Source organism: Cottoperca gobio, unplaced genomic scaffold (assembly GCF_900634415.1).
Source record: "Cottoperca gobio unplaced genomic scaffold, fCotGob3.1 fCotGob3_166arrow_ctg1, whole genome shotgun sequence".
Taxonomy (NCBI): Eukaryota; Metazoa; Chordata; class Actinopteri; order Perciformes; family Bovichtidae; genus Cottoperca; species Cottoperca gobio.
The window spans coordinates 19217-82104 of record NW_021166817.1 but is presented as its reverse complement, the minus strand read 5'-3'; the positions used below and the strand labels follow the sequence as shown (position 1 = coordinate 82104).

Below are 62888 nucleotides of genomic sequence, written 5' to 3'. Positions count from 1 at the left end.
TGCATCAACTATAGCCCACTAAATGACATCACAGTAAAAAAACGTTACCCTTTGCCACTCATCTCTCTGCCTTTGAACTACTTCAGTCAGCTAAAGTGTTCACCAAGTTGGAGACTTCTTCTCAACATGACTGTAAGATGGTAGAAAGAGATCATCAGTGACACACACACACACACTCCTGCTTAACACTCCAGCTGTATAGTATCACTGTGAGTCACACACACACTGTAACACTCCAGCTGTATAGTGTCACTGTGAAGTCATAGTGAGGTCATAATGAGGTCATAATGAGGTTGATGAGGTCATAGTGAGGTCATAATGAGGTCATCATGAGGTTGATGAGGTCATAATGAGGTCATAATGAGGTTGATGAGGTCATAATGAGGTTGATGAGGTCATAATGAGGTTGGTGAGGTCATAATGAGGTTGAGGTCATAGTGAGGTTGATGAGGTCATAGTGAGGTCATAATGAGGTTGATGAGGTCATGAGGTCATAGTGAGGTCATGAGGTTGATGAGGTCATAATGAGGTTGATGAGGTCATAATGAGGTTGATGAGGTCATAGTGAGGTCATAATGAGGTTGATGCGGTCATAGTGAGGTTGATGAGGTCATAGTGAGGTCATAATGAGGTCATCATGAGGTTGATGAGGTCATAATGAGGTTGATGAGGTCATAATGAGGTCATAATGAGGTCATGAGGTTGGTGAGGTCATAATGAGGTTGAGGTCATAGTGAGGTTGATGAGGTCATAGTGAGGTCATAATGAGGTTGATGAGGTCATAGTGAGGTCATGAGGTTGATGAGGTCATAATGAGGTTGATGAGGTCATAATGAGGTTGATGAGGTCATAGTGAGGTCATAATGAGGTTGATGAGGTCATAGTGAGGTTGATGAGGTCATAGTGAGGTTGATGAGGTCATAGTGAGGTCATAATGAGGTTGATTAGGTCATAGTGAGGTCATAATGAGGTTTGATGAGGTCATAGTGAGGTTGATGAGTCATGGTGAGGTCATAATAGGTTGCGGTCCTCGGAGTCTAATGAGGTTGATGAGGTAATAATGAGGTTGATGAGGTCATAGTGAGGTTGATGAGGTCATAGTGAGGTCATAATGAGGTTGCTGAGGTCATAATGAGGTTGATGAGGTCATAGTGAGGTTGATGAGGTCATAATGAGGTTGATGAGGTCATAGTGAGGTCATAATGAGGTCATAAGAACAGGAAGCAGAATTTTCACTTTTATCAATGAACTCATGATTTGTTTATTGATTATCAATAAAGTTTTAATCACTTGTATCACCCGCCCCATAGTTCCAAGTCATTCCATAGAAATAAACTAATTTGTAAGAGTAATTTATTTATTTGTTTTAAAGGAAAACATAAGTTCAATAAATATGGAGACTAAAGATTTTCAGTAATTCTGTAAATAAAATATTTCTTTGGGTTTATAATGATCAGTTATTTTACAAGAAATAAATCAACTTGAAAGAAATTGTTTATGATTTTGTCTTTATTGCTCTTATATTTGTACCTTTGCAGGAAATCAGACTAAAATAAAGAGTCTTGATTTTACGAGCAGCGATGCTTTCCAACATTGCGTATGTGCATCTTACACAGAATTAAGATGTCCTTTATCTTTACTCTGCAGTAAAGTGTATCTTTGAACAATGCATCATTTTTCTTCTTTGCATCTAACAGACATTGTGTTTTTATCCAGTAAATATTTCAAACACTGATCATTACACACACAGTACGTTAATTATTTAATGTTGAAAAGCATGAAACAGTAAATCACAATTCACAGAAGATGAAAACATTATAACATTCGACAGGAAACCGTCTCTGCTCACCCGAGTTAAATAATAAAACATATTCACAAACACAGGCTGTGTTACAGCAGCTCCTACTCACCGCTGAGTAGTTTCTACTTATCATATTTACATATAGAAGTTATTGGTAGCGGCGGAGTCCGCCCATTCCTGCTCTCGTTAGTTTGTGTGACCTTTGGGTTTTTAAAGTGACAATAACACAAACTAACCAGCAGCACTAACTAGCTCTGTGAGCTAAAATGAGTGTTTTTGTCAATGGAGTCTGGTGGTTTTGAAGAGAGCAAAGATGACTGCTTTAGGGTGACGCAGGGAAATGTTCTAAATATAGCGCACATTTAAACAAAATCCATTGTCTCTCTGTTCATCCACCTTTTCCTCTTCAGTCTTTAGACGCCTCCATCCCTGCAGCCTCTCCTCTCGTGTCCTGCTCTCTGAAACCTCGGGCACGGCACCGTCTCCTCAGTGGCTCCCTCCTCACACTCTTCACTTCTTCCTGCTGTAGTTTCACTCCGCTCCGTCTTTGCATGAGCTGCTCTTTCCAAGCTGTGGTGCCTGTTGTAGTCCGGACTTACTCTTCTCTCCGCCCTCCTCCCGTGTAAAGACACCCAGAGGGACTGGTGGAGGATCAGTGGGCGTCTCCATCTCCATCTCCACCTCCTCCACTTTCACCTGCACTGCAAAGACTACAGACAGACATACGTCAGCAAATTGGCAAAATGATCTCACGAAAATGAGAAGTGTGTCCACTTACTCTCCTGCTCCTCGGGCTCAGGTTTGGGCTGGATGAGAGGCACTCTTGGAGGAAGGCTGAGGTCCTCCGGCCCTGAAGGAGCGTCAGTGACCTCCGCCTGCTGACCAGCATCTTCTTCAGCTTGGTCCTGAGAGAGCCTCTTCTTTCCAGGCTTCTTTTCTACAGAAAACACAACGAGGAGGTGGAAGAACAGTTATACAACCATCAGATGCAGGAAAACACTAAATATGAGAGCAAACAAAACATACTTCTTTTCCGATGCGCAAGGGTTTTGTATTTCTTGCTCTGTCCCGTCTGGTTTTCCATTAAATTGACTGGAAACAGAACGAAACACGAGTCAGACACATCGACACAAACAGCTTTAATCCCCAGTTAAACCTCCGTCTGGGACGTGAAAGAGACAAACGTGACACTTTTCTGCCTCATTTGGTCTTTAATTCCTCCAATTATCTAAAATGCAGTTGAATCAGAGTTTAAATGCCTCTTGTAAAGACTTAAATCAGATTCAACCGGTTTAGATGATGGCTTAAAGGAATGCTTCTCCCCAAAATGATCATTTGTATTTCATTGGCTCACCTTGTGCCGGCACGCCACTCGTCCGTTGGAGCTTCAGAGTTTTAAATAGTGTGTGAAGTACACGACTTGATAAATGAGACTTGGATTATACTGCACGAGTTGTGTGCGAGTTTGTCGACGGACGTTTGGATATAGTTTACCAGTTACTTCAAGTCATCAAGACGCTCCCCGTGGAGGCGTGTGAGAAAAACAAGAAATGATCCTTCTGGGGTGAAGTATTCCTTTAATATGAGCTCTCAACACACGAGGGGATGGACGCTGCTAAATCAGGCGTTTACCGAGTCCTGGAGGCGGCTGCAGCTGGTAGCCCATGAGGTCGCACCAGCCGGCGGGGTAGATGTCCGGGGACTGGTGGTCGATCCACTGGTCAAAATCATCCTCCCAGCCGTCGAAGTGGATGAGCAGCAGGCGGCCCACGCAGCGCTTCACGGTGGCCACGCACACCAGGCCCGGCTCCATCAAGTCCACCGCCTCCAGCTTCACGTTGGGGGAGAAGCCGTGACCCGAGAAGTCCTGAAGAGAAAGACAAAGCGGGTTCGTCTGCTTGATATATGAACGGTCTTGATCACATTATGTTGCTCAGAGACGCCACTCTGGGTTTGGACTTCCTGTCTTACGGTGTTTAACAGGCGTGTCGGTGCAGCTTTAGCTTCGGTGTCCTTCAGGTATTTGTCCCAGGTGAAGGTTTGAGAGTCGTAACCTGCAGAGACACAAACATTAAGTATCGTCAGCACTGAACCACTGTCTCCTGCCTCTGAATCATTGTTGTGTATATCTACCTTGAGGTACGGTGAGAGCGATGTTGTTCTTCTTACAGAAGTCCACGGGAAGGATGGCATGGGACGAGGCGTGGTAACAGAACCAGTCGGAGCCGTTGTTGGATACGGCGCCATCGATTCCCACCATCAGGTATCCATCTAACAGCACCTGGGAGGAGAGGAGGAGGGAAGTTAGAGAAACACTCGCTGTAGGATTAACCCTTTTATTTAATGCATATGGCAGACGTTCAGTTCAACCTCAGCTCCTCTAATAAGTCAACAATAACCTGTGCAACATAAAATCATGTATTCTTTTATATCAGGCTTCACATCTGGAGCTCTGGCTTCAAAATTGTAGTTTTGACTATTTTCCTCCAGATTGAGACATTTTCTCATGTTTGTCCTGAAAACATGATTTTTTTCTTGCACAAAAAATTAAAAAGCATCAAAATCAATGTTGTTCATTATTAACATAACCCAGACTGAGAAAATAAATCCACTTTAGCATTAAGTATAAAGAAAATAATTACATTTGACTGTTCTTTAACCCATAACAGTTGCATTATGTTAACAGACTGGAAAATTAATTAATATTTAGTAGTTATGATCAGGACTGATACAAATATGACTTATTCTAATAATAATATTAATTAATAATATAAAATTAATTAATAATTTAATTAATATTATTAATATTAATTAATACTATTAATATTATTAATAATATAAAAATTAATTAATAATTTTAATTAATACTATTAATATTAATTAATATATTAATTAATATTAATATTAAATAATATTAATTATTAATATTATTTATTCATATTATTCATATGAATTAATAATATTAATATAGTCGAATTGTAGTATTTTATAGCAGTTTTATGAAGGGGACATTCTTGTCCTTTAAGGTAATAAATGGGAGTTTCTTTCTTTTTAAAATATATATATAATTTGTTTTAATCTGACAAAAAATAAGAACTTCATCAGACTGTAAAAAAAGAAAATTGTGGTGCTTTTCTTTTCTTCTTTAAATAAAAGACCACAGAGGCATTATGTAAACAATTCTGAGAATGAAAGCACAAGGGTTAAAGAACGGTAATATAATAACCAGCTCATTTATCAGATCACACACACACACACACACACACACACACACACACACAATGACAGCGGTCTTACCTTGTGTACCGCGGCCACACAGATGCTCCCGAGGTTAAGAGGGTCGATGGCCTCCAGCTTCATTCCTTCCTCAAAGAAACCCCCCTCCATGTAAACGAACCTGGGCTGCAGATCAGTCGTCGTTAAGAGACTTCACATAGTGAGTGCAGAATGCTGTCACAGACATGGCTGAAAATGCACAAATACTGTGGAAGTATCAAACTCCATCGACGGGGAAATACACACAGAAACAACAACGAGAGCGCAGAAGTGAACGACCCGACAAACACGGACCAATCACAGCAGACTGGGCTTTGTCGGGATGGGGGCTTAAAGAGACAGTACGAATAAAGAATACTTCCTTACCTTTTTAAAGAGCAGGAACGAACTGTCATAGTTCCCCCTCCAGACCTTGGCAGCGGTCCCTCCACTGTTTGCTATCATTTAAAAAAGAAATATCTTTAGTTCACAACAAGCGTGACATGTGTGCGTCTAGAGGTCTTACACAATACAACCATGTTCTCGTGTCGTTTCTTCTGTCTCCGTCTCTGTTGCACGCCATTACTCCTACGTTTGGGGAAAACTAAACGCAACACCTACCAGGTGCTTTGATGGCGTGACCCACTTTGGTGGACCAGCCGATCTGGTGCAGGAGGGGACTCCACATGTGGCACCAGAAATCAGAGATGGTGTTGACGGCGGCGTCGCTTTGGTCTTCGTACACCAGCCGCAGGCGGCCACCGACGATCGAGTCGATGGCGGCCATGCGGGTCTGACTCACGTGTTTGGGGTCCACGACCTCCACGCGCATGCCGATTCTGAACGAGGTCCGCATGCTCTCCGCCAACTGGGGAGAAGGAGGAAGGCAAGAGATGAAGTCATTCAGTGAAACTAAATAGTTCTCTTCACATGTGCAAAGCAGAGCGTCAGTTTTACCTTCAGGTAGAAGTCAACAGGGAGGGTGTTGGCCCCCACCAGCTTTTTCATCAGGTATTCTTTCCAATCTGGGATGTTCTGCTTCACATCTATGGACACATCATTTCTCAAGTCACAACATTGTTGACATAGCAAAGCATGACATATTTAAAGTCTTCGTTATCGGCGGTATTAATCCTGATGACATGTTAACGTCCTCTGTGCTTCATGCAGGCGAGCAGCGTTCAAGCAAATGCTTCTTGACACATTTCACCAGCTGGGGCTTTGTTTTCACTGCAACACGTAAATCCTGCACTTCTATGGAAACGGTACAATCATGGCTAGAAGTATGGAGAACTCAGAACTGTGTTTTGTTCAGTAAAACAGTTATAATGCCACAAAGCAACAGAGTTTCTGTGTCGTGTCTGTTGGTCTCCAGTCGTTGATGTTTCCCAGCTGCGCTGAGGAGCTCAGAGTTTCATGTTTTTTACAGGATATATTAAATTCAAACATTTGATTTTTGGCAACATTCTAATTGAGACATTTAGAATAAAGTGATTTCGGTGAAATGTCACTTTTTAATCTTAGATTTTGTTATTTTTACCGACACACGTCTTCGTCGCACGTGACTCGTTCAAGGACCGTCGGAAATTTGAAACCCGCCGATAATTTCTGTTTTTACAGTTTCTGGCTTTGATAAACGGTTTAATTTAAGCGATTCTTAAAAGAAAACTGGCTTTTTTAAACCCGCCGGCTGGTTGTGGACTTCAGAGAGTTCAATAACACGTCTCCAGGTAACACTGAACCAATGTGGTTCGAGGGTGAATCCTCACCTTGCGGTGGCACCAGCAGCTTGCTCGTCATGGCGCAACATCCAATCGGGTTCAGCTCCCCCGAGACGAGGCTGCACCAAAAATCTCGGCTGCTGTCGTGTTCAAAGCCTTCGTACCTCAACAGAGCTTTGTATCCTGCAGACGAGAGGAGGGAAGAGCTGCGTTACTGTTGATGCTCCTGCAAAAGATGTATATTCATGATCAGAAAACACAGAGACACACCTGCAATCTGGATGACACTTGCGATCCAGTAGACTTTACTGGGCAGGACTGCGTTTGTGTTCAGGACCTCCACTTTCATCCCCATTAAGATGTCGTCCCACTGGGCACACAGGGGCGCCTGCAGGAGGGAGGTCACCAGGGTGAGGTGCACACTTATTATAGACAACGCTCACTTTGCAAAGTATTCATTCTTTTTTATACTCCATGTTGGATTAGGTGTTAATACGTGCGTGCAAGTGTTTTTCCTTTAGACATTTTATAATCTGAGAGAAAACATAGTTTCTAATGATTATTGGGACTCACATGTCTGAAGCAGGACACCGATGCAGCCAGAGCGCTTTCCTTCTCCAAGTAGGCGCCCCATTCAAAACCTGCAGCCGATGCTACACAACGGGAAGAACAGAGGCGTCATTCACATTCAATCAAAAGGTTTAGAGAGAGACGTTCGTGCACATGTACTGTATGCAGCTGCTGATGCTCCCAAACAAGCAACAAGCACCAATTCAAGCTGTGAGACAAATGAAGAGTTCACACCTGACTTCAGATTGTGTCTCAAATGCTTCCATTAAGCTTCACATCTGTTTTTGTTCTGCAATTAAGTAATTAGATTCCCTGTGTGTGTGTGTGTGTGTGTGTGTGTGTGTGTGTGTGTGTGTGTGTGTGTGTGTGTTCTCACCATCCAGTACTATTGGGGCTGGAGGAGCTTTGTTCACCTTGTTGAGCACTGTGGCTTTTTTTGACGGGGGCTTTCCCTGCAGAGAGAAACACAAAGAAAGTTTGAGCAGAGTCGTCTCATCGTCCTCATGTTTTTGGCCACTTCCCCACTCGCAGCAGCTTGGAGCAGATTTAGCCACATGGCTGTTTAAACTGTTGGCATGAACCGCAGGCGAGGAGAGAAACGAGTCTGCGGTCAAAAGGTGGAAACTTCATAGAGAATTGGACAAATTTCAGTGACATGTTCCCGATATGTGAAGAGAAGAGTGGCAAAGGAACGACTGTCAGTGGTAAATAACTTTGTGCACCTCATGGGCTGCAACTCACGGTTATTTTCTTTATTGATTAATGAGCATTAAACCGATTTATTGTTTGGTCCAGATGCCAGATGTGTTTGTTTGTCAGTCCGAGACCCAAAGATATTCACTTTAATATGATATAAAACAGAGAGAAGCAAGACATCTCCATATTTGAGACATTTGTGCATAAAAAATTACTGATTAATGAGCAAAATAGTTGCCAGTTATTGTTCTGTTGACTCATCGTTGCAGCTGTTCAGATAAATAATGAATCTAAATAAATCTAAAAACCCTCGTACACAGCTGTGATCTCATATTAAGCTTGTTGCTTTTTCAGTTTTTACATTAATTAGTGTTTTACTTTATCCTTATTTGTATTTATACTTTTGGTATTATTGTGTGGTTTGTACCCTTAATGAAATATATAATTACTTTCATCCTGGTGTGGTTTGTACTGTTACCTGTCCTCTCCTGTTGCTGCCATGACACCTGCATATCCCTCTGGGGATTAATAAAGGTTTATCTTTAAAGAAGATATGTTATGGATGCATAATATCCCAATCTCTTCAAATGTACTAGTGCACGAAAGTGTCTCGCCTTCACGCGCTCACCAGCTGAGTGACCCCCGAGGTTCTTACGTTTGGCGACGCAGCACGTGTCCACGCAACACTTGTGCATCCGTTTAACCAACGCGTGGAAACAGTCAGACACGCCCGCTGACAGCCTCTCGGGTCGGGGGAGGATTTCAAGTCCAGCGCGGTCCTCTTCCTCCTCCTCCTCCTCCTCCTCCTCATCTTCTTCTTCTTCTTCGTCACCTTTTTCTCCGGCGGCCGGTGGACAGATTTATGTGAAATACTGCCACCATGTGTTCGTAGATGATAAGTTATGGAAATATAAATACATTTTAAATGCTCAACATCAACGTCTCTTGGTGTATTTTTATGGCTAGTTATTATTTTTAATATAAGATGGAAATGAAATGTGGCATTAGGAAAACAAAAGTCCCTGAAATCAATAAATAAAAAGGTGGAATAAGAGACTTCAGGTTATGGCGGCTCACTAGGAAGACGCAACTATCAGTGCTCCGACAATTTCTGTCTTAAATCCTAATTTTACCCACGTTTTATGTCAACCCATCGTTTCTATTCGGAAAAGACGGTTAAATGCCGGCTGCAGCAGGGAAATCAGCTAAAGGACGACCAAAAGCACTTCAGTCTAAGCTAAAACAGCATCCAAGCTACACGTGGAAGCTAAAGAAAGTTATGCTAGCGCTAGCATTGCGCCAGCCATGACCTCTGTTGAGACGGGCGAGGCCGGGCGGTGGGAAGCAGGCTCGGAGGAAATCCTGATCGCCAGAGGCTCTCTAAAGTCGGACTTTCCCACAAGACTTGATGGCATGCTAACAGCAATAGAGGGGATGAGGAAGGAGATACGGGGATGCTCAGAACGAATGTTAGAGGCTGAAGTAAGAATCTCATCTACCGAGGACGACGTGAGCTCCCTGCAAGATAAAGTGAACACGCGTGAAGCTAAAAACACGAAGCTACAGGATAAAGTTGAAGACTTGGAGGCAAGATCCAGGTTATCTAATTTGAGAGTGGTGGACTTGACAGAAGATGCTGAAAGAGGGGATGCCCTCTCTGCCACCTTCACTGCTGTGTGGGTGGAGAGGAGGATCTGGAAGGGAACCTTGCCACCGTTTGGACTGGTTGAAATGAGTGGAGTGGTGTAGATGCAGGTGATGATGAACTGATGTCACCTGTTTCCTTATGTCAGAGAGAGTGGAGGAAAGGTTACTGCAGTAGGTTAGCATGTTATGTTCACAAGTGTCTGTGGACGGTGGTAGTTGTCTTTGATGATCCACACAATGTGGGAAGGTACTGCAAACAACAATCTAGATATGAACTTAGTTGAGAAACGGCATGGTAAACCTTCGTTGGAATGCCCCAGAGAGATATTATCTCACAGAGTAAAGCTTTGAGCTGCTTACGAGCCTGTCGTCAAACACAGGCATATACAGTATATCTCAAAAGTGAGTACACCCTTTAGATTTTTGCAAATATTCTGTTATATCCTTTCAGGGGATAACATTATCCTACTGAAACTTTGATATAACTTAAAGTAGTCAGTGTGCTGCTTGAATAACAGTATAGATTTATTGTCCTTTGAAAATTACTCAGTACACAGCTGTTAATGTCTAAACAGCTGGCAACAAAAGTGAGTACACCCCATAGTGAACATGTCTAAATTGTGCCCAAAGTGTCAATATTTTGTGTGACCACCATTGTTATCTAGCACTGCTTTAACCCTCCTGGGCATGGAATTCACCAGAGCTGCACAGGTTGCTTCTGGAATCTTCTTCCACTCCTCCACGACGACATCACGGAGCGCACGGATGTTGGACACCTTGCACTCCTCCACCTTCCTCTTGAGGATGCCCCACATGTGCTCAATTGGGTTTAGGTCTGGAGACATACTTGGCCAGTCCATCACCTTAACCTTCAGCTTCTTCAGCAAGGCCGTTGTCATCTTGGAGGTGTGTTTAGGGTCATTATCATGTTGGAAAACTGCCCTACGGCCCAGTTTCCGAAGAGAGGGGATCATGCTCTGCTGCAGGATGTCACAGTATATATTGGAATTCATGTGTCCCTCAATGAAATGCAGCTCCCCAGTGCCGGCAGCACTCATGCAGCCCCAGACCATGATGCTGCCACCACCATGCTTGACTGTAGGCAAAACACATTTGTCTTTGTACTCCTCACCAGGGTGCCGCCACACACGCCGGACACCATCTGACCCAAACAGGTTTATTTTGGTCTCATCAGACCACAGGACATGGTTCCAGTAACTCATGTTCTTGGATTCATTGTCTTCAGCAAACTGTTTGCGGGCTTTCTTATGCATCGGTTTCAGAAGGGGCTTCTGTCTGGGGCGACGGCCATACAAACCGATTTGATGCAGTGTGCGGCGTATGGTCTGGGCACTGACAGGCTGACATCCCACTTCTGCAACCTCTGCAGCAATGCTGGAAGCACTCGCACGTCTATTTTTGGAAACCAACCTCTGGATATGACGCTGAGCACGTGGACTCAACTTCTTTGGTCGACCCTGGCGAGGCCTGTTCCGAGTGGAACCTGTCCTGGAAAACCGCTGTATGATCTTAGCCACTGTGCTGCAACTCATTTTCATGGTGTTGGCAATCTTCTTATAGCCAAGGCCATCTTTGTGAAGCGCAATAATCCTTTTTTTCAGCCGCTCAGAGAGTTCCTTGCCATGAGGTGCCATGTTGTCCAGCATTCAGAGAGAATTGTGCCCAAAACACCAAATTTAACAGCCCTGCTTATCATTTACACCTGAATCCTTGTAACACTAACGAGTCACATGACACCAGGGCGGGAAAACAACATCATTGGGCACAATTAGGACATGTTCACTATGGGGTGTACTCACTTTTGTTGCCAGCTGTTTAGACATTAACAGCTGTGTACTGAGTAATTTTCAAAGGACAATAAATCTATACTGTTATTCAAGCAGCACACTGACTACTTTAAGTTATATCAAAGTTTCAGTAGGATAATGTTATCCCCTGAAAGGATATAACAGAATATTTGCAAAAATCTAAAGGGTGTACTCACTTTTGAGATATACTGTACATAGTATGACATGAAGATGACGTTAATATTGGCCTTTTCTCTGGATATTGCATATTGTGTACATGTCCTTACCACTCTTCTTTTGTACATTTAGGTGTTCATGTGAAAACTGTACAATTATGGAAACAATTGAAGAGCTGCTGCCAAGAAAAGGATGTCATGGAGGAACTCAATGAATATGAGGGACATGGTGCAAACAACCTGCAGAACAAGTCACGCAGGATTCAAATCAAAGTGTCTGGATGTTTGGGTGTTGCAGACAGCCTACCACAGGTATGTGAAGAGGGACAGACAACGAGCAGGTGATGAGCCACGTAATGAGGAAGTTACTTGTGTAATGTGTAGAGCTCAGAAACTGTGATGTATTTATGGGGAGTCGAATGGTCACTCTGGCACAGTCACAGAATACACAGATAAATAAGGTGGAAGTGATTACCATTGACATGTATTATCTTGTATGTTACAGAATGTATCACTATGTGGCATACCGCCGGTGAGAGTCTGCCGGGGAATATTTGGTAAGAACCACAGAATGCCATCATGTGCCATTCAAAAGATCTGTGCTACGTTTTTTTTGTGCTAAGAGTTCAGTAACACACTCTGCAAAAAATATGTTTTATAATCAAGCATTATATATAGTATGTATGTGTGTGTATATATATATGTGTATATGTATATGTATGTATATATATATATATATATATATATATATATTATGATGCTGACCTTTGGAACAACCAACTTGGATTGGAACTTGCGGTCCAGCTGACCTGACACGTGGTCGCCTGCATGGACTTGTGGTGTGTCCGTGGAGGGGGATCCGTCTGCACAGCACTTTCTTTCTGACATGTCTGAAATGTACAAAACACAACTTTACTAATAAATCTTTCAAACCAGCTTGAACCTGTATGGCATGTTTATACATGTCTGCGTAAAGAACATATCTAATAACATTCATAATAAAAGATGTGGTTGAAGTGATTGAGAGAGCAATGATATCAAATTAAACAAATACATGAATTATGTACATGCATGTGGTGATTGTATGTTTAACACGTTATGTGTAGGTCTCCTGGTACTACAACATGTACAGATGACGTACAGTCTGTATACTTACTGCTGTACACACAGCTCCCTCCCCAGTGTGGATGTCCAATAGATGGTCGCTGATCATACAGGATCATACGGCTGTAACGCAGACCAACACTGGGGGCAGCTGTAACGCAGACCAACACTGCGGCAACTGTAATGCAGACCAACACTGGCGGCAGCTGTAACGCAGACCAACACTGGCGGCAGCTGTAATGCAGACCAACACTGGCGGCAGCTGTAACGCAGACCAACACTGGCGGCAGCTGTAACGCAGACCAACACTGGCGGCAGCTGTAATGCAGACCAACACTGGCGGCAGCTGTAACGCAGACCAACACTGGCGGCAGCTGTAACGCAGACCAACACTGGCGGCGGCTGTAACGCAGACCAACACTGGGGGCAGCTGTAACGCAGACCAACACTGGGGGCAGCTGTAACGCAGACCAACACTGGGGGCGGCTGTAACGCAGACCAACACTGGGGGCAGCTGTAACGCAGACCAACACTGGGGGCAGCTGTAACGCAGACCAACACTGGGGGCGGCTGTAACGCAGACCAACACTGGGGCGCTGTAACGCAGACCAACACTGGCGGCGGCTGTAACGCAGACCAACACTGGGGGCGGCTGTAACGCAGACCAACACTGGGGGCGGCTGTAACGCAGACCAACACTGGCGGCAGCTGTAACGCAGACCAACACTGGCGGCAGCTGTAACGCAGACGTTATTTGTTCCATTGAAACAGGCCATCACTTCTCAAAATAAAACCTCACTACATTTGTCACGAGTCGCTTTTGACAATAAAAATCGCCAAAAGATTTATAAGATTTAACGAGAAAGTCGCCAAATTGTCAACACTGTACATATCCAACACATCTCTGAAGTCTTAGATACAATTATATTATAATATATTATATTATAATATAATATATTATAATAGAAGTTTCACTTGATGTTTGTGAAGTTAAAGAATATATTAGACTTAAACTATAACTTTTAAACACTGGAAACTAATAACTTTCTAACTTCATGGTGAACTGTTTAAAGAAGAAGAACGTAAGTGTTTCTCATTATAATGACATATTACATGTTGTCATTGCCTATATTTAGAAACAATATATATAATTAGTTTGGTGATATAGTGTTGTATTCATTCCACACTGCTATTTCACACTTCTGGTTAAATGCTAAACTACATTTATTTGTCTTAGTACTTGTAATAAAGTGTAATCTTATGTTACGTTCCCTGTTAGTCTGGAGGAAAGGGAAGTAACAAGTAGAAATAAAATAACCCGGGTGAAGAAAGGAAAACGAGGCAACAGATTTAGTAAAGTAAAAACAAAGAGCATTTAATTCACATTGGAAAGTAAAGCTCCCCCACCAATACAGAAAGGCAAAACTCAAAACAACTGAAACAGAAAGCGACACCAGATATGGCAGAACAAAGCAACTCCACAAGTTGCTGTTCTGTTGCACAGCTCCTGAACAACTCCAACACGTAGAGGACCAACACCAGTGTTGTCTTAGTGCACTGCTTCTTTTTGGGTGTTCGCTCATTTCTTCACTTTCTCCCGACCTGTTGCATTTAAATCCCCCGTCTCTCTGTCGCTCTGTGTATCTGGCCTGTACCACTACACGCGCTGTCTTTGGAGCGTCTGCCCCCCTTCCTTCTTTCACATAATGGTATGATCCTAGTCTGTCCTGACATGTGATTGACTGCATGGTGTGCCCATCAAAATAATGTCCCGCCCCGGGGCACAGGTGGGTCCAGGCTCAGTGTTACAGGTGCACTGGCCCCTCCCCAAACTGTCACTGACAGACGCCGTTTTCTCGTCGACAGAGCCGCAGCAGCAGAACAGGGTGAGTGTTAACAGCAGCTCTGCTGGGGTTTTACACATTCATTCTTTAGTGTGTCCTGCTGTGTGTCTCTAACAAGCAGAGTCCTGGAGTCCAATGTGATGAAATGTTTGTGAGCATCATCGCTACATGTCACACAGCAGCACAGTCCAGATGGAGAGCAGCCTCACAACCCGTCACCCTCCGGATCAATGCTTGTTCTTTCTCCAACCAGTCAACACTAAACTTCTTCTTCTTGCTTTTTACCTTCTAAAAGTTCAAATTAACTTTGTGTCCGTTTCGGGGCGGAACTCCCGGAAGTAGTTTCAAAATAAAAGCCGTGCTCCTGTAAACAAGGTGTCCGGTGCTGACAGTGACTCCGGGTTGATAGCAGACATGCGCAGAGTGTGTTGACATCTGAGCAGGAAGAAGTTTCTGCCTTTTCCCTCCAGAGACACAGTTTATACTGCAGTTTGTACCGGAACACAGATCACATGAAACTCAAGTGCTCCACTCTAAACCTTTGTGTTTTATTGTTTATTTACCAGCTCGTTAAAACATGTAACTGTAGATATTGTTGAGGAAAGAGTTGAAGAAATCGGAGCTTGAATGTCGAATCAATACAGAAAACTTGTAGTTAAATCGATATATTTATTAATATGATAAGTCAAGCATGGAACATATTCTCAGCTGAGAGACGTTCCTGTTTTGCGGCCTCTCTCTCTCCTGCTCCGCAGAAAAACGTCCCGCCTCTCAGTTACATCAGTTTTTCTATCGCTTCCGGTCTTTGACGTCTGACGTCATCACGTCACATCATACGGGGTATTCGAACGACTCTGCCAGGGGGGCGCGCTCATATTATGCATTCACAATATCCCAATTATCCCTGATATGATGAGACAGTTATGAGTGAGTTGAGCTTTATTTAATATATATAGTACCTAACATTTCTTCACATTATCTATGTAAATACGTGTTTCAGTTATTACACAAGATAATACATTTATTAGTTCATTATATCACAATATAAACAACACAAGCACAAACTACTTTATCATTTAGTAGAAATACATTTATTTTCAGTTATTTCTCCGTTTACTTTGATCACGGATACAATTCAATCCAGAGAGTCGGAGAGTCTGTCTGTCAGCAAGGAACACTTTTTACATTTACACTTTTATTTCTGCTCATTTCCGTTCAGTCACGTGAGGCTGATGATTCCTGAGCTTCTGCTTTGATAGGAGTTATATATTCTCTACTTTACCTGAAGCATTTAGCCTCATCAATCATCTCCAGCGTTCAAAAGACACCACCATCATCATCTGGTTATTAAATAATGGATCCACAATCAGAATATCAATAAGTACTTTTACTGAAGTACTGCACTTGAGTAAATGTCCTTTATACTTGTACTGCACTACATCTCAGAGGGAAACATTGTTCTGCTCTCAGTTCTTCCTGTCAGTTAAACATGTATCTCCAGATGATGTTTGTGATGAACTGAAGGATGAAGTTTCCTTTAGGAGAAGATTCTTCTGCTTCAGATAAATAATACTTTATACTGTGTGTGTGTGTGTGTGTGTGTGTGTGTGTGTGTGTGTGTGTGTGTGTGTGTGTGTGTGTACAGTAACTCTCAGACTGGAGAAGATGAATGATTTAACAGATGAGGAGGAGGACGGCTCAGTGTCTGCAGTCCCCAGCTGTCTGTCTCTGAAGAGTGACAGGTCTATGGAGCAACCTCCACTACTTCAGTAATGAACCTGGACCCTCAGACACAAAGTAAGAGTCTGTTTCTTCTGTAAACTGACCTGAAGAGGATTCAGTTTTTATGTTCTCTTATAATCTACTGTTGTATGATAACATAAGCCCAGTAGAGTACAGTAAAGAAACACAGTAGACAACTGGGACTAAACTGTTATCATGTTGGAGACATAGGTTGTACCAATCAGTGAACATCAGCCAGCACTATTGTGATGTGTTATAAAGAACGTGTTCATCTCCACAGAAAGAAGAGCAAAACTCCTGTTTCTGTGGAGGAGCAGCGGTCCAGCTGTGCTTTGTGTCAGGACGTCCTGAAGGATCCAGTCTCTACCAGCTGGGGACACAGGTTCTTCAGACGCATCGCCTCATACTGGGACCAGTCTGCTTCATCAGGAGACCCCCCCTGTCCCCAGTGTGGAAAAAGATCCAGAACAAGACTGCAGACAGCCAGTCAGACCAGCTGTGCACACAGTAAGACTGTACATCTGTCTGCTGCTGTCTTCATGTCTGAAAACAGGATTCTTCCTGCTTCATTTGTTTGTACAGCACATTATGATCTGTTATATATATTTATTAATCTCACATGTGTCTTCTCTTTCAGCAGATAGAGGTCTGCAGGAGGTTTTAGATGAACATAGGATCAGTCTGAAGAGGAGATGTGAACGTGTGACTGAAGGAAGTGAATGAAACAGTGAGTAAAACCCTCCTCAACAGGATCTACACTGAGCTCTACATCACAGAGGGACTGAGTGAAGAGGTTAATACTCAACATGAGGTGAAGCAGCTTGAGACAGCTTCCAAGAAAAAGATCCTCCGTGACGCTCCAATCAAGTGCCACGACATCTTTAAAGCCTCACCTGACCAACAGGTACACATCAGAGTCGCTCTGACGGTCGGCGTCGCTGGCGTTGGAAAAACCTTCTCAGTGCAGAAGTTCACTCTGGACTGGGCAGAGGGTTTGGAAAACCAAGATGTCAGTCTGCTGATTCCGCTTTCCTTCAGGGAGCTGAACTTGATCAAAGCTGAGCAGTACAGTCTTCTCAGGCTGCTCCATGTTTTCCATCCAACCTTACAGAAGGTCACAGCAGAGACGCTCGCTGTCTGTAACGTTTTGTTCATCTTTGACGGCCTGGATGAAAGCAGACCTTCACTGGATTTCCACAACAATGAGGTTGTGTCTGATGTCACACAGCAGTCATCAGTCAACGTGCTGTTGACAAACCTCATCAGCGGGAATCTGCTTCCCTCGGCTCTCGTCTGGATAACTTCCCGACCTGCAGCAACCAATCAGATCCCTCCTGCACGTGTGGACAGGGTAACAGAAGTACGAGGCTTCACTGACGTCCAGAAGGAGGAGTACTTCAGGAGGAGATTCAGTGATGAAGAACGGTCCGGCAGAATCATCTCTCACATCAAGACATCCAGGAGCCTCCACATCATGTGTCTGATCCCCGTCTTCTGCTGGATCACTGCTACAGTTCTGGACCACATGTTGACTACAGACCAGAGAGGAGAGCTGCCCCAGACCCTCACTGACATGTACTCACACTTCCTGCTGGTTCAGACCAAGAGGAAGAAGCAGAAGTATGATGAGGGACATGAGACGAGTCCACGGGAGCTGACGAAGGCTGACGGGAAACTTCTTCTGAAGCTGGGGAGGCTGGCGTTTGAACATCTGGAGAAAGGAAACATCATGTTCTACCAAGAAGACCTGGAGCAGTGTGGTCTTGATGCCACGGAGGCCTTGGTGTACTCAGGAGTTTGTACAGAGATCTTCAAAAGAGAGAGTGTGATCTTCCAGAAAACAGTCTACTGCTTTGTTCATCTGAGCATTCAGGAGTTTCTGGCTGCAGTCTACCTGTTCCACTGTTACAGCAAGAGGAACACAGAGGTACTGAAGAACTTCCTGGGGAAACACTGGAAGAATGACTCATCCCTGGATGTCTTCCTGTCTGAAGCCATGAAGAAATCCCTCACAAGTAAGAATGGCCACCTGGACCTGTTTGTCCGCTTTCTCCACGGCCTCTCTCTGGAGTCCAACCAGAGACTCTTAGGAGGCCTGCTGGGTCAGACAGACAACAGTCCACAAATGATCCAGAGAGCCATCAACACCCTGAAGGAGATGAGGAGTGAAGATACCTCTGCTGACAGAAGCATCAACATCTTCCACTGTCTGACAGAGATGAAGGACCACTCAGTACATCAGGAGATCCAAGAGTTCCTGCAGTCAGAGAACAGATCACAGAAGGAACTCTCTGAGATCCAGTGCTCAGCTCTGGCTCACATGCTGCAGATGTCAGAGGAGGTTCTGGATGAGTTGGACCTGATGAAGTACAAGACGTCACAGGAGGGACGACGGAGACTGATTCCAGCTGTGAGGAACTGCAGAAAGGCTGTGTAAGTCCAGATGTGATTAACTTTATAAATCAGAGTAGATTAGAAGTTTAGTTCTTCAAATATACACGAGAAAATTCATTTTATTGAATAAATATATCCACTTTTTACTTCATTATTTAGTTTCAGATGTTCTTGAGCTGTTTCAAACGCTGTGAGAGCAAAACAAGTGTTTTCAGCTTCTATCTGTGAAGTTCATGAACACATTTCTATTTATTTGTAATAATTGTTACACTTGACAGTTTCTTCCTCTCATTACATTCCTTTGGGGGATGGAGGCGACATGCAGACCTTGTCAAACTAAAGACTTTAGAGGTGCTCGAGGTTTCATCACATTTTACAGTTCTGAGTGAATGCAGAGAAGTTGTTGTTACATTCTAGCAGTTTCTTCATCATTACATCAGACACACAGGTAATACCTGAGTCTTTATATTAACATTTATTTCTGTACATCTCTGATACTTTCAATGATTTGTTTCCTTTCTGTTGCGTTTGTCAACAGTCAGTGACAGCAGAAGGTAGCTAGCAGAGACAGACCTAGGATCAGATCACACTGACACACTGTGGACATTATGGAAGCCTCAATGTAACTGCAGCACTACTCTCTCCCTTCATCTGCAACATTAAACACATATTACAAGTCTGCAGGTGATAAGTGATGAGAGTTATTGTTTCATGTCAAACACAGTGAGATCAGATGAACCACTGATGTCACAGCGGCTTGTCCTGCCTCGTGTTCTGAAGATGCCAGAGCAGAGACAGGGGAGTTCAGACGCAGTTACAACACACAAAGAATTCCTTACGCCGTTTATAATCCAACAACACTAAAGAACATCTAAATATAACTGGGAAACTGCAGATGTGTGTAAGAATCACTTTAGATTACCTGCTCATGAATCCATCGTGCTCTTTGCTGCCGTCCTCGCCCCGGATTCCATTTGTAACTTCTCCCCCTTTCATGTAGGCCTCAATCTTTCTAATAGAGGTTCAGTATCCTGTGGGCATCTCCCGAGTATCCTGGGGGGGGGGACAATGCATATATTAAACTCAGTAAAGATATTAAAATGTCTAACAGCAAATGTTTTGTCATCAAATGCATGAAATAAATGAATGTTTCCTCTTTCATAATAACACATTTTGTAATATATGTGTCCTGACAGACTTTATGGATGTTACATCTCAGAGACTGATTGTGAAGTCGTGGCCTCAGCTCTGAAGTCCAACCCCTCCCACCTGAGAGAGCTGCACCTGGATATAACATCACTGAATGATTCAGCAGTGAAGCTGCTGTGTGCTGGACTGCAGAGTCCAAACTGTAGACTGGAGACGCTGAGGTCAGTTCACTGACTGTAGCTCGTGTAGTAAATATAATTGGCACAATTTGCAGAAGGTGAAGACGTTGTAATTATTATTATTGTCTTCTTTATTTTTCAAATGTCTGAATATTGTGGAGAATGACGTAAAGTAGAGAAAGTAAATGTTTGACGGGACAGTTGTTGAGCTTCCACAGACTCACATTGTGCTCCATGAGTCAGTGAAGAAGATGTCAGTACTGAGGTGTGTGAGAGATATGAAGGAGGTTGTTAAACATCTGATGACAGAGAGAAACAGGCTGCAGAGACTTTGAGCTTTGATTACCAACACATTTGTATCATTGCTGACAGTGACCTCTAAACTTCTTCAGCTCTGAACAGATTATTAAACCTTAATAATAATAATAATAATAATAAGCTTTATTTGTAGAGCACCTTTCATACAAGAACTACAGCCCAAAGTGCTTCACAGCAAAAACATCAAACTTAGTAGAAGATGAGACAGAGCATTTACAGCACAATAATCACAGTGTTGATGTAAATGAGTGTGAAGTCAATTAAAATAATATAAATAACAGAATTAAAATAGTATAAATAACACTGGAGATCATGCCTAGTATCTGTATCTGTGCCGTACTTAACGACCTCCTGAAACCACGTTCATCACCATTCTTGTAGATGTTTGAAAGGATCAGAGCCACATGTTGAAAGCATGAGATCCACAATGGGCCCCTGTGGCCCTTCAGCTGGTTTACTCCCTTTGCTACACATTCTTCAGAGTCTTCCCGTTTCATAAACAAACCCCACTTTGTTAAGTTTTATGAAATCTATCGGTTAAAGACAGTTTTTCTCCAACAATATTCTTTAATCTTTCACTTTTCCACTAATTGTGTAAAGAACATGAAACACATTTATCAGAGGAGCTTCCTCTTGTTCCCGTGGTAACACCGTCTGTCTGATCTCAGGCTTTTCAAAAATACACACCTTTACACATTCAATGTTCCACCTTGAACTAACTCAAGCAGCAACATTGTTTTCTAAAGTTACATCATGTTTTCTTTATTCAGATTGGGGGGCTACAGGCTGTCAGAGATCAGCTGGGCTTCTCTGTTCTCAGCTCTGAAGTCCAACCCCCCCCATCTGAGAGAGCTGGACCTGTGGGACAACAAGCTGCAGGATTCATCAGTGAAGCTGCTGTGTGACCTTCTGGAGAGTCCAGACTGCAGACTGGAGACTCTCAGGTCAGTTCACTGACTCTCTGGTACTACTGTAGATCCAACATGTTTAATGAATTATTGAACATAATTTATGTTCATAAATAATTTACATCATAAAGTCGTAACTTTCCTTTTGTTCATATTTTGACTTTTCTTGCACTAAATTGAGTGTGCAGTCACAGAAGACGAGTGTTTGTTAAAGCAGCTGTAGCAAATGTCCACTGTTAGTTATTAAAGTACATTTATGTTCACGTGTGGTAAACGCTCACATCTGTATACAGAAGGTCATCTGAACTAATATTAGTGTACACTGATGAAGTTTACTTTCTCAAGCACAAAGAATTCTTTGTTTCCATTCATTTCAATGTGTTTCCACAGATAATAAAGTAGAAGCTGATGTTATGATGAGCACAATAACAGAATGACAGCGTCACTCCAATTCATGGATTAGGACGTAGTAATGTTGAGCCACACATTTAAACCTGAACACATCTGATTGGATTATAAATGGATTTGTATCCACATCATGTTTTCTTTATTCAGATTGAGGGGCTGCAGTCTGTCAGAGATCAGCTGGGCTTCTCTGGTCTCAGCTCTGAAGTCCAACCCCCCCCTCCTGAGAGAGCTGGACCTGAGGGACACCAACCTGCAGGATTCATCAGAGAAGCTGCTGCGTGACCTTCTGGAGAGTCCAGACTGCAGACTGGAGACTCTCAGGTCAGTCAGGGTCCGACTCAGTCTCTGCTGGTTCAGCAGTATTGTACTAACAGGGGGGTTAATGTGTTACTCACGTTGGGGAATCCCCCAGTTCTACCTTCCACTTGTAGCCTAGCTTAGCAGAACTAATCAGTGATTTCACTCATTGCCTGCAGGTTCTCCTGTTCTTTCATCTCGTGTTTCTTTTCTTTCATTCTTCCACTAACAATAAAACACAAGCTGACAATGCAAAGCCAAGCAACATGTTACAAGTTGTAACTTTGGAACTTGTGATTTCACAGAAGAGTGAGACAGGTAGTGTGTTTGGTTTTTGGATCCAGACTAAAGACGAGTTACTTCCTGTAATGCAGGCTCAGAGCTGTCTGCAGTCAGTTGTAGTGTTTGCACAGAAGATATGATGCCATGTAAAGCGTTCCATCAGTCGGCTCGTGTCAGGACTCTGAAGCGGGCTGACTCTAACAACAAACTGTTATTTAAACCTGAGACATAACTTTTGGGATTGTGTTCCTACAGGATCGATGACGAGTTGATCACAGCTGAGGAACACACAACATGTGAGTATTGCAGCATATCCTCCATTCATCCAGATATTACATGAACATCTGATCTTAAAATGAGATGCCCTCATCGTACACAAACTACTTTCAATTGTGTTTCTGTTTGATATATAAAATATATATTCTATTTCTAAAATATTCCAGAATGTTGTCTGCTAATGTTTCTCAGCTTCATTCAAGTTTTCATTGAGTTCTTTCTCTTGTTGTCCTTCAGAGGACTCCATCAAACTGGATGTGTGAACAAACCTGCCCGAGGAAGACAGCAAGGTGAAAGAGGAGCAGCTGCACAGTGTGAAGTATATTTATGGAGCTTCACCACAGAATCAAATGTAGTTATTGGTAATTGTTTGCCTGGGACCGACCTGCAGGCTCAGCTTGTATTAGCTCAGATCAACTGGTCCTCCTGCTGGAGAGACGAGTGGAAGATGGAGCAGTTCATATCTAAAGATATATATATATATAATTAACTTGGGTTACTTAAATATATTTCTTAAAGCTTAAAGTGCATCAACCTGTTCACCTTTCATAAGTTCTCTTGCTGGAGTTCTGATATACACTTGTACTTGTTTAAACTTCATCAGACTTCTTGTTTCTGATACTCATCGTCGCATCTTAAACATTATTCTTCATTTCTACATTAAACTGCGTATTAGTGGAAGTACTTTGTGATTTGAAGAGAACATTTAGTTCTCAGAGGAGACGACTCCTGATGATGTCATCAAGAGAAAAGGAATATTTGTATCTTTTATCATTTAGTTTGTAAGTTTTATGCATTATGAGAACATTGTGTTAAGATGTTCCTTTGTTATGGTTTGTAACTTCATAATGTGCTTTCCTTGTGTTTTTATATGCATTGTCAAGTAGGTTGAGAATCAGCAGGCCTTTTTCATCTCTCAACCTTTCCATTCCAAACAGGAGGATAAAGTATGTAACCAAAGGCCATGATACAGAGACTCACTTTATCACCAGGGATCGTTTTATAACAAATGATATGCGCAGATGTGTAAATTACTTGATGCATGCAAAGCTCTGTGTAAACTACATAATGATTTAGAATGTACGTCAATAAGACACTAGAATAGCAGGCGCCCTTAAACAAGAGGCATGTTAATGTGTGTACGAATAATAACTAAAAGGTTCTGATGAAGGTTTTCTCTCGCCAACAGATTAAACATATTCCTGTGGTCACTTCCTGACTACTAACTAAACCTAGTCCATACCAAGTGCACAGATCATAGAGCAGAGCTGTCAGACGAGCGTGACCGGTAGTAGCCGCTGAACTCACAAAGCTTTTCAGTTCGGCGGGATTATTGGTGCAAGCGGGATCGACGGTTGTATACAGGCAGTAGACATTAGGCGAAGTCTCCTCGCCACCAACTTAAATAGTCGCTAGACTCCAATTGAGGTAAAACTTGATAGTTAGGATTCGGCCCCGTTAGAAGGAGAGTTGGTCGAGACTCGCCCCTGGGAGATCAGGGCGCGACCTGCTCAGATCTAACATTGTAGATGTGTTTGTCTCAGTAGTTTCCCACGCGTCCCAGCCGGGCACAGCAAGTGTTATCAGGAGGTGTTTCAAGTCTCTCTCTCTCAGTGGGGGGCAGAGGACCAGGGCTCAGTCGCAGGTTATTGGGGTCGTATACTTTATGGCACCCAACCATCTGGGGGTACAGGGCCTGTTGATCTGTACCAGGGGTCTCCAACCTTTCTTCATCTGAGAGATACTTTGAAGAAATGAAAGAGGCCAAGAGCGACTTGCATCACATCGCTTACATTTACTCACAGAGCACTCATCAGGTGAATTAAAGTACTTTGTGTACACGTGTGAAATTAAAATACCCAAAGCTCATCAACAATCTTAACTTCACATCAAGGTCCAAGAAAACGACACTTTGTTCACATTATTCTTATTATGGCCACACAGTAAATACATCACCTTCATCAATACAAGCATCTTATGGCACATGTACAATAAGTGCGTTCACTCTTTAGTAAGTTAGTGAGATGACTGCACTGCATGGACTCCACCACAGAGGTGTATGCTGGAGTGTGCACACTTAGGTTCCCTCTAACAGACTCATTTAAATGTTCATCACTCTTGTTATAACTTTCTAACTTCATGGTGAACTCTGTAAAGAAGAAGAACGTAAGTGTTTCTCATTATAATGACATAGTACTGAAGTTGATTTATTCCAGCTCTATTTCATATTTCTTATTATTGTTATGCATTTATTTGTATTCTTCCTGTGTGTGGGTGGAGGGGGGGGTCGGAGCCCTGCCCTTCACGAAACAGCTGAGGAGAAACTGAGCAAAGCAAGCAGTAGTCTCAGTCTCATATTTATATATATTATATTATTTTATTATATTTATAAAAATAAAGGTATATATATATATTTATTTATAAAAATAAAGGTATATATTATATTTATTTATAAAATAAAGGTATATATATTTATAAAATAAGGTATATATATATATTTATTTATAAAAATAAAGGTATATATAATTTATAAAATAAAGGTATATATATATATTTATTATAAAAATAAAGGTATATATATTTATAAAATAAAGGTATATATATATATATTACAATGGTGCTTTTCGTTTATGTAAGATATTTTAAACATCTTTTCTTTTATACATTCTCTTTTTTCTTTGTGGTTTTGTTGATATTGTGGATTGTCATGAATGTGATGTATCTCTTGTCTTCTATGTGGATCACAGGCAGAAGACTTGTTACTGCAGTAATAACTAATGTGGATCCTAAATAAAGAATAAAGACATATTTCTCCCATGTCCTGCACCAAAATCTGTATTTGTTTGTGATACGATGTTAGACTCACTTCAGCCCATACCTGTCAACCCCCCCAGTTTTTTCCCGTAATTATCCCGTATTTTGAACCTTTCAAAAAAAAAGGCCTAATTAAAAAAAGTGTAAAGTGTCCTCCGGTAGAGCAGTTGGCAGTATTATGTTTAACATGAGGTGAAAAACGTTACCCGCCAGTAAACACACAGAAGAAGAAAACAGGAAGAATAATACAGAAGAAGACGAAAAGAGATGGATGAGACAGAGTCACAGTGAACGGGAGATAGATGGAGAAGCTGTTGTACCTGCAAAAAAAAGTAAAAACGTTTTGTAAGTACCTGGTCAAATGGGAGGAGACCTTCACTTATTTAATAAAAAGCAGAGTCGGACAGACTCATGATTTTGTAAAGTCTGCAAGTCAGATTTTAGCATCGCACAAGAACTGTGTCGGAGGCAGACCAAGTGACCAGAGCTGAGGGAAAGATGTCGATGCTTTGCATCTAAAAATAATGTAGCCTTCAGCTTCTGCGATGACTTCAGTCGCAGTGTAGAGGACATGTTTCTCGACTCTGACATCGCAAGGAAGTCCTCGTGGAGGAAACACAAGCCACACAACTCATCAAAGGTAAGAAATAAACTGTCAGTTGCTTCCAAATAAGTACAACCATCTAATTGAATCCTTGCTTAATTCCCTATGTTGCATCCTTAACTGGAGACACTTTTGCTTACAGGTGCCATAGCTGTGGAGCTTGATGAGGCCGTAGCAAATGTATGCAAATCCCAGCCTTTTTCTTTGATTGTGCGACGAATCAAACAACAGAAATACCGATAAAGAATTCGTCATCCTTGCAAGAATTTATGATGACTCCAATCTTGAGGTGACAACGAAGTTTCTTGAAATGCCCATATGCAATGTGGGTAATGGTGAAAACTTGTATGGAAAGTTGTCCGAAGCATTGAGGTGAGTGAAGTGCACTGTGTCGACCTAGTTTGCATCTAATTATAATAACAGCTAGAACATGTCCGTTTTAGTTTCAATCAAAGTTAACATAGCAGCTTTTGTCAGAGGTTATTTTGTAATTGTGGGAATATTTTTGTTTCATTGTTTCCAATAGCAAAAGAGGCATTCCATGGGAGAACCTCATTGCCTTCAATTCAGATAATGCAAATGTAATGAAAGGCAGACACAATGCAGTTATTAGCAGAGTGAGAGGAAGCCAGCCTAACGTCCAGGACCTTGGCTGCATTTGCCACCTTGCCCAGCTTGCCACTGGTTGTGGCATCAAAGCAGTCAAGCTTCCAGTGGAGGACATTTTGGTTGGGATAAACACCCACTTTGACAAAAGGTAAATGTAAAATAAAAGTTTACCGTTATCTTTTGCCTACCCAATCCTCTCTCTCCCTCTATCAATTATGCCCACAAGATAAAAATTAAAACATGTATGTAAAAGGTGAGAAGTGAAAATGATCTTGTTTTCAGTGCAAAAAGATGTGAACTCTACAAGGAGTTTGTAGAGTTCACAGACTCTGACAAGCTGAAGCTGCTGAGGTACTGCAGTACAAGATGGCTCAGTCTGTTTACATGTATACAGAGAATACTGAACTAGTGGGATGCTCTGTAGGTAGGATTGTAATAGTAAACTCCATTCAGCAGATATCTGCACAATTTATGATATTTTTCCATTGTATCTTTTCACCATATATTGCTTCCCTATATCTATAGGCATACTTTCAGAGTCATGAGGATGTGGAGAAGAATGCCAAAGTTCGTGATCTTGCGAGCCATCTCTGTGATCCAGTTATGAGAACATATTTTATGTTCCTAAATGTTGCCCTTAAGCCTTTAGTTGAATTCAACATTGCCTTTCAGGTGGGTGTCATGATAATGTCAGAAATAATAGATTAATATTCACATATAAAATGCTTATTTATTTTGTACCATCACTGTCTACAGTCAGAGGGAGTACAGATTCACAGGCGTGAAGAGGAAATGTGCAGGCTGATCAGGCGATTCTTGGGCTACCTTGTACCAGCCAGGGCCATCATGGATGTGCCTCTCATGGAGGTGGAGTTTGGAGAGGGACATCAGTTGGCAGATGAAGACCTCTTCATAGGGGCAGAGACAAAGGCATTCATTAGAAATGCAGAGATCCCAGTTTCAAGCCAGAAAAAAATCTTCCAGTGAGTATAATACTCTATTGTTTAATGTAATTATCTTCTCATCATTTGACAGCCTGAGAGAAGTCTTGAAGCGTGCCTGAAATGGTTGCCACTACCTAATGCATATGTTGTTTTTTGACTATTGCTCTGTTGTAGAACTGTGAGAACCTTCTATGAAGCAGTTCTGCGAAAGATGTTGACCTCCTTTCCACTCGACTCCCAACTTCTGAAGGATCTGAGAGTGCTGGACCTGCATCTCGGCTTGACATCACTCCAGGGACAGGTAGGGATAGATTAGGGACAGTTTCCAAGTGACCACAAAAAAATAAATATTGCATGGTTAGCAACATTTATGTTTTATTTACAGTGTCAAGGCTAGGGGTCCTGTTCCCTCAGTTGGGATTGAGTGAGGATAGGCTGAGAGAAGAACTCACAGACTACCAAGTGACAGAGACAAAGCATCTTCCCCAAGAACAGAGGATTGACAGATTCTGGGGCCTTGTAGGAAAGGACTTGAGGTTCAGGGAGTTAGCGAGACTTATGAAGGCTTTGTTATGCATCCCGCACAACAATGCCAGTTCTGAAAGGGTGTTCAGTATAGTAAGAAAGATTGTAACAGAGAACAGGATGGCATTAGACAACAGTACAGTGTGTGCTTTACTGTCATGTAAAATGAACCACACTGGTCCAGCATGCACATACTGTCCTTCTCAGAGGGTCTTGAGGCAGGCAAAGTCTGCAACCTATGCTTACAACCAGTCCCTTGCAGATGCTAGGGACTCCCACACAGAATAAAATGTATATATGCAATTAAAATGCATAAATGCAAATAATCCATAATTTAAATAAACATGTATTTCCTGAATGTATATACCCGTCCCTTATGTGTTTACATTTACATTATATGGGTAGGGGCTGGGTGGCTGAGAGCTGTTAAAATAGGGGCGGAGTCCGCCAAAAAAATTATTTTATTTTGAAGTTCCAATGTTGACAGGCATGGGAATGACATGCAGCAAATAGCAGCAGGTCTGTTTCGAACCCCGGGCCGCTGCGGAAAGCATTTGAATGTGGGTCGCCTGCTCTACGAGCTGCGCCACCAGGGATGTGTAATGTACACGTTGGATGTACATTATCTTTTCAACAGATTTAGATTTGGTATCTTTGATGATGCTGGCGTGCATAACAATTGTTTCACTAGTTGGCTGGCTCCATAATGATCCAATACAAACGCAATACCAACAACTCGACAGCAACAATGCATACTACGACAACAACAACCTACACATTCGCGGTTATATAAAGTGTTGATTATGAGGGGGCTCAATTGCGGTTCGCTCCCCCTTATATTTTGAATCGCACGCCAAACCCACAAACCTGTTCCTGGATCAGTCACGTGGTACGGCTTCAAACGTCATCACATACGTCATCGACACAAGCCTCGATACATGCTTCACAAAAATCTTCCGCGATTACTCGACACACTCTTCGAAGCCTCGACACGAAAGGACACATCACTACTGATAGGCGAGGTTTAATTCAATTTCTCTCAATATTATGGTGTTTGACATCCATCCATCATCTACCGCTTATCCGGGATCGGGTCGCGGGGGCAGCAGCTCCAGTAAGGAACCCCAATCTTCCCTTCTCCGGGCCACATCCTCCAGCTCCGACTGGGGGATCCTGAGGCGTTCCTTGGGATTTGATGGCCCTCAAAATTGACCCCCTCACCCCATACTCCCGCAGCACCTCCCACAGTATCACCCGGGGGACCCGGTCATACGCCTTCTCCAGATCCACAAAACCCATGTAGACCGGATGGGCGTACTCCCAGGCCCCCTCCAGGATCCTTGCGGGAGTAAAGAGTTGGTCCGTTGTTCCACGACCAGGACGGAATCCGCATTGTTCCTCTTCAATCACAGGTTCGACGACCGGCCAAACCATCCTTTCCAGTACCTTGGAGTAGACTTTACCAGGGAGGCTGAGAAGTGTGATACCCCTGTAGTTGGCACACACTTTCTGGTCCCCCTTTTTAAATAGGGGAACCACCACCCCGGTCTGCCAACCCCTAGGCACTGTCCCAGACTTCCACGCAATGTTGACGAGGCGTGTCAACCAAGACAGCCCCTCAACACCCAAAGCCTTCAGCATTTCTGGACGGATCTCATCAACCCCTGCGGCTTTGCCACTGTGGAGTTGTTTGACTACCTCAGTGACTTCCATCAGGGAAATTGACGATGATCCCCCATCAGCTTCCAGCTCTGCTTCTACCATAGAGGGCGTGTTAGTCGGATTCAGGAGTTCCTCAAAGTGCTCCTTCCACCGGCCGATAACCTTCTCAGTCAAAGTCAGCAGGGTCCCACCCTTGCTGTACACAGCTTGGATGGTTCCTCGCTTCCCCCTCCTGAGGTCCCGGATGGTTTTCCAGAAGCACCTTGGTGCCGACCGAAAGTCCTTCTCCATAGCTTCTCCGAACTTCTCCCACACCCGCTGCTTTGCCTCTGACACGGCAGAGGCTGCCGCCCTTCTAGTCCTTCGGTACCCTGCAACTGTTTCCGGTTTCCTCCCGGATAACATAACCCGGAAGGACTCCTTCTTCAGTCGGACGGCTTCCCTGACCACCGGGGCCCACCACGGTGTTCGAGGGTTACCCCCCCTTGAGGCACCTAAGACCTTGAGACCACAGCTCATCACCGCAGCTTCAGCAATAGAGGTTTTGAACATCGTCCACTCAGGTTCAATGCCCCCAACCTCCACAGAGATGTCTGAAAAGCTCCGCCGGAGGTGTGAGTTGAAGATACCCAGGACAGGGGCTTCCTCCAGAAGTTCCCAGTTCACCCGCACTACCAGTTTGGGTTTACCAGGTCTGTCCAGAGTCTTCCCCCACCCCTTGATCCAACTCACCACCAGATGATGATCAGTCGACAGCTCCGCCCCTCTCTTCACCCGAGTGTCCAAGACATGCGACCTCAGATCAGATGATACGATTACAAAATCGATCATTGACCTTTGGCCTAGGGTGCTCTGGTACCACATACACTTATGAGCATCCTTATGTTCGAACATGGTGTTTGTTATGGCCATTCCATGACTAGCACAGAAGTCCAACAACAAACAACCGTTCGGGTTTAGATCAGGGAGGCCCTTCCTCCCAATCACGCCTCTCCAGGTGTCTCCATCGTTTCCCACGTGTGCGTTGAAGTCTCCCAGCAAGACTACGGAGTCCCCTACTGGAGCCCCCTGTAGGGCTCGATTCAGGGTCTCCAAGAAAGCCGAATACTCCGAAGTGCGGTTTGGGGCATAGGCACAAACAACAGTCAGAGTTAACCTGAAGGCGTAGGGCGTTGAAGTCTCCCAGCAAGACTACGGATCCACCTCCCGCTACGGATCCACCTCCCGCACTAGTTCCGGCTCCTTCCCCCACAGAGAGGTGACGTTCCACGTCCCCAGAGCCAGCCTCTGCTGCCCGGGTCTGGTCCGTCGAGGTCCCTGACCATCACTGCCACCCATGTGACAGCGCACCCGACCCCAGCGGTTTTTCCCATGAGTGGTGGGCCCACAGGATGGATGGATGGATGGCACCACGTAGCTTCTTCGGGCTCTGCCCGATCGGGCTCCGTGGCAAACCCGGCCACCAGGCGCTCGCTGTCGGACCCTCCCTCTGGGCCTGGCTCTAGACGGGGGCCCCGGGCTTCCTCCGGGCAGGGTCTCTCCTTTCCTTTCCCTTTTTTTCATGAAGTCGTTTTTGAACCATTCTTAGTCTGGCCCCCCGCCTGAGACCAATTTGCCTTGGGAGACCCTACCAGGAGCACTAGGCTCCAGACAACACAGCTCTCAGGTTCATAGGGACACACAAACCTCTCCACCACGATGATGGTGATGGTTCCCAGAGAGGAGTGTGTGTGACATTTACAATAAATCTGTCTGAACAGAGCTATGTGTGTGTGTCTGTGTGAGGGTGTGTGTGTCTTAGGGAGGGAGAGTCTTTGTGTGTGTGTAAAGTTTTAGATTTTAGAGGGGAGGAAGAGAGTGAGGGAGCACAGAGAAAGACTGAGAACAAAAGAGAGAAGGGGGGGGGGGGTGTGCATCTGTGACTGTGTGTATGATGTGGCTCTTTACAGTAACATAGTAACATTTTTGGCTCTTAACCTCTGACTGGTTGGCCCCCCCAGTTCTAACAGCAATAGAGGGGATGAGAAAGGAGATATGGGAATGCTCAGAACGAATGGCAAAGGCTGAAGGCATTTGTGATGAGCCCTGCAATGGTTGTTTAACAAAATGGGTAAGTGCCGTTTTATGATAAGGGTATGTGGAGCCTTCAGTTTAGAAATTGAAGAATGAACGCATATTTATTTTATTTTGGCACTTTTATAATCTGGAATATTACGGCATAATATATGTGATCATTTTATTTTTATGTACATGTGGGTAACCTAATCTGTGTCAAAGGTCATGTCGCAGGGTGTGGAGTTTAAATTGACTTCCTGGGATTGTTAAGGCCTGCAAAAACTTTTAAAAATCAAACAGGTTATGAATAGAGTTAAAAGTCTGCAATAGGGGCATAGATAAATCACACACCAACAGCAGGGAAGTATTACTTAATATTATGAAAGATTTCAATTTGAAGGACATCTGGAGAGAATTAAAGCCTGATGCTATAGAGTGTTCTTGCTATTCTGCTTCTTACCAATCTTATTCCCGTATTGATTACTTTTTGATATCAGCAAATTTGGCTTCTCAAATTAAAGATGGCACTTATGATGGAATCCTTATTTCGGACCATGCACCAAACTCACTGCTTTATGTCGACTCACGGCTGACGAGAGATCCTCCTAAATGGAGATTCCAACAAAAATGGTTGCAAGACTCAGATTTTGTCACGTATCTTGGCAAACAAATTGATTTATATTTTGAGACAAATACATCGGAAACATCAGCATCTATAAGATGGGAAGCTTTTAAAGCATTTATTAGAGGCCAAATTATTAACTACACAAGCTCCAAACCCAAAAAAGTTAGTCAGAAAATGACAATGTTGGAATCGAAAATAAAAACCCTGGAGAGTGAGGCCTTTCAGAAACCCTGCCCCAAAGTACAACAAGAAGTGCTCGTACTGAGGTCACAGTATAATGAACTGTCAGCTTCTAAAGCAGTGGCAAGTCTACTAAGACTCAAACTCACATTTTACGACCAAAGAGAGAAGTCTGGAAAGATATTAGCGTGACGCATTAAACAATTACAAACTGAAAGATCCATTATGTTAATACAGAACAATAAGGGAGATGATATAGTCCATCCTATAGAAATAAATGAAGCTTTTAAAAATGTCTATGAAATTTATACGACTCTGACATTAATACAGATTTGACAAGTCAAAATAACTTCTTAGACACTCTCAATATACCGAGTATCCCAACAGAACTCAGACCTCGTCTGGAAGCTGAAGTATCATTACAAGAGATCTCTGATGCAACTGATAACATGAAATGTGGGAAGGCTGCAGGGCCAGATGGCCTACCTATAGATATCTACAACAGGTTTAAATATAAAGTACAAACGCCCCTCTTAAATATGTTATTAGAATCTTTTAAAAATTAAATCCTTCCGCCATCACTGAGAGAAGCCTTGATTACATTGTTACCAGAACCAGGGAAACCAGCAATAGATGTGAAAACCTAAGACCAATAAGCCTTCTCAACTCGGACGTAAAGGTGTTGTGTAAAGGCCTGCTCCCAGGGATAATTAAGGAAGATCAGAATGGGTTTATTAAGGGGCGCCAAGGGTTTCATAACGTCAGGAGGGTGCTGAACATTCTACATAGCCAAAAGGAAATGCCAGATACTGCTCTCTTATCGTTAGATGCCGAGAAGGCATTCGATAGGGTCGAATGGCCATATCTTCTTGATGTCCTCGAACGCTTTGGATGTGGTAAATGTTTTTGTAAATGGGTTAAATTGTTGTACACTGACCCTGTTGCAGAAATACTTACAAATAATACAACCTCTAAACAAATTAAGATCCACAAGGGGTGCCGTCAGGGGTGTCCTCTATCACCACTTTTGTTTATAATGGCAATAGAACCGCTGGCCATAGCTGTTCGGTCTCTGGTACAACTATAGGTCAAACAGACCACCGCTTAGCTTTATATGCTGATGACGTCATCGTGTTTCTCAGGGACTTGGAGAGATCAATTCCAGTATTATTAGAAGTGATGGGAACATTTGGTGAATCTTCCGGTTACAAAATGAATCATTCCAAATCTTCCATAATGTTATTAAATTCCAAAGAGAGAAGTAGTCCGACTGCATCAGTCTCACAGTTTAAAGTTGCAGATCATTTTACATATTTGGGTGTAAAAATAGTGCCCAATATAACAGATGTGGTGAATTCTAATTACGATCCTGTTAAGGGGTCAATTACCAGAACAATTGATGGGTGGAAGCCGACGTCCATCTCCTTAATTGCATGTCCTAATCCTCTCTGGTACTACTGGGCAACTCAGACTACTATGTTTTATTTTGCAAATGACAACCTCCCTGCCTGGAGAGAGATGGAGTCCCAATTCTTAGAGCTACCTCTTCCCATGTATTTGTACTAGTCTTAAGAAACGTACAAACAAACACTAACCCTATTACTAGGAACATGATTAGAGCATGAAGTGAGGAAGTACTCGGGCGAGCCCCTTTCTCTCTCACGTTTTAGTCCAATTTGGTGAAATGATGACTTCACTCCAGGCAGAGCTGATAGAGGGTTTAAGGTTTGATCAGATAAGGGTGTACAGAGAGTTCAGGATCTATATCGGCTCAATGATGATGAACTGATGCCGTTTGAGGAGCTTGCAAGTCAACACAACATTCCACAGAAACATTTTTTCAAATCTTTACAAATTAGAAGCTTTATTGGAGCAAACCAAAAACAGTTATTATCTATACCTCCATACTCACCACTAGAGAACATAATATTAAAGGACTGTAGGGGGAGAAACTTCATTTCTGCACTTTATAACTTGCTTATATCTGCGTCCCCTGAGTCCTCCGAAGCGAAACTTAACAATTGGAGGATCTGCAAGAAGACCTTTCAATTGATGAGTGGGAAGGTGCCTGCAAGAAAGCACAATCACAAACAGCGAATATCCGTCTTAAGCTCTTACAATATAACTGGCTAATGCGTACATATATTACTCCAGAAAAGCTAAACAAGTTTAATGGTAATATCCCAGACTTATGTTTTAAATGTGGACAATCCAAGGGAACGTTCTTCCATTGTGTTTGGGAGTGTACCAAGATAAGAACGTTTTGGGAGGAGGTTAAATGTATGATAGAAGAGATTCTATCATTGCAGTTAAGCATGGAGCCCAGGCTTCTTGTGTTAGGGTGTTACCCACAAGAACACAACATAAGGAAGAAAGAACTAATCTCTTTAAATCTCTGTCTGCTACAGGCAACACGTATGATAGCACTTTCATGGAGAAATGTAAACAGTCCAAGTATTGGTAAATGGCTAAAAGAACTGTCTGCATGTGTCTCATTAGAGAACATAACCTATTCAATTAAAGGAAAACAAGAACTATTTAAAAAGTATGGGGCCCGTTCCTTAACTCTCTGGAACATGCGGATCTAGAGGGCACTCTGGGTCAGCAACTTGGAGATGATTAATGTTCCTGTGCTGGGAGAAGGATTGAAGCCTATCATATCTACATGTTTGTATATCTCCTTACATAGCCTACCCACATGTTCGTGTAGTTCATTTAATTATGTTATGTGTGCGACTGTTAATGTACTTCATTTTGTTATGTCTTGGATGTGGAAGTTTGTGTCCTGTCTTATGTAGTGTCTATATATGTTAAAAAACAATAAAAAACTTGTTGAGTTGCTACTCGATAGATCTGACCTCCGTACGACCATAACAGGCTTATGAGCTGCTTACGAGCCTGTCGTCAAACACAGGCATATACATAGTATGACATGAAGATGACGTTAATATTGGCCTTTCCTCTGGATATTGCATATTGTGTACATGTCCTCACCACTCTTCTTTTGTACATTTAGGTGTACATGTGAAAACTGTACAATTATGGAAACAATTGAAGAGCTGCTGCCAAGAAAAGGATGTCATGGAGGAACTCAATGAATATGAGGGACATGGTGCAAACAACCTGCAGAACAGGTCACGCAGGATTCAAATCAAAGTGTCTGGATGTTTGGGTGTTGCAGACAGCCTACCACAGGTATGTGAAGAGGGACAGACAACGAGCAGGTGATGAGCCACGTAATGAGGAAGTTACTTGTGTAATGTGTAGAGCTCAGAAACTGTGATGTATTTATGGGGAGTCGAATGGTCCCTCTGGCACAGTCACAGAATACACAGATAAATAAGGTGGAAGTGATTACCATTGACATGTATTATCTTGTATGTTACAGAATGTATCACTATGTGGCATACCGCCGGTGAGATTCTGCTGGGAATACTTGGTAAGAACCACAGAATGCCATCATGTGCCATTCAAAAGATCTGTGCTACGTTTTTTTTGTGCTAAGAGTTCAGTAACACACTCTGCAAAAAATATGTACGTAAATACGTTCCCTGTTAGTCTAGAGGACCAACACCAGTGTTGTCTTAGTGCAGAGCTTCTTTTTGGGTGTTCGCTCATTTCTTCACTTTCTCCCGACCTGTTGCATTTAAATCCCCCGTCTCTCTGTCGCTCTGTGTATCTGGCCTGTACCACTACACGCGCTGTCTTTGGAGCGTCTGCCCCCCTTCCTTCTTTCACATAATGGTATGATCCTAGTCTGTCCTGACATGTGATTGACTGCATGGTGTGCCCATCAAAATAATGTCCCGCCCCGGGGCACAGGTGGGTCCAGGCTCAGTGTTACAGGTGCACTGGCCCCTCCCCAAACTGTCACTGACAGACGCCATTTTCTCGTCGACAGAGCCGCAGCAGCAGAACAGGGTGAGTGTTAACAGCAGCTCTGCTGGGGTTTTACACATTCATTCTTTAGTGTGTCCTGCTGTGTGTCTCTAACAAGCAGAGTCCTGGAGTCCAATGTGATGAAATGTTTGTGAGCATCATCGCTACATGTCACACAGCAGCACAGTCCAGATGGAGAGCAGCCTCACAACCCGTCACCCTCCGGATCAATGCTTGTTCTTTCTCCAACCAGTCAACACTAAACTTCTTCTTCTTGCTTTTTACCTTCTAAAAGTTCAAATTAACTTTGTGTCCGTTTCGGGGCGGAACTCCCGGAAGTAGTTTCAAAATAAAAGCCGATATGATGAGACAGTTATGAGTGAGTTCAGCTTTATTTAATATTTATAGTACCTAACATTTCTTCAGAAAACGTCCCGCCTCTCGGTTACATCAGTTTTTATATCACTTCCGGTCTTTGACGTCTGACGTCATCACGTCACATCATACGGGGTATTCGAACGACTCTGCCAGGGGGGCGCGCTCATATTATGCATTCACAATATCCCAATTATCCCTGATATGATGAGACAGTTCTGAGTGAGTTGAGCTTTATTTAATATATATAGTACCTAACATTTCTTCACATTATCTATGTAAATACGTGTTTCAGTTATTACACAAGATAATACATTTATTAGTTAATTATATCACAATATAAACAACACAAGCACAAACTACTTTATCATTTAGTAGAAATACATTTATTTTCAGTTATTTCTCCGTTTACTTTGATCACGGATACAATTCAATCCAGAGAGTCGGAGAGTCTGTCTGTCAGCAAGGAACACTTTTTACATTTACACTTTTATTTCTGCTCATTTCCGTTCAGTCACGTGAGGCTGATGATTCCTGAGCTTCTGCTTTGATAGGAGTTATATATTCTCTACTTTACCTGAAGCATTTAGCCTCATCAATCATCTCCAGCGTTCAAAAGACACCACCATCATCATCTGGTTATTAAATAATGGATCCACAATCAGAATATCAATAAGTACTTTTACTGAAGTACTGCACTTGAGTAAATGTCCTTTATACTTGTACTGCACTACATCTCAGAGGGAAACATTGTTCTGCTCTCAGTTCTTCCTGTCAGTTAAACATGTATCTCCAGATGATGTTTGTGATGAACTGAAGGATGAAGTTTCCTTTAGGAGAAGATTCTTCTGCTTCAGATAAATAATACTTTATACTGTGTGTGTGTGTGTGTGTGTGTGTGTGTGTGTGTGTGTGTGTGTGTGTGTGTGTGTGTACAGTAACTCTCAGACTGGAGAAGATGAATGATTTAACAGATGAGGAGGAGGACGGCTCAGTGTCTGCAGTCCCCAGCTGTCTGTCTCTGAAGAGTGACTGGTCTATGTACATACCTCCACTCTTCAGTAATGAACCTGGACCCTCAGACACAAAGTAAGAGTCTGTTTCTTCTGTAAACTGACCTGAAGAGGATTCAGTTTTTATGTTCTCTTATAATCTACTGTTGTATGATAACATAAGCCCAGTAGAGTACAGTAAAGAAACACAGTAGACAACTGGGACTAAACCAGAAATGGGCAAACTACGGCCCGCGGGCCATATACGGCCCGTTAGACTTTTTAATCCGAACTTGTCCAAATTATAGTAAAAACCCATGGATGTGTAAAAACCTCATTCATTTCCCTTTTTCACCCTTTCCCCTGCAATACCCTCGTTTCCCCAGTAGATGGCACACTAGTAGACACATTGATCTTTGTTGGAGTGTAACTTTCCTGCTGCCATTTCCGCCCTTCGGTAAAAATGAGCGGACCAAAGAAAAGAAAAGTGGACACTGAGTGGCGAGTGTTTAAAAAGGAGTGGACAACAAAATATTTTTTCACTGAAGTCCGATCAACGGCTGTATGTCTGATATGCCAAGAAACGGTTGCAGTTTTCAAAGAGTACAATATCAGCCGTCACTTTGCTACGAAGCATGCTAACTACGCTAGCAAGCAGTCAGCACAAGAACGGGCGGCTACTGCTCAGAGGTTGGCGGCTCATTTACACACTCAGCAGACAAACTGCGATTCAAGAGTCAAGCACCAAGGCAAGTGTGTTGCTGGCATTCAAATTAGCAAAGGCTAGCAAGCCTTTCTCCGAAGGCGAGTTTTTGAAAGAATGCATGGTAGAGACATCAGAGCTCTTGTGTCCGGAGAGCAAAGGCAAGTTTGAAACAATCAGTTTATCACGCAGGACAGTGACTCGCCGTGTGGAACTGCTTGACGAAGATATAGTCAGCGAGTTAAACAAAAAGGCGGAGTCCTTTAAGTTATATTCACTAGCACTGGATGAAAGTAACGACATAAAAGACCCTGCTCAGCTCCTAATTTTTATCCGAGGGATTAATGACAGTTTAGAGATAACGGAGGAGCTTTTGAGCATGGAATCGCTGAAGGGGAAAACGCGAGGAGAGGACTTGTATGAACAGGTGTCTGCTGTCATCGAGAGAATGAAGCTGCCTTGGAGTAAACTTGTCAGTGTCACCACGGATGGATCGCCAAATTTAACGGGAAAAAACGTCGGGCTGCTGAAAAGAATCCAGGATAAAGTGAAAGAAGAAAACCCTGACCAGGATGTTATTTTTCTTCACTGCATCATTCATCAAGAATCTCTGTGTAAGTCTGTATTGCAGCTTAATCATGTCGTGGATCCAGTTGTAAAACTCGTTAACTTCATACGAGCAAGGGGACTTAATCACCATCAGTTCATTACGTTCCTAGAGGAAACCGATGTGGATCACCAGGACTTACTTTACCACTCTCGTGTCCGCTGGTTAAGTTTGGGGAAAGTGTGTCAACGAGTGTGGGAGCTCAAAGAGGAGATTCGCTCGTTTTTGGAGCAAATGGGGAAATCCGACGAATTCCCTGAGCTGAGCGACACGGACTGGCTTTGTGACTTTGCGTTTGCTGTGGACATATTGTCACACATGAATGAACGTTAAGCTGCAGGGGAAAGATCAGTTTGTGCACGACATGTACACAAATGTGAGAGCCTTCAAATCCAAGCTGATTTTATTCTCCAGGCAAATGGCAAACAAATCATTCACTCATTTCCCCACACTGGCCATGCAGAAAGAGGCCATCCGAAACGTGAAGAAATACTGCACATCACTGGACGACATGCACAGAGAATTCTGCCGTCGGTTCTCTGATTTTGAAAAAATTGACAAGTCACTTCAGCTGGTGTCCTGTCCCCTGTCCCAAGACCCCGAAACAGCACCGCATGAGCTGCAATTGGAGCTGATCGATCTTCAGTCTGACTCCGTCTCACAGGAGAAGTTCAAGTCTCTTAAACTGAATGACTTTTACGCTTCACTTAACGAAGCCACGTTTCCAAACCTCCGGAGGACGGCACAGAAGATGCTGGCATTGTTTGGCTCGACCTACGTGTGTGAGCAGACTTTCAGCGTCATGAACGTCAACAAAGCCCGTCACAGATCCCGGTTAACTGACCAACACCTCAGATCTATCCTGAGAATTGCCACAACAAAACTAACTCCAGACTTTGATGCACTGGCAAAAAAGGGAGACCAACAACACTGTTCCCACTGAAATGTGAGTTTCTCAGGACCTGCTTTCTGAAAGGTCCTGAGTGTATGAGCCTCAAATGATTACATTTGGATAGATTCAAAAGGAAAGAATAGCTCGTCTCTTACTATCTGCCTCAAAATATCTCTGTATTCCATCTTAACTTGCTATCTGACCCACTTCCACTTGTCATTAGTTCTGTTGTTGTTCTATTTAGCAAACCTTTCACATGGATTCATGCAGCAGCCGACTGATACCATCAAAAAGTTCATGGCTGAGCAGCACTCTGACAATGGTTATGATAAGCTACTGGCTGCAGGACAGAAAAATTGTGTTATGAAAAATTGTGTTATGAAAATTGTGTTATGAAAAATTGTGTTATGAAAAATTGTGTTATTAAAAAAATGCATATGGAAAGTTTGGAGGAGCGTCTTTTAATTAAGAGCAATGTGCGCATTTACGCACAGCAGCGGTACAGTAGCTCAATTAACACGCCGCACATCGCTCTCAATTTAAAGTCCCCTTTCTAGTTTCTGCTGCAGGCAGGATATTTAATACAGTCTATCTCTCAGGACAATCCGTCCATTATTTTGCGGGGTTTAAAACAATTAGAAATTATTGAGCTTGAGTATTTCGTTGGGTAACAATATGTTTTGAATGTTGAAAGTGATTCCATTGATCTTTTTCCAGTAAATGTTGATTTCTTTAACTTTGCACCTTCAATTGAAATGTATAAAAAACAGACGCAATCTCCAGGTTTGATAAATTACTTTGAGTGTCCAAATGCTCCTGGCCCGGCCCCTCTGTCAAATTTTAGAACCCATTGTGGCCCGCAAGTCAAAAAGTTTGCCCACCCCTGGACTAAACTGTTATCATGTTGGAGACATAGGTTGTACCAATCAGTGAACATCAGCCAGCACTATTGTGATGTGTTATAAAGAACGTGTTCATCTCCACAGAAAGAAGAGCAAAACTCCTGTTTCTGTGGAGGAGCAGCGGTCCAGCTGTGCTTTGTGTCAGGACGTCCTGAAGGATCCAGTCTCTACCAGCTGTGCACACAGTAAGACTGTACATCTGTCTGCTGCTGTCTTCATGTCTGAAAACAGGATTCTTCCTGCTTCATTTGTTTGTGCAGCACATTATGATCTGTTATATATATTTATTAATCTCACATGTGTCTTCTCTTTCAGCAGATAGAGGTCTGCAGGAGGTTTTAGATGAACATAGGATCAGTCTGAAGAGGAGATGTGAACGTGTGACTGAAGGAAGTGATGAAACAGGAAGTAAAACCCTCCTCAACAGGATCTACACTGAGCTCTACATCACAGAGGGACTGAGTGAAGAGGTTAATACTCAACATGAGGTGAAGCAGCTTGAGACAGCTTCCAAGAAAAAGACCCTCCGTGACGCTCCAATCAAGTGCCACGACATCTTTAAAGCCTCACCTGACCAACAGGTACACATCAGAGTCGCTCTGACGGTCGGCGTCGCTGGCGTTGGAAAAACCTTCTCAGTGCAGAAGTTCACTCTGGACTGGGCAGAGGGTTTGGAAAACCAAGATGTCAGTCTGCTGATTCCGCTTTCCTTCAGGGAGCTGAACTTGATCAAAGCTGAGCAGTACAGTCTTCTCAGGCTGCTCCATGTTTTCCATCCAACCTTACAGAAGGTCACAGCAGAGACGCTCGCTGTCTGTAGCGTTTTGTTCATCTTTGACGGCCTGGATGAAAGCAGACCTTCACTGGATTTCCACAACAATGAGGTTGTGTCTGATGTCACACAGCAGTCATCAGTCAACGTGCTGTTGACAAACCTCATCAGCGGGAATCTGCTTCCCTCGGCTCTCGTCTGGATAACTTCCCGACCTGCAGCAACCAATCAGATCCCTCCTGCACGTGTGGACAGGGTAACAGAAGTACGAGGCTTCACTGACGTCCAGAAGGAGGAGTACTTCAGGAGGAGATTCAGTGATGAAGAACGGTCCGGCAGAATCATCTCTCACATCAAGACATCCAGGAGCCTCCACATCATGTGTCTGAGCCCCGTCTTCTGCTGGATCACTGCTACAGTTCTGGACCACATGTTGACTACAGACCAGAGAGGAGAGCTGCCCCAGACCCTCACTGACATGTACTCACACTTCCTGCTGGTTCAGACCAAGAGGAAGAAGCAGAAGTATGATGAGGGACATGAGACGAGTCCACAGGAGCTGACGAAGGCTGACGGGAAACTTCTTCTGAAGCTGGGGAGGCTGGCGTTTGAACATCTGGAGAAAGGAAACATCATGTTCTACCAAGAAGACCTGGAGCAGTGTGGTCTTGATGCCACGGAGGCCTTGGTGTACTCAGGAGTTTGTACAGAGATCTTCAAAAGAGAGAGTGTGATCTTCCAGAAAACAGTCTACTGCTTTGTTCATCTGAGCATTCAGGAGTTTCTGGCTGCAGTCTACCTGTTCCACTGTTACAGCAAGAGGAACACAGAGGTACTGAAGAACTTCCTGGGGAGTGACTGGAAGAAGAACTCATCCCTGGATGTCTTCCTGTCTGAAGCCATGCAGAAATCCCTCACAAGTAAGAATGGCCACCTGGACCTGTTTGTCCGCTTTCTCCACGGCCTCTCTCTGGAGTCCAACCAGAGACTCTTAGGAGGCCTGCTGGGTCAGACAGACAACAGTCCACAAATGATCCAGAGAGCCATCAACACCCTGAAGGAGATGAGGAGTAACAATGCCTCTGCTGACAGAAGCATCAACATCTTCCACTGTCTGACAGAGATGAAGGACCACTCAGTACATCAGGAGATCCAAGAGTTCCTGCAGTCAGAGAACAGATCAGAGAAGGAACTCTCTGAGATCCAGTGCTCAGCTCTGGCTCACATGCTGCAGATGTCAGAGGAGGTTCTGGATGAGTTGGACCTGATGAAGTACAACACGTCACAGGAGGGACTACGGAGACTGATTCCAGCTGTGAGGAACTGCAGAAAGGCTGTGTAAGTCCAGATGTGATTAACTTTATAAATCAGAGTAGATTAGAAGTTTAGTTCTTCAAATATACACGAGAAAATTCATTTTATTGAATAAATATATCCACTTTTTACTTCATTATTTAGTTTCAGATGTTCTTGAGCTGTTTCAAACGCTGTGAGAGCAAAACAAGTGTTTTCAGCTTCTATCTGTGAAGTTCATGAACACATTTCTATTTATTTGTAATAATTGTTACACTTGACAGTTTCTTCCTCTCATTACATTCCTTTGGGGGATGGAGGCGACATGCAGACCTTGTCAAACTAAAGACTTTAGAGGTGCTCGAGGTTTCATCACATTTTACAGTTCTGAGTGAATGCAGAGAAGTTGTTGTTACATTCTAGCAGTTTCTTCATCATTACATCAGACACACAGGTAATACCTGAGTCTTTATATTAACATTTATTTCTGTACATCTCTGATACTTTCAATGATTTGTTTCCTTTCTGTTGCGTTTGTCAACAGTCAGTGACAGCAGAAGGTAGCTAGCAGAGACAGACCTAGGATCAGATCACACTGACACACTGTGGACATTATGGAAGCCTCAATGTAACTGCAGCACTACTCTCTCCCTTCATCTGCAACATTAAACACATATTACAAGTCTGCAGGTGATAAGTGATGAGAGTTATTGTTTCATGTCAAACACAGTGAGATCAGATGAACCACTGATGTCACAGCGGCTTGTCCTGCCTCGTGTTCTGAAGATGCCAGAGCAGAGACAGGGGAGTTCAGACGCAGTTACAACACACAAAGAATTCCTTACGCCGTTTATAATCCAACAACACTAAAGAACATCTAAATATAACTGGGAAACTGCAGATGTGTGTAAGAATCACTTTAGATTACCTGCTCATGAATCCATCGTGCTCTTTGCTGCCGTCCTCGCCCCGGATTCCATTTGTAACTTCTCCCCCTTTCATGTAGGCCTCAATCTTTCTAATAGAGGTTCAGTATCCTGTGGGCATCTCCCGAGTATCCTGGGGGGGGGGACAATGCATATATTAAACTCAGTAAAGATATTAAAATGTCTAACAGCAAATGTTTTGTCATCAAATGCATGAAATAAATGAATGTTTCCTCTTTCATAATAACACATTTTGTAATATATGTGTCCTGACAGACTTTATGGATGTAACATCTCAGAGACTGATTGTGAAGTCGTGGCCTCAGCTCTGAAGTCCAACCCCTCCCACCTGAGAGAGCTGACTATAACACCACTGAAGGATTCAGAAGTGAAGCTGCTGTGTGCTGGACTGCAGAGTCCAAACTGTAGACTGGAGACGCTGAGGTCAGTTCACTGACTGTAGCTCGTGTAGTAAATATAATTGGCACAATTTGCAGAAGGTGAAGACGTTGTAATTATTATTATTGTCTTCTTTATTTTTCAAATGTCTGAATATTGTGGAGAATGACGTAAAGTAGAGAAAGTAAATGTTTGACGGGACAGTTGTTGAGCTTCCACAGACTCACATTGTGCTCCATGAGTCAGTGAAGAAGATGTCAGTACTGAGGTGTGTGAGAGATATGAAGGAGGTTGTTAAACATCTGATGACAGAGAGAAACAGGCTGCAGAGACTTTGAGCTTTGATTACCAACACATTTGTATCATTGCTGACAGTGACCTCTAAACTTCTTCAGCTCTGAACACATTATTAAACCTTAATAATAATAATAATAATAATAATAATAATAAGCTTTATTTGTAGAGCACCTTTCATACAAGAACTACAGCCCAAAGTGCTTCACAGCAGAAACATCAAACTTAGTAGAAGATGAGACAGAGCATTTACAGCACAATAATCACAGTGTTGATGTAAATGAGTGTGAAGTCAATTAAAATAATATAAATAACAGAATTAAAATAGTATAAATAACACTGGAGATCATGCCTAGTATCTGTATCTGTGCCGTACTTAACGACCTCCTGAAACCACGTTCATCACCATTCTTGTAGATGTTTGAAAGGATCAGAGCCACATGTTGAAAGCATGAGATCCACAATGGGCCCCTGTGGCCCTTCAGCTGGTTTACTCCCTTTGCTACACATTCTTCAGAGTCTTCCCGTTTCATAAACAAACCCCACTTTGTTAAGTTTTATGAAATCTATCGGTTAAAGACAGTTTTTCTCCAACAATATTCTTTAATCTTTCACTTTTCCACTAATTGTGTAAAGAACATGAAACACATTTATCAGAGGAGCTTCCTCTTGTTCCCGTGGTAACACCGTCTGTCTGATCTCAGGCTTTTCAAAAATACACACCTTTACACATTCAATGTTACACCTTGAACTAACTCAAGCAGCAACATTGTTTTCTAAAGTTACATCATGTTTTCTTTATTCAGATTGGGGGGCTACAGGTCTGTCAGAGATCAGCTGGGCTTCTCTGTTCTCAGCTCTGAAGTCCAACCCCCCCCATCTGAGAGAGCTGGACCTGAGGTACACCAAGCTGCAGGATTCATCAGTGAAGCTGCTGTGTGACCTTCTGGAGAGTCCAGACTGCAGACTGGAGGACTCTCAGGTCAGTTCACTGACTCTCTGGTACTACTGTAGATCCAACATGTTTAATAATTATTGAACATAATTTATGTTCATAAATAATTTACATCATAAAGTCGTAACTTTCCTTTTGTTCATATTTTGACTTTTCTTGCACTAAATTGAGTGTGCAGTCACAGAAGACGAGTGTTTGTTAAAGCAGCTGTAGCAAATGTCCACTGTTAGTTATTAAAGTACATTTATGTTCACGTGTGGTAAACGCTCACATCTGTATACAGAAGGTCATCTGAACTAATATTAGTGTACACTGATGAAGTTTACTTTCTCAAGCACAAAGAATTCTTTGTTTCCTTCATTTCAATGTGTTTCCACAGATAATAAAGTAGAAGCTGATGTTATGATGAGCACAATAACAGAATGACAGCGTCACTCCAATTCATGGATTAGGACGTAGTAATGTTGAGCCACACATTTAAACCTGAACACATCTGATTGGATTATAAATGGATTTGTATCCACATCATGTTTTCTTTATTCAGATTGAGGGACTGCAGTCTGTCAGAGATCAGCTGGGCTTCTCTGGTCTCAGCTCTGAAGTCCAACCCCCCCCTTCCTGAGAGAGCTGGACCTGAGGGACACCAACCTGCAGGATTCATCAGTGAAGCTGCTGCGTGACCTTCTGGAGAGTCCAGACTGCAGACTGGAGACTCTCAGGTCAGTCAGGGTCCGACTCAGTCTCTGCTGGTTCAGCAGTATTGTACTAACAGGGGGGTTAATGTGTTACTCACGTTGGGGAATCCCCCAGTTCTACCTTCCACTTGTAGCCTAGCTTAGCAGAACTAATCAGTGATTTCACTCATTGCCTGCAGGTTCTCCTGTTCTTTCATCTCGTGTTTCTTTTCTTTCATTCTTCCACTAACAATAAAACACAAGCTGACAATGCAAAGCCAAGCAACATGTTACAAGTTGTAACTTTGGAACTTGTGATTTCACAGAAGAGTGAGACAGGTAGTGTGTTTGGTTTTTGGATCCAGACTAAAGACGAGTTACTTCCTGTAATGCAGGCTCAGAGCTGTCTGCAGTCAGTTGTAGTGTTTGCACAGAAGATATGATGCCATGTAAAGCGTTCCATCAGTCGGCTCGTGTCAGGACTCTGAAGCGGGCTGACTCTAACAACAAACTGTTATTTAAACCTGAGACATAACTTTTGGGATTGTGTTCCTACAGGATCAATGACGAGTTGATCACAGCTGAGGAACACACAACATGTGAGTATTGCAGCATATCCTCCATTCATCCAGATATTACATGAACATCTGATCTTAAAATGAGATGCCCTCATCAGTACACAAACTACTTTCAATTGTGTTTCTGTTTGATATATAAAATATATATTCTATTTCTAAAATATTCCAGAATGTTGTCTGCTAATGTTTCTCAGCTTCATTCAAGTTTTCATTGAGTTCTTTCTCTTGTTGTCCTTCAGAGGACTCCATCAAACTGGATGTGTGAACAAACCTGCCCGAGGAAGACAGCAAGGTGAAAGAGGAGCAGCTGCACAGTGTGAAGTATATTTATGGAGCTTCACCACAGAATCAAATGTAGTTATTGGTAATTGTTTGCCTGGGACCGACCTGCAGGCTCAGCTTGTATTAGCTCAGATCAACTGGTCCTCCTGCTGGAGAGACGAGTGGAAGATGGAGCAGTTCATATCTAAAGATATATATATATATAATTAACTTGGGTTACTTAAATATATTTCTTAAAGCTTAAAGTGCATCAACCTGTTCACCTTTCATAAGTTCTCTTGCTGGAGTTCTGATATACACTTGTACTTGTTTAAACTTCATCAGACTTCTTGTTTTTGATCCTCATCGTCGCATCTTAAACATTATTCTTATTATGGCCACACAGTAAATACATCACCTTCATCAATACAAGCATCTTCTGGCACATGTACAATAAGTGCGTTCACTCTTTAGTAAGTTAGTGAGATGACTGCACTGCATGGACTCCACCACAGAGGTGTATGCTGGAGTGTGCACACTTAGGTTCCCTCTAACAGACTCATTTAAATGTTCATCACTCTTGTTCTGGTCGGGTGAATAAACAGCTGTTTTAAGTGTTGCTTGTAGCTGGTTCACCTTTTCAGTCCGTCGCGTGCAGCAGGAAGCAAAGTTACCACGTTGCTTCTTTAGCCAGCGGACACACTGGTCCTGCAGATAAGGCACACACACTTGTCCTTCACGTTCTGCTTCTTCTTGACCTGGTCACCTTCGTTCATCCTACATCTGAATAAACTCGCCAAAAGATTTATAAAGTCGCCAGATTTAGCGAGAAAGTCGCGAGAAATTGTCAACACTGTACATATCCAACACATCTCTGAAGTCTTAGATACAATTATATTATAATATATTATATTATAATAGAAGTTTCACTTGATGTTTGTGAAGTTAAAGAATATATTAGACTTAAACTATAACTTTTAAACACTGGAAACTAATAACTTTCTAACTTCATGGTGAACTCTTTAAAGAAGAAGAACGTAAGTGTTTCTCATTATAATGACATATTACTGAAGTTGATTTATTCCAGCTCTATTTCATATTTCTTATTATTGTTATGCATTTATTTGTATTCTTCCTGTGTGTGGGTGGAGGGGGGGGTCGGAGCCCTGCCCTTCACGAAACAGCTGAGGAGAAACTGAGCAAAGCAAGCAGTAGTCTCAGTCTCATATTTATATATATTATATTATTATTATTATATTTATAAAAATAAAGGTATATATATATATTTATTTATAAAAATAAAGGTATATATATATATTTATTTATAAAAATAAAGGTATATATATTTATAAAAATAAAGGTATATATATATATTTATTTATAAAATAAAGGTATATATATTTATAAAAATAAAGGTATATATATTACAATGGTGCTTTTCGTTTATGTAAGATATTTTAAACATCTTTTCTTTTATACATTCTCTTTTTTCTTTGTGGTTTTGTTGATATTGTGGATTGTCATGAATGTGATGTATCTTCTTGTCTTCTATGTGGATCACAGGCAGAAGACTTGTTACTGCAGTAATAACTAATGTGGATCCTAAATAAAGAATAAAGACATATTTCTCCCATGTCCTGCACCAAAATCTGTATTTGTTTGTGATACGATGTTAGACTCACTTCAGCCCATACCTGTCAACCCCCCCAGTTTTTCCCGTAATTATCCCGTATTTTGAACCTTTCAAAAAAAAGGCCTAATTAAAAAAAGTGTAAAGTGTCCTCCGGTAGAGCAGGTAGCAGTATTATGTTTAACATGAGGTGAAAAACGTTACCCGCCAGTAAACACACAGAAGAAGAAAACAGGAAGAATAATACAGAAGAAGACGAAAAGAGATGGATGAGACAGAGTCACAGTGAACGGGAGATAGATGGAGAAGCTGTTGTACCTGCAAAAAAAGTAAAAACGTTTTGTAAGTACCTGGTCAAATGGGAGGAGACCTTCACTTATTTAATAAAAAGCAGAGTCGGACAGACTCATGATTTTGTAAAGTCTGCAAGTCAGATTTTAGCATCGCACAAGAACTGTGTCGGAGGCAGACCAAGTGACCAGAGCTGAGGGAAAGATGTCGATGCTTTGCATTAAAAATAATGTAGCCTTCAGCTTCTGCGATGACTTCAGTCGCAGTGTAGAGGACATGTTTCTCGACTCTGACATCGCAAGGAAGTCCTCGTGGAGGAAACACAAGCCACACAACTCATCAAAGGTAAGAAATAAACTGTCAGTTGCTTCCAAATAAGTACAACCATCTAATTGAATCCTTGCTTAATTCCCTATGTTGCATCCTTAACTGGAGACACTTTTGCTTTACAGGTGCCATAGCTGTGGAGCTTGATGAGGCCGTAGCAAATGTATGCAAATCCCAGCCTTTTTCTTTGATGTGCGACGAATCAAACAACAGAAATACCGATAAAGAATTCGTCATCCTTGCAAGAATTTATGATGACTCCAATCTTGAGGTGACAACGAAGTTTCTTGAAATGCCCATATGCAATGTGGGTAATGGTGAAAACTTGTATGGAAAGTTGTCCGAAGCATTGAGGTGAGTGAAGTGCACTGTGTCGACCTAGTTTGCATCTAATTATAATAACAGCTAGAACATGTCCGTTTTAGTTTCAATCAAAGTTAACATAGCAGCTTTTGTCAGAGAGGTTATTTTGTAATTGTGGGAATATTTTTGTTTCATTGTTTCCAATAGCAAAAGAGGCATTCCATGGGAGAACCTCATTGCCTTCAATTCAGATAATGCAAATGTAATGAAAGGCAGACACAATGCAGTTATTAGCAGAGTGAGAGGAAGCCAGCCTAACGTCCAGGACCTTGGCTGCATTTGCCACCTTGCCCAGCTTGCCACTGGTTGTGGCATCAAAGCAGTCAAGCTTCCAGTGGAGGACATTTTAGTTGGGATATAACACCCACTTTGACAAAAGGTAAATGTAAAATAAAAGTTTACCGTTATCTTTTGCCTACCCAATCCTCTCTCTCCCTCTATCAATTATGCCCACAAGATAAAAATTAAAACATGTATGTAAAAGGTGAGAAGTGAAAATGATCTTGTTTTCAGTGCAAAAAGATGTGAACTCTACACGGAGTTTGTAGAGTTCACAGACTCTGACAAGCTGAAGCTGCTGAGGTACTGCAGTACAAGATGGCTCAGTCTGTTTACATGTATACAGAGAATACTGAACCAGTGGGATGCTCTGTAGGTAGGATTGTAATAGTAAACTCCATTCAGCAGATATCTGCACAATTTATGATATTTTTCCATTGTATCTTTTCACCATATATTGCTTCCCTATATCTATAGGCATACTTTCAGAGTCATGAGGATGTGGAGAAGAATGCCAAAGTTCGTGATCTTGCGAGCCATCTCTGTGATCCAGTTATGAGAACATATTTTATGTTCCTAAATGTTGCCCTTAAGCCTTTAGTTGAATTCAACATTGCCTTTCAGGTGGGTGTCATGATAATGTCAGAAATAATAGATTAATATTCACATATAAAATGCTTATTTATTTTGTACCATCACTGTCTACAGTCAGAGGGAGTACAGATTCACAGGCGTGAAGAGGAAATGTGCAGGCTGATCAGGCGATTCTTGGGCTACCTTGTACCAGCCAGGGCCATCATGGATGTGCCTCTCATGGAGGTGGAGTTTGGAGAGGGACATCAGTTGGCAGATGAAGACCTCTTCATAGGGGCAGAGACAAAGGCATTCATTAGAAATGCAGAGATCCCAGTTTCAAGCCAGAAAAAAATCTTCCAGTGAGTATAATACTCTATTGTTTAATGTAATTATCTTCTCATCATTTGACAGCCTGAGAGAAGTCTTGAAGCGTGCCTGAAATGGTTGCCACTACCTAATGCATATGTTGTTTTTTGACTATTGCTCTGTTGTAGAACTGTGAGAACCTTCTATGAAGCAGTTCTGCGAAAGATGTTGACCTCCTTTCCACTCGACTCCCAACTTCTGAAGGATCTGAGAGTGCTGGACCTGCATCTCGGCTTGACATCACTCCAGGGACAGGTAGGGATAGATTAGGGACAGTTTCCAAGTGACCACAAAAAAATAAATATTGCATGGTTAGCAACATTTATGTTTTATTTACAGTGTCAAGGCTAGGGGTCCTGTTCCCTCAGTTGGGATTGAGTGAGGATAGGCTGAGAGAAGAACTCACAGACTACCAAGTGACAGAGACAAAGCATCTTCCCCAAGAACAGAGGATTGACAGATTCTGGGGCCTTGTAGGAAAGGACTTGAGGTTCAGGGAGTTAGCGAGACTTATGAAGGCTTTGTTATGCATCCCGCACAACAATGCCAGTTCTGAAAGGGTGTTCAGTATAGTAAGAAAGATTGTAACAGAGAACAGGATGGCATTAGACAACAGTACAGTGTGTGCTTTACTGTCATGTAAAATGAACCACACTGGTCCAGCATGCACATACTGTCCTTCTCAGAGGGTCTTGAGGCAGGCAAAGTCTGCAACCTATGCTTACAACCAGTCCCTTGCAGATGCTAGGGACTCCCACACAGAATAAAATGTATATATGCAATTAAAATGCATAAATGCAAATAATCCATAATTTAAATAAACATGTATTTCCTGAATGTATATACCCGTCCCTTATGTGTTTACATTTACATTATATGGGTAGGGGCTGGGTGGCTGAGAGCTGTTAAAATAGGGGCGGAGTCCGCCAAAAAAATTATTTTATTTTGAAGTTCCAATGTTGACAGGCATGGGAATGACATGCAGCAAATAGCAGCAGGTCTGTTTCGAACCCCGGGCCGCTGCGGAAAGCATTTGAATGTGGGTCGCCTGCTCTACGAGCTGCGCCACCAGGGATGTGTAATGTACACGTTGGATGTACATTATCTTTTCAACAGATTTAGATTTGGTATCTTTGATGATGCTGGCGTGCATAACAATTGTTTCACTAGTTGGCTGGCTCCATAATGATCCAATACAAACGCAATACCAACAACTCGACAGCAACAATGCATACTACGACAACAACAACCTACACATTCGCGGTTATATAAAGTGTTGATTATGAGGGGGCTCAATTGCGGTTCGCTCCCCCTTATATTTTGAATCGCACGCCAAACCCACAAACCTGTTCCTGGATCAGTCACGTGGTACGGCTTCAAACGTCATCACATACGTCATCGACACAAGCCTCGATACATGCTTCACAAAAATCTTCCGCGATTACTCGACACACTCTTCGAAGCCTCGACACGAAAGGACACATCACTACTGATAGGCGAGGTTTAATTCAATTTCTCTCAATATTATGGTGTTTGACATCCATCCATCATCTACCGCTTATCCGGGATCGGGTCGCGGGGGCAGCAGCTCCAGTAAGGAACCCCAATCTTCCCTTCTCCGGGCCACATCCTCCAGCTCCGACTGGGGGATCCTGAGGCGTTCCTTGGGATTTGATGGCCCTCAAAATTGACCCCCTCACCCCATACTCCCGCAGCACCTCCCACAGTATCACCCGGGGGACCCGGTCATACGCCTTCTCCAGATCCACAAAACCCATGTAGACCGGATGGGCGTACTCCCAGGCCCCCTCCAGGATCCTTGCGGGAGTAAAGAGTTGGTCCGTTGTTCCACGACCAGGACGGAATCCGCATTGTTCCTCTTCAATCACAGGTTCGACGACCGGCCAAACCATCCTTTCCAGTACCTTGGAGTAGACTTTACCAGGGAGGCTGAGAAGTGTGATACCCCTGTAGTTGGCACACACTTTCTGGTCCCCCTTTTTAAATAGGGGAACCACCACCCCGGTCTGCCAACCCCTAGGCACTGTCCCAGACTTCCACGCAATGTTGACGAGGCGTGTCAACCAAGACAGCCCCTCAACACCCAAAGCCTTCAGCATTTCTGGACGGATCTCATCAACCCCTGCGGCTTTGCCACTGTGGAGTTGTTTGACTACCTCAGTGACTTCCATCAGGGAAATTGACGATGATCCCCCATCAGCTTCCAGCTCTGCTTCTACCATAGAGGGCGTGTTAGTCGGATTCAGGAGTTCCTCAAAGTGCTCCTTCCACCGGCCGATAACCTTCTCAGTCAAAGTCAGCAGGGTCCCACCCTTGCTGTACACAGCTTGGATGGTTCCTCGCTTCCCCCTCCTGAGGTCCCGGATGGTTTTCCAGAAGCACCTTGGTGCCGACCGAAAGTCCTTCTCCATAGCTTCTCCGAACTTCTCCCACACCCGCTGCTTTGCCTCTGACACGGCAGAGGCTGCCGCCCTTCTAGTCCTTCGGTACCCTGCAACTGTTTCCGGTTTCCTCCCGGATAACATAACCCGGAAGGACTCCTTCTTCAGTCGGACGGCTTCCCTGACCACCGGGGCCCACCACGGTGTTCGAGGGTTACCCCCCCTTGAGGCACCTAAGACCTTGAGACCACAGCTCATCACCGCAGCTTCAGCAATAGAGGTTTTGAACATCGTCCACTCAGGTTCAATGCCCCCAACCTCCACAGAGATGTCTGAAAAGCTCCGCCGGAGGTGTGAGTTGAAGATACCCAGGACAGGGGCTTCCTCCAGAAGTTCCCAGTTCACCCGCACTATCCAGTTTGGGTTTACCAGGTCTGTCCAGAGTCTTCCCCCACCCCTTGATCCAACTCACCACCAGATGATGATCAGTCGACAGCTCCGCCCCTCTCTTCACCCGAGTGTCCAAGACATGCGACCTCAGATCAGATGATACGATTACAAAATCGATCATTGACCTTTGGCCTAGGGTGCTCTGGTACCACATACACTTATGAGCATCCTTATGTTCGAACATGGTGTTTGTTATGGCCATTCCATGACTAGCACAGAAGTCCAACAACAAACAACCGTTCGGGTTTAGATCAGGGAGGCCCTTCCTCCCAATCACGCCTCTCCAGGTGTCTCCATCGTTTCCCACGTGTGCGTTGAAGTCTCCCAGCAAGACTACGGAGTCCCCTACTGGAGCCCCCTGTAGGGCTCGATTCAGGGTCTCCAAGAAAGCCGAATACTCCGAAGTGCGGTTTGGGGCATAGGCACAAACAACAGTCAGAGTTAACCTGAAGGCGTAGGGCGTTGAAGTCTCCCAGCAAGACTACGGATCCACCTCCCGCTACGGATCCACCTCCCGCACTAGTTCCGGCTCCTTCCCCCACAGAGAGGTGACGTTCCACGTCCCCAGAGCCAGCCTCTGCTGCCCGGGTCTGGTCCGTCGAGGTCCCTGACCATCACTGCCACCCATGTGACAGCGCACCCGACCCCAGCGGTTTTTCCCATGAGTGGTGGGCCCACAGGATGGATGGATGGATGGCACCACGTAGCTTCTTCGGGCTCTGCCCGATCGGGCTCCGTGGCAAACCCGGCCACCAGGCGCTCGCTGTCGGACCCTCCCTCTGGGCCTGGCTCTAGACGGGGGCCCCGGGCTTCCTCCGGGCAGGGTCTCTCCTTTCCTTTCCCTTTTTTTCATGAAGTCGTTTTTGAACCATTCTTAGTCTGGCCCCCCGCCTGAGACCAATTTGCCTTGGGAGACCCTACCAGGAGCACTAGGCTCCAGACAACACAGCTCTCAGGTTCATAGGGACACACAAACCTCTCCACCACGATGATGGTGATGGTTCCCAGAGAGGAGTGTGTGTGACATTTACAATAAATCTGTCTGAACAGAGCTATGTGTGTGTGTCTGTGTGAGGGTGTGTGTGTCTTAGGGAGGGAGAGTCTTTGTGTGTGTGTAAAGTTTTAGATTTTAGAGGGGAGGAAGAGAGTGAGGGAGCACAGAGAAAGACTGAGAACAAAAGAGAGAAGGGGGGGGGGGGTGTGCATCTGTGACTGTGTGTATGATGTGGCTCTTTACAGTAACATAGTAACATTTTTGGCTCTTAACCTCTGACTGGTTGGCCCCCCCAGTTCTAACAGCAATAGAGGGGATGAGAAAGGAGATATGGGAATGCTCAGAACGAATGGCAAAGGCTGAAGGCATTTGTGATGAGCCCTGCAATGGTTGTTTAACAAAATGGGTAAGTGCCGTTTTATGATAAGGGTATGTGGAGCCTTCAGTTTAGAAATTGAAGAATGAACGCATATTTATTTTATTTTGGCACTTTTATAATCTGGAATATTACGGCATAATATATGTGATCATTTTATTTTTATGTACATGTGGGTAACCTAATCTGTGTCAAAGGTCATGTCGCAGGGTGTGGAGTTTAAATTGACTTCCTGGGATTGTTAAGGCCTGCAAAAACTTTTAAAAATCAAACAGGTTATGAATAGAGTTAAAAGTCTGCAATAGGGGCATAGATAAATCACACACCAACAGCAGGGAAGTATTACTTAATATTATGAAAGATTTCAATTTGAAGGACATCTGGAGAGAATTAAAGCCTGATGCTATAGAGTGTTCTTGCTATTCTGCTTCTTACCAATCTTATTCCCGTATTGATTACTTTTTGATATCAGCAAATTTGGCTTCTCAAATTAAAGATGGCACTTATGATGGAATCCTTATTTCGGACCATGCACCAAACTCACTGCTTTATGTCGACTCACGGCTGACGAGAGATCCTCCTAAATGGAGATTCCAACAAAAATGGTTGCAAGACTCAGATTTTGTCACGTATCTTGGCAAACAAATTGATTTATATTTTGAGACAAATACATCGGAAACATCAGCATCTATAAGATGGGAAGCTTTTAAAGCATTTATTAGAGGCCAAATTATTAACTACACAAGCTCCAAACCCAAAAAAGTTAGTCAGAAAATGACAATGTTGGAATCGAAAATAAAAACCCTGGAGAGTGAGGCCTTTCAGAAACCCTGCCCCAAAGTACAACAAGAAGTGCTCGTACTGAGGTCACAGTATAATGAACTGTCAGCTTCTAAAGCAGTGGCAAGTCTACTAAGACTCAAACTCACATTTTACGACCAAAGAGAGAAGTCTGGAAAGATATTAGCGTGACGCATTAAACAATTACAAACTGAAAGATCCATTATGTTAATACAGAACAATAAGGGAGATGATATAGTCCATCCTATAGAAATAAATGAAGCTTTTAAAAATGTCTATGAAATTTATACGACTCTGACATTAATACAGATTTGACAAGTCAAAATAACTTCTTAGACACTCTCAATATACCGAGTATCCCAACAGAACTCAGACCTCGTCTGGAAGCTGAAGTATCATTACAAGAGATCTCTGATGCAACTGATAACATGAAATGTGGGAAGGCTGCAGGGCCAGATGGCCTACCTATAGATATCTACAACAGGTTTAAATATAAAGTACAAACGCCCCTCTTAAATATGTTATTAGAATCTTTTAAAAATTAAATCCTTCCGCCATCACTGAGAGAAGCCTTGATTACATTGTTACCAGAACCAGGGAAACCAGCAATAGATGTGAAAACCTAAAACCAATAAGCCTTCTCAACTCGGACGTAAAGGTGTTGTGTAAAGGCCTGCTCCCAGGGATAATTAAGGAAGATCAGAATGGGTTTATTAAGGGGCGCCAAGGGTTTCATAACGTCAGGAGGGTGCTGAACATTCTACATAGCCAAAAGGAAATGCCAGATACTGCTCTCTTATCGTTAGATGCCGAGAAGGCATTCGATAGGGTCGAATGGCCATATCTTCTTGATGTCCTCGAACGCTTTGGATGTGGTAAATGTTTTTGTAAATGGGTTAAATTGTTGTACACTGACCCTGTTGCAGAAATACTTACAAATAATACAACCTCTAAACAAATTAAGATCCACAAGGGGTGCCGTCAGGGGTGTCCTCTATCACCACTTTTGTTTATAATGGCAATAGAACCGCTGGCCATAGCTGTTCGGTCTCTGGTACAACTATAGGTCAAACAGACCACCGCTTAGCTTTATATGCTGATGACGTCATCGTGTTTCTCAGGGACTTGGAGAGATCAATTCCAGTATTATTAGAAGTGATGGGAACATTTGGTGAATCTTCCGGTTACAAAATGAATCATTCCAAATCTTCCATAATGTAATTAAATTCCAAAGAGAGAAGTAGTCCGACTGCATCAGTCTCACAGTTTAAAGTTGCAGATCATTTTACATATTTGGGTGTAAAAATAGTGCCCAATATAACAGATGTGGTGAATTCTAATTACGATCCTGTTAAGGGGTCAATTACCAGAACAATTGATGGGTGGAAGCCGACGTCCATCTCCTTAATTGCATGTCCTAATCCTCTCTGGTACTACTGGGCAACTCAGACTACTATGTTTTATTTTGCAAATGACAACCTCCCTGCCTGGAGAGAGATGGAGTCCCAATTCTTAGAGCTACCTCTTCCCATGTATTTGTACTAGTCTTAAGAAACGTACAAACAAACACTAACCCTATTACTAGGAACATGATTAGAGCATGAAGTGAGGAAGTACTCGGGCGAGCCCCTTTCTCTCTCACGTTTTAGTCCAATTTGGTGAAATGATGACTTCACTCCAGGCAGAGCTGATAGAGGGTTTAAGGTTTGATCAGATAAGGGTGTACAGAGAGTTCAGGATCTATATCGGCTCAATGATGATGAACTGATGCCGTTTGAGGAGCTTGCAAGTCAACACAACATTCCACAGAAACATTTTTTCAAATCTTTACAAATTAGAAGCTTTATTGGAGCAAACCAAAAACAGTTATTATCTATACCTCCATACTCACCACTAGAGAACATAATATTAAAGGACTGTAGGGGGAGAAACTTCATTTCTGCACTTTATAACTTGCTTGTATCTGCGTCCCCTGAGTCCTCCGAAGCGAAACTTAACAATTGGAGGATCTGCAAGAAGACCTTTCAATTGATGAGTGGGAAGGTGCCTGCAAGAAAGCACAATCACAAACAGCGAATATCCGTCTTAAGCTCTTACAATATAACTGGCTAATGCGTACATATATTACTCCAGAAAAGCTAAACAAGTTTAATGGTAATATCCCAGACTTATGTTTTAAATGTGGACAATCCAAGGGAACGTTCTTCCATTGTGTTTGGGAGTGTACCAAGATAAGAACGTTTTGGGAGGAGGTTAAATGTATGATAGAAGAGATTCTATCATTGCAGTTAAGCATGGAGCCCAGGCTTCTTGTGTTAGGGTGTTACCCACAAGAACACAACATAAGGAAGAAAGAACTAATCTTTTTAAATCTCTGTCTGCTACAGGCAACACGTATGATAGCACTTTCATGGAGAAATGTAAACAGTCCAAGTATTGGTAAATGGCTAAAAGAACTGTCTGCATGTGTCTCATTAGAGAACATAACCTATTCAATTAAAGGAAAACAAGAACTATTTAAAAAGTATGGGGCCCGTTCCTTAACTCTCTGGAACATGCGGATCTAGAGGGCACTCTGGGTCAGCAACTTGGAGATGATTAATGTTCCTGTGCTGGGAGAAGGATTGAAGCCTATCATATCTACATGTTTGTATATCTCCTTACATAGCCTACCCACATGTTCGTGTAGTTCATTTAATTATGTTATGTGTGCGACTGTTAATGTACTTCATTTTGTTATGTCTTGGATGTGGAAGTTTGTGTCCTGTCTTATGTAGTGTCTACATATGTTAAAAAACAATAAAAAACTTGTTGAGTTGCTACTCGATAGATCTGACCTCCGTACGACCATAACAGGCTTATGAGCTGCTTACGAGCCTGTCGTCAAACACAGGCATATACATAGTATGACATGAAGATGACGTTAATATTGGCCTTTCCTCTGGATATTGCATATTGTGTACATGTCCTCACCACTCTTCTTTTGTACATTTAGGTGTACATGTGAAAACTGTACAATTATGGAAACAATTGAAGAGCTGCTGCCAAGAAAAGGATGTCATGGAGGAACTCAATGAATATGAGGGACATGGTGCAAACACAACCTGCAGAACAGGTCACGCAGGATTCAAATCAAAGTGTCTGGATGTTTGGGTGTTGCAGACAGCCTACCACAGGTATGTGAAGAGGGACAGACAACGAGCAGGTGATGAGCCACGTAATGAGGAAGTTACTTGTGTAATGTGTAGAGCTCAGAAACTGTGATGTATTTATGGGGAGTCGAATGGTCCCTCTGGCACAGTCACAGAATACACAGATAAATAAGGTTGAAGTGATTACCATTGACATGTATTATCTGGTATGTTACAGAATGTATCACTATGTGGCATACCGCCGGTGAGAGTCTGCTGGGAATACTTGGTAAGAACCACAGAATGCCATCATGTGCCATTCAAAAGATCTGTGCTACGTTTTTTTTGTACTAAGAGTTCAGTAACACACTCTGCAAAAAATATGTACGTAAATACGTTCCCTGTTAGTCTAGAGGACCAACACCAGTGTTGTCTTAGTGCACTGCTTCTTTTTGGGTGTCCGCTCATTTCTTCACTTTCTCCCGACCTGTTGCATTTAAATCCCCCGTCTCTCTGTCGCTCTGTGTATCTGGCCTGTACCACTACACGCGCTGTCTTTGGAGCGTCTGCCCCCCTTCCTTCTTTCACATAATGGTATGATCCTAGTCTGTCCTGACATGTGATTGACTGCATGGTGTGCCCATCAAAATAATGTCCCGCCCCGGGGCACAGGTGGGTCCAGGCTCAGTGTTACAGGTGCACTGGCCCCTCCCCAAACTGTCACTGACAGACGCCGTTTTCTCGTCGACAGAGCCGCAGCAGCAGAACAGGGTGAGTGTTAACAGCAGCTCTGCTGGGGTTTTACACATTCATTCTTTAGTGTGTCCTGCTGTGTGTCTCTAACAAGCAGAGTCCTGGAGTCCAATGTGATGAAATGTTTGTGAGCATCATCGCTACATGTCACACAGCAGCACAGTCCAGATGGAGAGCAGCCTCACAACCCGTCACCCTCCGGATCAATGCTTGTTCTTTCTCCAACCAGTCAACACTAAACTTCTTCTTCTTGCTTTTTACCTTCTAAAAGTTCAAATTAACTTTGTGTCCGTTTCGGGACGGAACTCCCGGAAGTAGTTTCAAAATAAAAGCCGATATGATGAGACAGTTCTGAGTGAGTTGAGCTTTATTTAATATATATAGTACCTAACATTTCTTCACATTATCTATGTAAATACGTGTTTCAGTTATTACACAAGATAATACATTTATTAGTTAATTATATCACAATATAAACAACACAAGCACAAACTACTTTATCATTTAGTAGAAATACATTTATTTTCAGTTATTTCTCCGTTTACTTTGATCACGGATACAATTCAATCCAGAGAGTCGGAGAGTCTGTCTGTCAGCAAGGAACACTTTTTACATTTACACTTTTATTTCTGCTCATTTCCGTTCAGTCACGTGAGGCTGATGATTCCTGAGCTTCTGCTTTGATAGGAGTTATATATTCTCTACTTTACCTGAAGCATTTAGCCTCATCAATCATCTCCAGCGTTCAAAAGACACCACCATCATCATCTGGTTATTAAATAATGGATCCACAATCAGAATATCAATAAGTACTTTTACTGAAGTACTGCACTTGAGTAAATGTCCTTTATACTTGTACTGCACTACATCTCAGAGGGAAACATTGTTCTGCTCTCAGTTCTTCCTGTCAGTTAAACATGTATCTCCAGATGATGTTTGTGATGAACTGAAGGATGAAGTTTCCTTTAGGAGAAGATTCTTCTGCTTCAGATAAATAATACTTTATACTGTGTGTGTGTGTGTGTGTGTACAGTAACTCTCAGACTGGAGAAGATGAATGATTTAACAGATGAGGAGGAGGACGGCTCAGTGTCTGCAGTCCCCAGCTGTCTGTCTCTGAAGAGTGACTGGTCTATGCCCCAACCTCCACTCTTCAGTAATGAACCTGGACCCTCAGACACAAAGTAAGAGTCTGTTTCTTCTGTAAACTGACCTGAAGAGGATTCAGTTTTTATGTTCTCTTATAATCTACTGTTGTATGATAACATAAGCCCAGTAGAGTACAGTAAAGAAACACAGTAGACAACTGGGACTAAACTGTTATCATGTTGGAGACATAGGTTGTACCAATCAGTGAACATCAGCCAGCACTATTGTGATGTGTTATAAAGAACGTGTTCATCTCCACAGAAAGAAGAGCAAAACTCCTGTTTCTGTGGAGGAGCAGCGGTCCAGCTGTGCTTTGTGTCAGGACGTCCTGAAGGATCCAGTCTCTACCAGCTGTGCACACAGTAAGACTGTACATCTGTCTGCTGCTGTCTTCATGTCTGAAAACAGGATTCTTCCTGCTTCATTTGTTTGTGCAGCACATTATGATCTGTTATATATATTTATTAATCTCACATGTGTCTTCTCTTTCAGCAGATAGAGGTCTGCAGGAGGTTTTAGATGAACATAGGATCAGTCTGAAGAGGAGATGTGAACGTGTGACTGAAGGAAGTGATGAAACAGTGAGTAAAACCCTCCTCAACAGGATCTACACTGAGCTCTACATCACAGAGGGACTGAGTGAAGAGGTTAATACTCAACATGAGGTGAAGCAGCTTGAGACAGCTTCCAAGAAAAAGATCCTCCGTGACGCTCCAATCAAGTGCCACGACATCTTTAAAGCCTCACCTGACCAACAGGTACACATCAGAGTCGCTCTGACGGTCGGCGTCGCTGGCGTTGGAAAAACCTTCTCAGTGCAGAAGTTCACTCTGGACTGGGCAGAGGGTTTGGAAAACCAAGATGTCAGTCTGCTGATTCCGCTTTCCTTCAGGGAGCTGAACTTGATCAAAGCTGAGCAGTACAGTCTTCTCAGGCTGCTCCATGTTTTCCATCCAACCTTACAGAAGGTCACAGCAGAGACGCTCGCTGTCTGTAGCGTTTTGTTCATCTTTGACGGCCTGGATGAAAGCAGACCTTCACTGGATTTCCACAACAATGAGGTTGTGTCTGATGTCACACAGCAGTCATCAGTCAACGTGCTGTTGACAAACCTCATCAGCGGGAATCTGCTTCCCTCGGCTCTCGTCTGGATAACTTCCCGACCTGCAGCAACCAATCAGATCCCTCCTGCACGTGTGGACAGGGTAACAGAAGTACGAGGCTTCACTGACGTCCAGAAGGAGGAGTACTTCAGGAGGAGATTCAGTGATGAAGAACGGTCCGGCAGAATCATCTCTCACATCAAGACATCCAGGAGCCTCCACATCATGTGTCTGATCCCCGTCTTCTGCTGGATCACTGCTACAGTTCTGGACCACATGTTGACTACAGACCAGAGAGGAGAGCTGCCCCAGACCCTCACTGACATGTACTCACACTTCCTGCTGGTTCAGACCAAGAGGAAGAAGCAGAAGTATGATGAGGGACATGAGACGAGTCCACGGGAGCTGACGAAGGCTGACGGGAAACTTCTTCTGAAGCTGGGGAGGCTGGCGTTTGAACATCTGGAGAAAGGAAACATCATGTTCTACCAAGAAGACCTGGAGCAGTGTGGTCTTGATGCCACGGAGGCCTTGGTGTACTCAGGAGTTTGTACAGAGATCTTCAAAAGAGAGAGTGTGATCTTCCAGAAAACAGTCTACTGCTTTGTTCATCTGAGCATTCAGGAGTTTCTGGCTGCAGTCTACCTGTTCCACTGTTACAGCAAGAGGAACACAGAGGTACTGAAGGAACTTCCTGGGGAAGTGACTGGAAGAATGAACTCATCCCTGGATGTCTTCCTGTCTGAAGCCATGAAGAAATCCCTCACAAGTAAGAATGGCCACCTGGACCTGTTTGTCCGC

General features: G+C 43.0%; 4 protein-coding genes and 1 pseudogene across 4 annotated transcripts in view; 4 read left to right on the top strand and 1 right to left on the bottom strand.

Moving 5' to 3' along the window:
• Positions 1-2192: 2192 nt before the first annotated feature.
• Positions 2193-8830, bottom strand: LOC115004674 (lethal(3)malignant brain tumor-like protein 2; annotated as a pseudogene).
• A 7442-nt stretch (positions 8831-16272) lies between these two features.
• On the top strand, positions 16273-43058 carry LOC115004668 (protein NLRC3-like). The gene is given in 5 exon segments (XM_029426366.1): positions 16273-16386; positions 16388-16419; positions 16646-16857; positions 41070-41129; positions 41260-43058. Coding segments are annotated over 5 exon segments (2202 nt in total). The 5' UTR covers positions 16273-16287.
• On the top strand, positions 21003-23217 carry LOC115004672 (ribonuclease inhibitor-like). The gene is made up of 4 exons (XM_029426369.1): positions 21003-21349; positions 21869-22042; positions 22556-22596; positions 22814-23217. Coding segments are annotated over exons 1-4 (408 nt in total). The 5' UTR covers positions 21003-21158; the 3' UTR covers positions 22816-23217.
• LOC115004671 (general transcription factor II-I repeat domain-containing protein 2-like) lies at positions 37869-40043 on the top strand. The gene is made up of 2 exons (XM_029426368.1): positions 37869-37937; positions 38230-40043. Exon 2 carries the CDS (start codon positions 38476-38478, stop codon positions 39481-39483), a length of 1008 nt encoding a protein of 335 aa, XP_029282228.1. The 5' UTR covers positions 37869-37937; positions 38230-38475; the 3' UTR covers positions 39484-40043.
• Positions 43059-60873: 17815 nt separating the features above from the next.
• Positions 60874-62888, top strand: part of LOC115004669 (protein NLRC3-like) — a 2406-nt gene continuing 391 nt past the window's right edge. Inside the window, 3 exon segments of the mRNA XM_029426367.1 lie at positions 60874-61019; positions 61246-61346; positions 61477-62888. The exon segment at positions 61477-62888 is cut by the window's right edge and continues 75 nt beyond it. Of these exon segments, the coding sequence (XP_029282227.1) occupies positions 60889-61019; positions 61246-61346; positions 61477-62888 (1644 nt within the window). The 5' untranslated portion in view covers positions 60874-60888.

Coding starts and splice junctions, on each gene's coding strand:
- LOC115004672 (XM_029426369.1), top strand. CDS start 21,159: ATGTTTTCTTTATTCAGATTGGGGGGCTACAGGCTGTCAGAGATCAGC. Junction 21,350..21,868: donor TGCAGACTGGAGACTCTCAG/GTCAGTTCACTG, acceptor TTCTTTATTCAG/ATTGAGGGGCTGCAGTCTGT. Junction 22,043..22,555: donor TGCAGACTGGAGACTCTCAG/GTCAGTCAGGGT, acceptor GTGTTCCTACAG/GATCGATGACGAGTTGATCA.
- LOC115004671 (XM_029426368.1), top strand. CDS start 38,476: ATGCTAACTACGCTAGCAAGCAGTCAGCACAAGAACGGGCGGCTACTG.